The 67082-nt window shown below is 37.0% G+C and overlaps 5 protein-coding genes across 11 annotated transcripts; 1 reads left to right on the top strand and 4 right to left on the bottom strand.

Annotated features, from left to right (window-relative positions):
• The first annotated feature begins 7809 nt into the window (after window positions 1-7809).
• LOC145217572 (galactosylceramide sulfotransferase-like) lies at window positions 7810-13323 on the top strand. Its single transcript, XM_080084844.1, has 6 exons — window positions 7810-8463; window positions 8527-8678; window positions 9677-9871; window positions 9976-10123; window positions 10291-10416; window positions 10515-13323. Exons 1-6 carry the CDS (start codon window positions 8440-8442, stop codon window positions 10770-10772), a joined length of 903 nt encoding a protein of 300 aa, XP_079940970.1. The 5' UTR covers window positions 7810-8439; the 3' UTR covers window positions 10773-13323.
• Window positions 13324-13581: 258 nt separating this feature from the next.
• LOC145217566 (cytochrome P450 2H1-like) lies at window positions 13582-18406 on the bottom strand. The gene is made up of 9 exons (XM_080084836.1): window positions 18117-18406; window positions 17586-17731; window positions 17186-17288; window positions 16854-16963; window positions 16554-16675; window positions 16068-16192; window positions 15410-15554; window positions 14950-15113; window positions 13582-14040 (listed from the first exon to the last, which is right to left on the bottom strand). The coding sequence occupies exons 1-9, from the start codon at window positions 18381-18383 to the stop codon at window positions 13729-13731; spliced, it is 1494 nt and encodes a 497-aa protein (XP_079940962.1). The 5' UTR covers window positions 18384-18406; the 3' UTR covers window positions 13582-13728.
• An 11005-nt stretch (window positions 18407-29411) lies between these two features.
• LOC145217574 (uncharacterized) lies at window positions 29412-59663 on the bottom strand. 3 transcript variants are annotated; one of them, XM_080084847.1, is made up of 8 exons: window positions 59563-59663; window positions 59236-59321; window positions 58790-58888; window positions 58587-58722; window positions 57342-57527; window positions 57182-57284; window positions 31243-31397; window positions 29412-31021 (listed from the first exon to the last, which is right to left on the bottom strand). In XM_080084847.1, exons 1-8 carry the CDS (start codon window positions 59621-59623, stop codon window positions 30981-30983), a joined length of 867 nt encoding a protein of 288 aa, XP_079940973.1. In that variant the 5' UTR covers window positions 59624-59663; the 3' UTR covers window positions 29412-30980. The 3 variants fall into 3 exon arrangements, 2 of the variants coding, with proteins under 2 accessions (XP_079940973.1, XP_079940972.1); XM_080084846.1 differs by lacking the exons at window positions 57182-57284; window positions 57342-57527; window positions 58587-58722; ... (1 more) ...; window positions 59236-59321; window positions 59563-59663 and adding exons at window positions 31479-31581; window positions 31640-31825; window positions 32492-32627; ... (1 more) ...; window positions 33143-33228; window positions 33470-33571; XR_013857436.1 differs by lacking the exons at window positions 29412-31021; window positions 31243-31397 and adding exons at window positions 54992-55065; window positions 55129-55231.
• On the bottom strand, window positions 48031-52274 carry LOC145217565 (G-protein coupled receptor GRL101-like). Of its 5 annotated transcripts, none has more exons than XM_080084833.1 (10): window positions 51434-52274; window positions 51190-51314; window positions 50460-50807; window positions 50231-50362; window positions 50003-50167; window positions 49608-49904; window positions 49366-49546; window positions 49125-49302; window positions 48852-49063; window positions 48031-48794 (listed from the first exon to the last, which is right to left on the bottom strand). In XM_080084833.1, exons 2-10 carry the CDS (start codon window positions 51229-51231, stop codon window positions 48502-48504), a joined length of 1848 nt encoding a protein of 615 aa, XP_079940959.1. In that variant the 5' UTR covers window positions 51232-51314; window positions 51434-52274; the 3' UTR covers window positions 48031-48501. The 5 variants fall into 5 exon arrangements, with proteins under 5 accessions (XP_079940959.1, XP_079940958.1, XP_079940961.1 ...); XM_080084832.1 differs by having other exon boundaries at window positions 51190-51940; window positions 52060-52274; XM_080084835.1 differs by lacking the exon at window positions 51434-52274 and adding an exon at window positions 50944-51068 and having other exon boundaries at window positions 51190-51232.
• On the bottom strand, window positions 52990-54994 carry LOC145218095 (uncharacterized). The gene is made up of 5 exons (XM_080085490.1): window positions 54972-54994; window positions 54798-54863; window positions 53939-54329; window positions 53699-53875; window positions 52990-53302 (listed from the first exon to the last, which is right to left on the bottom strand). The coding sequence occupies exons 1-4, from the start codon at window positions 54992-54994 to the stop codon at window positions 53843-53845; spliced, it is 513 nt and encodes a 170-aa protein (XP_079941616.1). The 3' UTR covers window positions 52990-53302; window positions 53699-53842.
• Window positions 59664-67082: the final 7419 nt, after the last annotated feature.

Here is a 67082-nt window from a genome sequence, read left to right as displayed (position 1 = left end):
ACCTATTTCGTCAGTTCATAGTCACAACGCCAGAAGGGCTGAGAGCCAGAATTACTTTCATCCCCGTGTAAGCACCGCGATTGGCTCAGATCAATTTGCTATCGAGGTCCAAAAGTATGGGAAGAAATACCACAGGTCACAAAGTCGCTCTCACGCTCCACTATCGTAAAAAAGTTCCGTTTGCATCTACTAATGCAATACAACTGTATAGAAACAATTAACTTACAGCTTTGTTTCTTTCTCCATATACACTGATTTTTCGTTTCTCATTCTCTTCTTACAGTTTTATCCCAGTGTGCTTTTATTGTTAGCGTTTTTTTAATGTTTATTTGCTTTTTAAATCATACATATGACCTAATTACGTAGTCACACATAAATGAGGAAAGTACTGCCGTAAGATTTGACTTTTTCAGATTTGCCAACCGGAACGAGGACAGTCATCCCCCTCCACTTCCGCACCGAAGAACATCTGAGATCCCCACCATCGATCTTACGAAAGCTTGGAAAGCAGAAGAGTTAAGCGACGCGCACTTTCGAACCAACGTTCATCGCTATCAATGACTGTCCTCGGGCCACCGGGTCTGCCTACGGGATCACACAAAAAGTTCCGAGGAACCACGCTGGTGTTTCCGTTTAGGCGAGTTTCATTTGGCAAGCAGAACCTGTGGGTTCAAACACCGTTCTGTGCAACCGGCTGTACCCCGCCAGGTTCGTGTAGCCGGTTGCGATCCTGCGGCAGCACACACCCAGAATACTTCAAGCATCATTCAAATAACGAGACACTTGACCCAATAACAATGTTTTTTCCGGCGTCCTTGCTGTTTTTACGAAACTGTTCATCAATGACAATTGGATAAAGTGACAATGGAAATACAATTTTGACTTGACTTTGACTTAAACGACACCTAGCGGAAAGACGTTGGATGAAATCCTGTTAAACAACATGTTTGATACGGGAGTTTATTGCAACGTTGCTCATGTGAGAAAAAATAAAGCCGAATCATTTGTCTTTTCAATTAATTAGCAGCAGTGTTTTTTTCTGAACGGTATGCCCAGGAAAATGCCCAGGTGCTTGCCACAAGACAACGGATAGTAATTATACACAGACTTGGACAACTAGATAATTCTACTTGTCTAATTTGACAAATTAGAGCAGAATAGCGGTAATTCTATTTCTAATCTAATTCAGAATTATCGAGTAAGCTCTAATTCTAATTCTAATCTAATTCACAGTTTTCCCAAAAACGCTAGTTTGTCCAACGGCCTTTTTAGGCATGTGATCTGAGCATGCATTTTGTAATCAAAGCCCACAAAACAGTGTAATTAACAAGACCAATTACATCACTGAAACACGTTTTTCAGTTAAATTTGGCACTGTGACGAACAGTACCTATGCGATTTCGATTTATTAATCGTAAGCACTACCTCGTTGGATGTTGCAGCATCTGGCAATGAAAGGGAATACAGTTTGTATGTCAACTGAAAGAGGATTATAAGTTCAGTAAATTAGCATCATAAGGTTATGAAAAAACCAGTATGCGAAAACTAAGGTATAGCTGCGTCTATCGCGTAGGGCGAGTACAGTTGCAACTGTCCGCCTACGTAAAACATCGAGCATTACGAAAATTTTTGGTCACAATAACGTACTATTTTCGAATTGATGCTGCTGCGAACTACTTGACATGATGGCCACATCAGTTCCCTTAGAACGCGTTTTAGACATGCCGAATCGTATTGTTTTAAGCGTGCAAATCTACAAGTTTAAATTTGAAACAAACTAAAGTTGGTTGGCCTAAATCTAATTCTAGTTTGAATTCTAGTTTAATTTCTAGTATTTGAGAAAATTCTAATTCTAATTCCAATCTAATTTGTAAAAAACGAGAAGCTCTAGTTTTAATTCTAATCCAATTTGAAAAAACGAAAAAAAATCTAGTTGTCCAAGTCTGATTATACAATGTGATCCTAGAACTTTATAATACTATTGATATAAATAGTACGCTTTGGAGTATGTAAATACATGCACACTCATTTTGAGCTACCGATATTATTGTGTTGTCCTTCCTGCAAATTTTGAACTGGGCACAACCATGGCACTAATGTTCCAATTTAAATAGTGTTGTCTTCTTTGGGGTAAAAACACCTGCGATTTTATCAAAGACCGTGTTTAAATGTTTCCCAAAAAGTTACAGAAATTTAAACGTAAGATATATAACTCATCAATTAAAGACCAAATATAACACAAAAGTGGTTTATGAATGGTTGGGTGTCAGTATGTACCTTCAATATTCATAACTTCCAGGTACGAACGAAAACATGTACGAGCGCCTGTTGTACATCCCTGCTGGTTACTGCTACAGAGCTTCAGACTAGTTTTCATTGGCCCGAACACGAAAGTGCAGGCTCAAACCCGAATCGTTTTAAAGAAGCCCGTTTAGTCTCAAAAGTTTGATTGACATGGGCTATACACTGAAGTTTCAGGAAAGACCAAGACAACAAAAACAATAGACATCTGATCTTGAACAAGGCGCTTTAGGGCTGTTTGACATTAGGTCAGGTCCAGCAACTGGCTACTTAGTTAGTTAAATTGATGCAAAAAATTCAGACACAGAGTGTAAAGTCAGGCCCAAATCAAGCCCGTATTTTAAAACCAAAATCTGAACCAGGCCTGTACCCGGCCCGAAAAATCCAGGCCAAAACTTACAAACTCGGTACTGCTAAATTACAGTTAAGCGTCAAATAATTCTGCAGTGTTTAGCGTAAATTATAACTTATTACACTCTTTCACTAAAGATGATTTTAATATTGTCTTCTTTAGCTCCATGCGCAATGTAGGTTTTGCTCACGACGCAGTTGTACACCGTTTCATCTAATATTTAGCGTATATCGTGGTTGCCATAAAACCGAAAGTTTTGAAATTTCATGCTTTCTAGCAATGTGTAGGAATGCAAATTGACATAGTAAACACACTGTCACTTAAAATGAATAAAAACAAAATTGTAACGAAGATTATTCAGTTTTAGCTGTTCCTAGCTGTTAATTCAAATCCCAAATGTTTATCTCCGAAGATGTTTATAAAACAAGAATCAAAACAAAGGTAGACCTATGTGTTTGTGACGGAAACAACATAGTTATTTTTGCCATCGATTACATAAAACAATTTTGACCTTTATACTCTTTATTGAAAAAAGCGATATTTTTTTGCAAATCACAATAACGTTGCTAGTGAGTCTGCCAATCCGCTGAAACTTTATAGTTTAATGCAAACTTATTGCCAGACTGTTGGATGCCAAATTTGTTTTTGTTTATTTTTTGTTTTAGACTTTGTTTTATCAAAATATATTTCAGACAGAAGCATCATTTTAAATACTCTTTCGCTTGTTGAAAACGGTCACGGAGAGTTTAACGAGCGTGGAACATGCTAACAGAAAAGTAAACTACGGCTTTGCCTAACGCTTCGTTGCCATTTAACGCGGAAACGAGGGATTGTGTCAAAAGCGTGAGAAAAAGGACTACCTTTATCGTCCGGTTTCAGATTCGTTCACTTGACGTTAAAAAGGTTAAAATACAAGGCCTCGCGCCGGACCCCACCTTGCCGTAAAATTTTCGACCGTGATGTACGCTGCTCATTATGGTATTTGGCAATATTAGCGTTCCTTTCGTGACCTAATAAGTTGGTCATGCACAATTATGTCGTTTTGTACACTTGTTTTTCCTGGTTTGGTACTGTCACGTGCATTTCTCTTGTAACTTGGTTCATGGTACGTTATTATCATTCCCTTGCTTTGCCTTACACGAGTTGCGCTGGTTGGCCTCGAACACGCTGCTTTGTCAGTCAGGCACTGACAAAAGCAACGTTCTGTTTTGGAAAAGCAGACCTTTCTCTGGGTGTCGAACTTCAACGACAAGATTGTGGATATACTAAGCTATAAAACATGTGTTTGTGTTGCACTAAATTTTAAATAGGCTAACTAAGCCTTATTAGGGGCATGTTAGTTTCCATAATCATTCCAACTTCAGTTCGCTACAATTCTTTAGGCCCCTAACAGAGTAAAAACCTTGTTAGTCGCTTCAGTTTTTTTTTTTCATTTTTCCACGTTCCATTTTTACGTATTTTCCTTTAAAACGTGTGTTATTCAGGCGTTTTGCAGGCCTGGCAAACCTTTACTTTTATGCTACACTGACTGTAAGAATATAATGCGATAATACAGCTCATAATTCGACCTCAGAGGTGCACGCTTACGGTTTGTGGTACGACAGTTTTTAACGCGCCTCCTTTAACGTTAAAACTTTAAGTAAAGAATACAAAGCTTCCACAATATAAAAAAGTATTTTCGTTAATAGGTGGCGATCCTAGTTCAAATACTCCCGGTTAACATGGAAAAGGTGACTGAAAATGAAAAGCCTCAGAACAAACTTAAAGAGTGCCACGGAGGGACAGACCTAGCAACGATCACATACGGAACACACTGGGCATGACCGAAACCATAGAAGATTTGGGCGTCGGCAAGGAGACTTCGATGGTTCGGGAAGAGGCCCAATCATTTGTTATCGAGCGTTTGTTTTCGTTTTATTGTGACGTGCTTGCTTTTATTTTCATTTCCTATTCTTTATCGTGCACCGTACTACAAGCATTCAGTGTTATTTACCTTGACGAAGACGACCTGTAGATGATGTCGAAACGTCGGAATAAAGTACAATTGACAGAAGAGCTCTGACAGTACTATGCATGACAGTAATAACTTGTACATACGACGCTAAAACTGTCAGGTTTTAGTAAACATCACGATTTCATTTTGTGCTTTTGTTTCATACGCGTTTAAGAAAGCATGTGAGGTGTGTTTGTTTGTTTAAATGTCTGGTTTCGTTTGGGAGTGTTGGCTCGTACCAACATATTATTATATATTTATCATTCATTACACTAAAGCCCAGCTATAACCAATGCTCTGGAAATCTAACTTAGAATTGTTTTTAATCAGAAAAAATTTAAAACCTAGAATTTGTGTATTTGTCATTTTAGGGCAGTTTGTTTGGCTTTTAAAATTTCTCGATGGACAAGTTTTTTTGAAGCGAAATTAACGATCGGAACAACTGTTTGTGTAACAAGATGCTTTATCATTCGCTACTAACTTTTTAGATGTCACAGACATGTAACGTGTTGGTGATACCGCCCTGCTGGCTCAGTTGGGGCTAAAAAAAGTTTTCGATAACACGCTCCTTTTCAGTTCCAAAAAAAGAAGCAGATAGGTGGCTAAACAACTTGGCATGTAAATAGTTTTCAATCTTCCCAGCAATTCCGATTTGGAAAGTAGTTGTGTGTGATTTGCTATGATTGTGGTAATCTCCTGATGCAGATTTTGACAAGTGGTTTTCTGCTTTTAAATACTTCAGACGTCACAAGGGAGTTGCCAGAAAGTATGCTAGTGGCATTACAAATGACGTATAGCTAACTGATTCTGTCCCCGTGAAAAGTTTTCAGCAGCATGGACAAAGATAGTTGCAACTTTCGATCAAAATAAATTATTATTAAATTATTTTGAAAACGATTCAAAACTAAAAAATTTCATTCAATATCTCCATTGAATATGGCGGAATTATCATTGGAATCTTAGTTTAATTTTCCAAAAGCACGGTTGAAGCCAAAATCTAGACCGGTTTGCGCTGCACACTAGAAAGTTCAAGAGACATTGACAAGAAATGTGCTTCTTTTTTATGTTGCATATCACGGCTGTAGATTAACAGATTTTCTAAGATATGTAAAACTGTAACTGAATGACTAACTACAACTGTGTAACTACGCCGTGTCAACTTATTTGTTACCTCATTCAGGCCTATAGAGTTAAACCTAGTGTTCAGTTTATTAGATTGTTTTAGTTTTTGTGTTGTTGAGATCGAAACTTGCCAGGACAATGTTTACATTAGATACAAAACTTGCGCCCTTAATAAAACAGTAGTTTGATATGACCCGGTTGATAACAGCTAAATGTCTACCTACGGTGGAGTGACTACCTATAGTTAGCTTTGAAGTTAAAAATAGGGTTACCAACGTCCGGAATTTCCCGGATATGTCCGGAATTTTGCCATAAAATCTGTGTCCGGAAATAATTTTGACAAATACCGTTAATGTCAGAAATTTTAGCGTTGTAATAGCTTAATCTTCAGTAGTTCTCAACTTACTTTCTAAGGGAGACTCAAAGGTTTACGTTTCAGCACAATTGAAGGACTTTTGGTGGTTTTGCGGCTTGAAAGCTAACAATACCGTGTTAAAGGACTGGATCTTGTAAAACTCTCCGTTATGTAACTTAAGAGGAAATACACTTGCGCGTTTTATCTCTGTAATAGTAAAATTGTTTTGCCAAAATTGGTAGCCTACTGTTTGGCTTGGTAACATGTGTCTACAAGCGATAGATCATTGTAACGTAAGTTTGGTGTCGCCAAAAATGTTTACTAAAATCGTTAGGAATTTTGCTCAAATAGTCTCGTAAATTTCAGTTTAGATGGCTAAGCATATATAAAGATAGATGTTCGATGAATTGTAGTCCTATTAAAAATCTTGTAAATTTTGGAGTTTATAATAACGTTACTGGCGTAATAGAAAAAGGCTGAGTAATTTATCTGTTGACTTAATTTGCAGCTGTTGTCCTTAAGTGATGTGCCCTGTAGGTAGAATGGTTATCTATTCAATATTCTTAAACTTCATGTCTACTACTAATATCAATGATATGTTAACAAATTTTGGTTATTTTATGGCTGCAACTTGAGGTATGTAAATAAAGACACACTTAATTAGAACCACCGACATTTTGTATTTGTGCCAGAGTTGTAAGTCGGTCCGGGCTTTTCGGGCCGGGTTCGGGTTAGATTTATCCGAAATAACGGGCTTGATTCGCGCCTGACTTCGCACTCTGTGCCAGTATTTTGTACATCAAAATTTACTAGCTAGAGGCCGTTTGCTGGACCTGACCTAATTTCAAAATGTCCTAAAACGCCTAGTTCAAGACCAATTGTCTATTATAGTCAATTTCCTTTGTTGACCTGGTCTTTCCTGGTGCTTCCAGGTATAGGTCTGCCAATCTAAGTTTCGGGCTTAAACCGGCTTTTCAAAAACGATTCGGGTTCGGGCTCCAGTTTCAGGTCCGTTTACAACTCTGGTTTGTGGTAACCCGCTTTCCGATTCACATTTTCAACTGGACATGAGTATTGTGCTAATATGTCAGTTTAAGTATAGTTAGCTTGTTTGAGCTCACCGTTTTGTTTTATTCAGACCAGATGTTTTATCACGAACGTTTTTAAGTGTACTCGTACTAACACTTTATTTTAAATTCCCCATTTTATATACCACAGCGCAACTATAGCAAATGCTGTTAGAAAACACTACGCAGCAACTATTATGTTGCTTGATGGCAAAATTGGCTGTGATAAGAAGGTGGCAAAATGTAACAATTGATAAATACGTGATTTTGTATTCTGTTCATATTAAAATGAGTAGAATTAACCATATTCTATCCTTACACTAAAAAGTGTTGTCATTAGTAGTCAGTGGAAAATTTGTTATAGTTATGCTTTTATTGTGCACTTTGCAAATTTCATTTTACAGCCGTAATAAAACGGACATGGGAACATTTTCGGTTTTTCAAACTGTGTTAATTTTAGACCAAGTATTGCTCATCCAGCAGTTTTTATTGTGAACAATCGACGTTTCGACGTCCTATACAAGACGCCTTCATCAGGATAATGACATAACTTGCAAGACGAATGTCTTTTAAAGCGACAAAATGCAAAACACACACATGTGAAACACACACATTTGTCGCTTTAAAAGACATTCGTCTTGCAAGTTATGTCATTATCCTGATGAAGGCGTCTTGTATAGGACGTCGAAACGTCGATTGTTCACAATAAAAACTGCTGGATGAGCAATACTTGGTCTAACATTATGCCTGGCAGCAATAGCTTATTTGTGTTAATTTTGTTAGCTATTTTCACTATGGGGTTCATATTTTTTGGTTGGACAGCATTAAATTCCCGAATGGTCATTTCCAAAACTGCTCCCAAAAAAGAAGAAATAAAGGCATATATTTGTCTGATCGAAAAAAAAACGGTTGTACAATTTTGAACTTTATACTGTTTTTTGTATGCTTTCATAGAATAAGGATCTGACAAGACACTCGTAATGTTAACCATAAGGCTAATTTAGTATTCCAAGGTTGTAGAACAAAAAATTATGCTCAAGCGCAAGGTGGCATCTTAACATTCCTTTCACTGTTGCTAATGATATTTCTATTTGTGGCAGGAACTTGTCAACCCGATTACAAAGCCATTCAACGAAAGCAGACAACTGCCACAAGTGAATAGAAATCAAAAGAAGTGTGACAAACCTGTTACAAAGTTTGTGTATGTAAAGACTCAAAAACTGCTCTCACGGGAATATTAAACAAATTCATGCAGAAACATAACTTATCACATGTAAGTAGAATTGACAAAAAAATTAAAAAAAGAAATATACTGTATGATTTCTTTATGGAGCAGATTTTCACCCGTATGTTTCCTGGAGGATATGTAGGAGGCTATCCTGGCGGCTTTAAATGCAAGTTTATTGTGCCAAAGACAGCTTCAATCAACGTTCAACATGTAAGATTTGATGCAGAAGAAATGAAACGATGTTTTCATCCCGACACAAGGTATCATCTCCACAACTTAAACTGTTACATTCATTGAACGTGCCCCGATTCAGAGCGCAAAACATCACACGATTGAAATTGAAACGTGCCTTGTAAAGGTCTTCAAGCTTTAACAAACTCTCAACACAGATGTGTTGTAATCGTATTCAAACGAGCATGTCAAAAGAAGCGCAAAAACGTGAGGATACTGTTTCCACATTAAAGCATTGTGTTAAATCTCTGCGCCTTAAATGTAAAAATGCAACACAAAGCTTACCCCCTGTTTTGGAAACTGGAAGAAAATAAACCACAAGACTATCCCCAGCAGTCACACATCTAAACACATAATGAACTATAAAACTACAATGTGCTAATAAGACGCCACACATAGTCCTGTACAAAGCGAAAAAGTTTACAAAGTACCGATATATGGCGCAAAAAGCGCAGTTATTCACATTAACAGTGCGACTGTGTAGCCTAATGTTTAGGAACTGAATTTACCCTTACGAACTAGGTTTTGGGGTCGATTTTGTTGTTATTGTTATTATTAAGAAACCCTAAACGCCATACTATTCGCACTTTCAAACAAATCGCGTGTTAAACATTTGCGAATGTTTTTTGCTCTACCTATCGATATTGAGTTTTTGTGGTAGTGTGTTTTCCTACCACGCGACGTTGAGTGACACTATAGTTATAGAATTCACGTGAGGTTATCGTACAAGAACATTGCTTGAACAAGTACATCTTAAGCGTGTTGCCTAAATCGAACTACACGTGTTAAATTCATATTATTTGTAGTTCACTAATTAGGTTAATCACATTTAGGACTCGTAAAACACAAATGTAGAAAGTGATCACCAATAACTACCGTCTAAACCACAAACACGCCTTTTCAATGCAACCGTCGTAGCACCGTGCGTCACTCAACGCAATGGAATGCAACACACGTCAAAAAAAAAAATTGTTAGCAGATAAGAAGCAACAAATGGCAAAAATGAAACCAGACTTTATGATTGCAGATATTTAACCATCATCCGAAAGCCTTGGAACAACTTTCTATCCTCTTACAACTTTTTTCTTGATTGGGAAAAAATCATATACAACTGTGGAGGAATGCCGAAGGTTTACATACAAAATAATAGAACGATGAGCACTGCTGAATTTCTGGCAAAAGCTGCGGACCTTCTCAACATTTCAGTTCCATTCTATTACCGGTAATTAAATCTTTAATGTCGTATTTTTGTAAGGTGTATGTATTTCAAGACCATGAAAAAAACATGCATTCACAGTAACAAACGGTTTAGGTCTAATTGTTTAGATTTCGAAACTTTCAATCACATGATTTGGGAATCGATCCAATGTTAAATGATGTCAGTGAAATTCAAGGTCAAATACAAGATTTGGGGAAGAACATAGATCTTGTGATGTTACTTGAATACTTTGATGAATCTTTGATACTTCTAAAGGTATGGATTAAGAGAAAACACATTGTAATCTTTTAGAAATTCGACTTTTTTCATGATACTTTTTGAGTCAATTTTAGCCACCTGGAAAGACTTTTTTCTAGTTGGTACATTCAAGTACAAAACAAGAATTTTAAGTAAATCCGCGTTCCGCAAAATCCGCATTTCAGGATCTTTTGTGTATCGACTGGGAAGTTTTGAGAAATTTCGGTTTTCAAAACAAGCGCTACTATAATGATGAAGCAAAACCACAAGATGAACAGGAAAAGAAAAACTTTGTGCAACTCTATAATATTGTAAGTGTGTGTAAAAAATAATGCAAAAAAACAATAAGTTAGATTTAGATAAATAAACAATTTTTCGATTTTAGTATAGCTACTCATTGCCGTTCCAGGATATTGTACTTTACGATTATTTCAACAAAACGTTTTGGAAACGAGTGGACGCATACGGAAGAGAGAGGGATAAAGAGCTGGAAATTCTTCGCAACAAGCGGAACAGTCAGTCTAAATTTGATTCGAACATTGTTCCAATCGGGTCAACAAATAATGCAAGTATAAGAGCGGAGATAAAAAAGTACATGTTTGAAAATTCTGCAAAATGTCTCTATCCCGGTATGAAAGAGCCTGTACGCATTCCTGGACTTGACTAATAAAACATTTATAGTCATATTGAACCTCTACAGCAAACATTAATTTTTAATGAGCTCAAGTTTACTTGTATGGAATAGGTTATAAGTTATATGGCACAATTTTAAAAACATAAATAAGTGCAAATAATTAATAAAAATTTCAATATAAATTATTACAATCTGTGTGAACTTAATAAGCTTTCTATATTCAAAAACATCCTATAGGTAGTTTGAAGGCTTTGTATGAGTAAAAGTAAATTTTCGCTCTCGCTATGATGTTTTGTGTTTGAGTTTTGATATTTTAGAGTTCTGAATTTGCTGTACAGTAAATATCAATATGACCTACTTTTATATTCATATTTAAAATTAAAAAAATCAATCTTACTAAGATGTAAAGCTTTGTTACTTTCAGCGTTTTTTATTTTTAATTAAGTTGTGTGTCACAAATTTTAGTTTAGCGTAGTTCCCGAAGCGCAATGGGTGAATGCAATTGTAATATTTATTCATGCACAATTGGATGATTTACGTGCTGTGCGACTTGTGTTAAAATGAAATCACATTGAATGGACTTTTTTGTGAGTAGTCGTCCTGTGGAATACGTGGTTTAGTTCTAAGCGAACATGGTGTACGTGACTAAATCGCAAGGTCAAAATTACGATTTTATAGTTGTCATTCATAGACTGAGTGCTGGTTTTGAGTAAGATCGTAGTAGAAACCATTAAACGAGCAGTCAATCAAAAATAAATGTGTGAAACAAAACCAATTCGTCGTGTGCTAAGTCAAAGACGAATATTCGACAAAGCAGTTTGCAGTATATTACCAAAAGTAGCATGTGTTGAAAACAGCCTAATCATAGCAGAAATGAGCAATAATACCACTATATAAATAGGCTATTGCTGCCAGGCATAATATATAACCAACTATTGCTCAACCAGCAGTTTTCCTACAGTCTTGGAACATCCATTCACACGCCTACACATTGAACGCAAAAACAGATGTTCTAATGCCGATAAATTATCGGCCGCCTTTACAGCACTGAGCTTGTGTTATCATTGCGTTGGTGCGAGTTTGCAGCCGTGCGATCGTCTTATCGCTGTTTTGTGTGTGTGTGTTTTGCATTTTGTCGCTTTATAAGAATTTTGTCCTGCAAGATATGTCATTATCCTGATGGAGGCGTCTTGTATAGGACGTCGAAACGTCGATTGTTTACAATAAAACTGCTGGTTGAGCAATACTTGGTAATCCTACCATATCTTTTTGCATAACATTCGCAACAACCAGATAAAAGCCGGCTGGAAAACCATGTCTGAGAATCAATCCCTTTCGTGCTCTTTCCTAAACCAATTTAACGATCTGTAGTGCGTTCGCTATTTGAGTGAGTTCAAGGTACTGCTACTCCGGCGAATTAACCCCTATAAGTTTGTAGTTTAAAAGTAAAACTGCTCTTGAAGATAAACTCCAGAAAACACCACTGTACGTGATGACTTTTCGGGATAAATTTGGCGCATATTCCGCGAGAGCTATTTTTCTAGCCGACTGCATGTACGCGACTGTGCTTTTGATTTAGAAAAACTATACAATATTGCGGATATTTGGCTGGTTGCCGCTTCAGATCTAACCGTTACTAGGATTTCGTCACACTCCAAAAACAATGTAGCCTATAGTTGATCTTTTCTGTGCGACAACATCTCACGTAGATGGTTTAAATCTTTCCACGTGTGTCTGCTGAGGTATCTAGCATCCAAATAGGACAGCAGTTCAACCCGCTCTTACCTCACATTTCATCAATATATCCACCGCGTTTGTTCCTTATAAATAATCTCTGCTATATGCAAACTGACAATTTTTTGAAATCTTATATCACACTATGTCGGGCAAAAATTTATTTTCCGAACATAATTATAAGTTCACTGTTCCTATACCGGTTAATAAAAAGAGAAAAACAGAATTACAAATTTACTACAGTTATTGCGATAGTCTGATGTTTGAAATATACATGCTGGAACATATTTCTTACTGGAATCCGCCAGGCTGCTAAACGGTAACAACACGCTCATACATAAATCACAGATGACCAGTCTTGTGAGAAGCATTACATCAAATCAACATGGTGTTCCCGGCACCTTAAAGCGGCAAGTCACATGCGCAGCATAGCGCAGTGGAGTAAACGACGGCCATCATTGTGCTTGTAATCAGTGGCAGACTGGCCAGGATGCCAACTTGCCCGATGGCAAGTCCCCCCTTCAGATATTGGACATCTTTTAAAATAATTAAAATGCAAAGTATTAGTTAACTCTAAAACATCTCCAGCTAGTGTAAAACATAATTTTTAAGTAAATAATAATAAACGTTTTCTAACACTAAACGAGCGGTTCTCAAACTGGGCCGACACACGATTTTAGAGGGACCTTATTTCTACAATCCCATGTAATCATCTTGCTACGTTACGAGCAAAAATAAGACAAATCAGTTTTCTGTGACAAATAATGTAATTTACTTTATTACCAAGTAACATGCAGTCTTATTTCTGGCGTAATAAACTGCCTTTTTTTGCAAGTGTTACAGAGCGCATTAAATGATCCAAAAGCAGTTAGTTACGTCACAGCTCATAGTAAAACTATAAATGACTTCATTATTGTGCGCGAACAAACGCAACATTGTATTGGTAGATGGGTCCCTCTATATGTCTCTTGGTCTTGGCAACTAATATTTTAGACTAAGTTTGCCACAAGGCGTCAATTTGCCAAAAGTATCAATAAAGTTTGCAAACTAAAGTGAAATGCCTTCTATATACTATCATTAAACACACTTATTCCTTTATCAATTGGTATGTATTCATTCAAAATTTGTTTTTACAAATTTCATACAAAACTAAAACTCACGATGTAAACAACAAAAACATGGTTGCTTAGTTTAAATGCTTTAATGTACAATGTATCACAGCCGGCTTCATAACATTATGTAATTAACTTAAATGTTAGTAACGCTCCTCAAAAACTACATTCAGCTCAGTAGGTACATTCATAGTGGTATGTATGCCATCTAGTGTCGGAATGTTCTTATTAGGAGCCCGAAACTTGAATTTCTGCAAGATCTTTATCAAGAACATGTAGATCTCCACTTTGGCCAATCCTTCTCCGGGGCAGAATCTTTGACCCATCGAGAATGGAACAATTTTGTCAGATGTAACAAACTTTCCATTACTGTCGATATGTCGGTAAGGGTCAAACTGCTCTGGATTAGGCCATATCTCCGGATCCATGTGAGCGCCCCACAAACATGGAATAACCTACAAGTAAACGCAGCATCATCATTCCACCTTAATTGGTAGCCTATTTTATAGTTTTTCAGGCAAACTATGAACAACATTTTGCGTAAAAACTGTAAGAATGAATATTAATTTTTTGTGTAAGTTCTGTGTTTGCACTTTCACCATTTTGATCTGACAACATTAATTACTTACCAGAAAACATCAAGTATGTAAAATACTTGTTGCCATTTACCTAATCAGTAATGAGAAAAGAAATCCCACAGAAGTCATAATTAGGTTTTTATTGCGATATTATTTTAACAGTACCACTAAAATGGGTTATCAATGAAACGTATATGAACGTGACAGAAAGGAACTCAATTGATACATAGATAACCTTGAACGGAATTTAAACTTCCTGGGTTCGAACAACGTCAAACCGATTTTCATTTAGTTTTAGAATGTATTTTAACTCAAAACAAAAAAAACACAATTTAGAACAGTGGTTCTCAACGTTTCGAGGACCGTGGCCTCCTAAAAGTACATTTTGGGCCTCGTGGCCCCCTTAAAAACACAGTGTAAGATCTATGGCCCCCTGCAAAAAATGTAAATGGCAAACTCGCGCTGAAATTCGGTATTAATTTCGGCTTTAAGAAAGTCGAATGGAGAAAACAACTAACTGCAATCGTGACAAACCTCAATATGGATAAAGAATATCAGGAAAAAAAGGTTTTTGCAGCACACACTCATTTCGGCGCATTATAAAAAAGAAAACGACCCACTGATTTTTAGCGGGTGTTTCTGGTGGAGCTACCCCCGTGCCCCACAGGAATACAGCTCGTGGCTCCACTGGGGGATCGAGGGCCCGGGTTGAAAACCACTGATTTAGAATATCCATCTGAGTTCATTAACATTCAGGTGATATTGGAATAAACCTGTTTTACTTACAGTTGTGTTTTTTGGGATGAAATGTTCATTCAAATATCCATCGTCAGTTGTTTTATGTTGAAGGGTTATAGTAACTAGGGTTTTAGCGCGCATGATTTCTTGTATGTAGGCCATGATATACGGGGTTTCGTCTAGTCTGGAAAATGAAGGAACGCCATTGATACCTTGAGAAAAAAAAGTAATTCACATGTCAAACCATCAACGTATTTGTAGCTTCCTCGCACTGATATGAAAATTGTCTTACTCAAATCCAAACCTTTTGATTCGTAGAGAAAAAATTACGGTTGGTATGAAAAGTTATGCATGAGATCGAAAATACACTCAAATCTCAATGCAGACTTTAAACGTGAACCACGTTCAAATTTGCACCAAACAAAATATTTGGAAATCGATTGTGTTTTTTTAATTTTTTTTTTGTCTTAAACAAGTACAGCATTTTTGCCTATGTTAATACACTAACCAAATGCCGTTTCAATTTCCTTTTCAATGGGATCCAAACATTCTGGATAATGGAGAAGGTAAAGGAAAGCCCATGCCAGGGTGGAACTGGAGGTTTCCGTTCCAGCCAGAAACATATCTTTCCCGTACATTACAAGCTGCTCATCCTGCAAGATCAAATTACATTTTCATGGAAGTACGAACAAACAGAGAAGTGAAATTTCGGTTTACCCATTCGGATTAATTAACCAAACTGCACCTGCACCGCGTTTTAAATCCAGCTGTAAACAGATGCCGATCAAGCTTTAGATATTTTGAAGTTAGCTCGGTTGTGTGTCACCGACTTAGTTAGAAATACTGCAGTCACGTAATGCAAAAGTACATTGAAACAATTTCATTGACACACAATTTCTAACATTGCCATTATGTCATTTCGGAATTCAATTCGGTTATGAATGTTTTTTTTTGGTTTACACAAACAAATATATTTCTGCCGTTACAAATGTGGCAAATTAAATCAACAAAGCGTCAAAATTTCCAACAAATCTCATCGTGATTTATGAACACTAGGTCTACCAGAAATCTTATTAGGACAGCTGGTGACATGATATTGACCGTAGCACATGACAGCACATCGCGTTATTGGTGTTTCTGACATCTAGATCTAATTCAGAACTTACTGTAAACGATTTTTTGTTAATTTCTGTCCCGTGTCTTTGTTCGAAGATAAAAGCGTCCATGAAATCTCGAATATCGTTTCTGTTGAAATTTGTTTGATGTTCGGCAATTCGCTCCCTCATGAATTCTAAGTTTCAAAACATTCGTTGATAATGTAATCAACAAACGTAAAAAGTTTTTAGACCAAATGCCAGTTACTATTTTAGGAAAACATTTCCCGAAAATTGAACATAAAAGCAGACCTTGTGCCCAGTGCAAAACGATAAAGTTGTTGAAAGAACCAAAACAAAAACCATCAGACTGGTACATATTTTGCACACGTTGCCATGTTTGTTTCTATGCGCACTTTTGGACTGGTTACTGAGAAGTAATCTTTCATTGCAAATTAATTTGGACTTAGACTGTAATCTCATGCGGTCTGCGTGCTTTAATCCTCAAATTGCACATCCATACTTAACCCCACACCAAACCAGTTTTGTCGGACTTACCTACAGAACTGTATTGTCGTTCTAAGAAGTGATTATAAGCTCTTTTAAATCCTGGCAAATATCTGAGTTCTGGTGCATAATATACCCAAAACAGTTTTCGACCATATTCCGTATCTCCAAATCTATAGCAAAGTTTTTATTAACTCTTTTATCCTTTTGTTTGCACAGAAGAATTTTTGATCGTTATATTAAGGTTTCACAAACTTTTGTAAAACAAAGTAGTACCCAAACGGCAAAATTTCCTATTGTCTCTGCTATATTAACAATGTAAGACAAAACAGTTTGTATTTATCTTCTTACAAAAGTTTCAGTTCGTCCAATAGTCCATTATAAATCACGTCATCATATTCGTAACGAGCACCCCATGTGATCTGAGAGATGATGTTCCCGGTTACGTTGAAAAGATATTTCTGTACAAGAGGCATTGTAGCACAAATGAAATATCAATTTAACAAATTACGTTAACTTATTTCCCAAGTGAACAATTGTATTGTGAATGTAAATACGTTATCAATAAACCTCATTTATAGATTGCATGACGCACGAGAAGGAATGTCATTCATACGGTAAAAATTTAGATTTTGGTTATTGCAGGGTTTATATATCGGTTTGTTATTTACAAAAAACGACACCTTTAAATCCATCGGTTTTCCAATGGTGCTTCTGATAAACTCTAGAAAGTAATTCCCTTCAATGTTTACGATATCCTCCATACGCTTCTTGCCCAAGCCCCATCTTTAACAACATGAAAAAAAATTAGATTGTAATTGATACAAAAGGTCTCATTTGATTTAAAAAAACGAAACTTAAATCATAGCACAAATTTTCCGCTGCAAAATGCATGTCTTAAACACACTTTAAGGGATCGCAAATTAAAGCCAATTCTGTTGTGTTATCTTTTTGTTTGATTTAAAAATATGTTTCGACAAGCCTTATGGACAAACTTTATGGTTTAACATGCTTTGGTGTTATATACAAGCCTGGTCCGTTAAATATCAAGCTTCATTGAAAGCAAGTTAACGTTGTGCTTACTCTCGCAAAACTCTTAAACCAAAATGCTTTTGAGATTTCCAATCCTCGCTGTAATCTCTGAAAAGCACGCCTTTGTCGCCTGTAATGGCGTTAAAAATTGCAATGTATGGCCTGCCAGCAAACCGAGCACTGTTCTTAACCAGGGCCTGAAAACACATAATGCACAAAAATAAGTACACTTTTATCCCCTGCATATAGGATGGATACGTTAGTTTATATGCTAGTGTAGTATTTACAGTTTTATGGTGGCAATTGTATTTAGAAGGAAAGAATGCAGTAAAATGTGTATGATAACATTCTAGTGAAACATAGGTGCACTAATCATAGACAGTACTCACGCGCTAATAATAGACTATCAAGTTGAATTTCAGTTTGTGTCTTTTTGTTTGTTAATAACAATTTGTCACATCCATGTGTACATAACACATTTCCAAACTGTTGCAATTGGGGTTATTCGTCATGAACGCAATGGAAGATGGTCATGAATAGAGCTAATGTGGTTGTCGTTAAAGATTTAAAAAAATGGCGTACCTGGTTTAACACTTCCCAGTTGGTCAAAATTACAACGTCCTCGCTTCCTAACCTCACTGACATCACTGGACCATATTTCTCCTGAGCCCACTGCTTAAGTGTACGGGCTGGAAAAGTCCCCATAAAAGGGAGCATTCCAAACAATGGAATTCCCCTTGGTCCTGGAGGAAACTTGGGATGCGGTTTACGCCACCATCGTTGAAACAGCAGCAAACAACATGCGATGATCACTGCCACACCGCTAACGGGATAATCAAAGGCATTCATTTTGTTGCTCCAAAAGAAAGATTTTCACTAAAAACACACAAAAAAATCTTCAACAAACATGTTGATTCCTAAAACATGTTGTATACATCTGTTTTCTGCACAAACAAGTCACGAAAACTTAAATCCTTCGTCTGCTCTGAACTGAATGTTTGGTTCATGAAAGATAGGCACATGGCAAAATAAATTTTACTCAAACACAAGTCGTGTTGGCTTGTGTATGTTTATCTGACGTTATAAGTCTACTTCATTCCAAAGGTAATCTGCCAGTTTTATACCCGCATACAACTAGCGCTGTAATTCCTTTTCAATTTTGTAGACCTCCTGGCAAGTTTGTCTATTGCCTACGGCAGCAAATACGCAAGGAGAATGAAAGACTTGCGGCTTAACAGCAACTTATGCAAACACCGGCCTAAGCCTTTTGCTATTTCACGACATTTTGACATGTGTTTGACAGCATTTGTCAGCGAGCGGTTGACGCAATTGGAAACCCGCAAGTCCAGACCGCTCGACTTAAGTATCTATCAATCGCTACAACTTATTTTTGTTTGTACAATTATATATTTCTGCTGCAGACTTTCTACACTTGTTGAGTCATTTGCTTTAAATTGTTTTTCATTACGTTTGTCCGCTTACATCACTTAGATTTAAGGCATAATTGTCTAACAACAGTGTTTACTTGCATTTAAACTTACTTTAAATCCGGATTTACGCGTTATTGCTCATGTTTCCGCAAGTTTACGTGTTTAAATTAGAAATTTGATGATAAAGAACTTTTCACGTCAAAGATCAAACGTTTAAAGTATACCATAAAGCATAGACATGTACCACTGACCAGTTTGTTTAATTCTGAACTGTATTTTGTTACTATATATAGCATAAAAGTTGAGTTTTGTCAGGCATCCGAAACACTCAAAGCATATCATATAACACACGATACAGCTCAGTTTATAAAAAAATTAAAAAAATACAACGGCCGAACAAAGTTTTCAGTCTGTTTAGGCCAAACAATATATATTTTAGTAGATTGAAAAAATCTGTTGGTTGAAACTAACGGACTTACGTGGGTGGGAGTAAGGCTTAAGTGACATTTTCATTTTCAAACAGTGCAACATAAAGATATGTTCGTACTACATTACAAAATATCTAGCACAACCATCTAAACGATGTCCAAACAACACGAATAGACCTGCTAAAAAATACGTTGCTACACTTCTTCGTCGATGTTTGACAACCTACTTTAGTTAAAAACAAAACCTTTTCGTTACTGTTTGATAATAACTTGTTGTTAATACCTACAATGAGACAGTTTTTAACAAAAATCCCTGAAAAACAACCAACCTACAGGTTAACAATGCTGTTGAACATACAAGGGTTAAATTCTAACTGGTGTGACTCTTTAACTATGATAACAGCGGTTGCGCCTTAGTGAAGATTCACATACCCAAGTCTTAACAGTGTTTTCTAACTATCTTGTCCCTTGAGTAAACAAATGGCTTTTGTTTTTGTTGATTCTTTTGGGTTTTACACCATAGCTGCATGCCAACTCATTTGAAGGCCCCCGATAGCTATCATCGACTTCTAGCTGGTTTTGTCATTTAAATGCATCTGAAATGGTGTGTAGTAATTGTGACGTGTTTATTTATGTTATATTAGAGTAGTAATTCAGGCCGGGTTCGGCCGGGTTCGGGCCGGGTTCGGGCCGGGTTCGGGCCGGGTTCGGGCCGGGTTCGGGCCGGGTTCGGGCCGGGTTCAGGCCGGGTTCGGGCCGGGTTCGGGCCGGGTTCGGGCCGGGTTCGGGCCGGGTTCGGGCCGGGTTCGGGCCGGGTTCGGGCCGGGTTCGGGCCGGGTTCGGGCCGGGTTCGGGCCGGGTTCGGGCCGGGTTCGGGCCGGGTTCGGGCCGGGTTCGGGCTTGGATTTCTTCATAAAAAACTTAATTCGGTTCTGAATTCACATTCTCTGTCAGTAGTTTCTTTTAATTATAAATTACTTAGCTAAGTGGATGCGCGACTAAACCTAATGCCCAACAGCCCTAAAGCGTCTTGCTTAAGCCATTGTCTAATACTGTCGATTGTGTATTTCTTCTTTACTATAAGCTTGTCAATCAAACTTTCGGGCCTAAACGGGCTTCTCAAAAACGATTCGGGTTCAGGCCCGCTTACAACTCTGCTTCACATGTCTCGTCTTTTCGCTACATCTTTTTTGTCAAAAACATAAAGGCCATATGGACCCTTAAACAAAGTTAACGATGTATGCCCAATACTCATGGCATGTTCAAAAACAAAACAGCAATTGAATAGCAGTAAGCTAAAAAAATGTGAGCTACTACAATACATACAATACTTTCAACTGCTTCAAAGTTTTGCCACATCCTGAAAACAAAAGTTGGTTAGACGTAGAAACAGCCCACTCATTCTGTAACAATGCTTCGGGCTGTTGTGTTTGAAACCTATTTATGTCTACGGAAGAAAAATCATGGGCCTTTGGAAGATTCAAGATTACGCTTTCGACAAACCTCATCTTGAAACCAAGCCTAAGCTAGCGATGAAATGATATGTCTACTTATATATGTATATTTTGCTGTTGTAGGTTAACCACCCGAAAGAAGTCATACACAAGCGTACTGTTCGGTTGTGCCTCTTGCACTTAAATCCAGGATGTTGCAGTTAAAGTTGGCCAGTATAGAATATGGGAGATATCGCTAGTGGTTTAAAGTGAAGAGTGATGATATATTGCTTATAAAATTATTGTGGCATTTCCGACCCTGCCCTATATTGCATACGAAAACAGTAAAAATACTCACGAACAGTGTTTTTTAAGGTGTTTTGGGGGCCGAAACAATCCTCCAAATTTCTCCAGCGGTTTACAAAAATTTGGACTTGCTACAGTTTTTGGTATTTAAATGAAACACTTGAGGTCTCTTAAAACTACTTAGCGGTCACCTAAACCAAACCTTAAAAAAAAAACCTTCTCACGAAGTGCGTTTATTCAATATGCTTCTAGCTGACATAATTCTGATTGTAAGTAGAAAGGGTTGTTATTTGATTAAAAAATTCAAAATGTAGTTTAAATGTTAGCTTACACAGTCACGTCTACGTAAGCTATCATTTAACTTACCCTGTGGTAAACTAGACCAAAGTGAACATTTCTACCTATCTTGTTCTAATTTCATAATTTCATGTCGTTACACATACTATTACAACATACCAAAGCATTTCACACGTATCTGCTACCAAACTTGACAAAATAAGCTTAATGATAAATCTTTTAATCATTCAACACTTCGGCACATTGTTTTCAAAGAGGCAATGAACAAAATGTAAACAGTTGGATTATTAAAGGCAAAGGATCTCGCTGACATGTATAAAAGACAGGTGTATTACAGTTCAATCATAAACATCATAAGAAAGTTGAACAGGTCAAACGGAACTATTACACTTTTAACGCTAAAATTTGGCTTTTCTATTTGACTTTATTAAATAACTTTTTTATTTGTCGGAAATTGTTCGCTGTGTGTCTTTTGTTCTGAACTGTGGCTCTTGTTATTTGACAGGATATTACGTCTGTGTTTGTTACGTAACGCACAAATTGTATTATAGTTGTATTGTATGCTGATTTGTTGGAGCGGGGCTTACTGGTAATAGTTTTAGATTTGTTTTATTTACAATAACCGTTTTTTTTTCTATGGCAGTTTTATTGCAAAGCTGTACTGAAAATATTTTTTAGTATTAACTAATTTTAATATGAACGGTAATCGCACTATGTAACCAAATATTAATGCTTTCTGTATTGAGGAAAGTTAGAAAATTGTTTTTTTTGTGAAATTATAATTCTTCAATTTCTACGGAAGGAATGTCAGTTAGGACACTAGACTGTTACAGAGCAGTGCATTAACTAATTGAAATCAATGGTTTTGCCTGAGTTTGTTGCTGAAGGTGTATCTCAAATCGTGCATTTCAAATATACGGGATTTTTTGGTTTCTTTGATTGCACGTTGTTTGAATTGAAAAGTTGGTAGAAATTATTGCTTAGTCGATCAGGAGGGGTAATCAGGCCAATTGACTTGTGCTTTAATCGGTTCTGTATTTAATTAACAAGATTTCAGTCGCCAAATAAACTACCAGATATAAAAGCTATGACAAAAAATGTTGAAAAAACGGCTGGAATTCACCTAAATACATTTTTATTTTTATTTTTTTACTTCATTTTATTTAACGCTTATAAAGAACATTGTTAACGCCGGAGAAATGAAACTTACCATGAGTACATCATCTAACATGAATATTAAATGTGGAATAGAGATGTAAAAACTTGCTACAACAATGACGTACTGTTTTGTGCTCGCGTTTCTGTTGTTTTACACTCAAAGTAAAGGTTAGTGATGTGTTGTGAAAAATACACAAACTCAAATTGAGTTTTATGTGAACACATTTGTTACAACATGCAAATCGAAACGACTAAAGTGAACAGTATTTATTAAACTTGGCGCTTTAAAAAATCACCCCTTTAAAAAAGATTTACTCAAAGTGACCGTTGTAGGTTTATTAAATCGACTTGATATTATAGTTTGCTGTTTAGGAAAAAGAGTGGTAATGTTTAATTTACCAAGAAAATCAATACGTTTCCTTGCAACAATCGCTGTTTTTGGGGTTGTAAAATCTGGGGAAAAACAAAATAAAACTTTTTTCTGTGCAACATTATATACTTGCAAACGAACGTTGAAAATTGAATACCTGCAATTTGACTGTCAATTTTTGTTTGGTCAGCATTTTCACAATTTAGATACGCGGCTCACAAACTTCAATTAGCTTGAAAAATTATGCTTACTGATTAGCAGATCTCACAACTAACACTTTAAACCTAGGAGGTTCAAATTTTAACTTTAGTATGCCGAGCTGGACGTGCTAACAATTGTTCTTTTCAAATTGTTCCGACAATTGTTCCGTTTTAGGTTACCAAATCACTACTTGCACAAGCAAATCGGAAAAACCACATATTGTGGGGCCGTTCTCAGGCTGCCATGGAAAGGAATGTATTAATATCACAGGTATTTTTAGTTATTCATTTTTAGTAAACTTTGTTACGTTAATTCTATTGAACTGGAAAAAATATTGTTAGATACTTGGTACTCTAATCACACAGTTTACCATATCACCCAGTTTCGATTTAATTATTTAGATGTCAATAGCTTTGGTTGTTATTCACCACAACAAAATGTGTTTTAGTTTACGACATTAAAAAGTCAAATCGTGAGTTCCTCATGACGCATGGACCCAACTAAGGAAAAAGTCACGTTTTCACAGCCTAAATTGAGATCAGGGACAGGGTTGTTTTACTTGGGGAAATGTACGTGCTAATGCAGGGGAAAATTAAACACATTTACAACACAGTCTTATATTAGTGTTTCTAAACGTTTTTCTGTCACGGATCCTTTTACATTTGTGAAAGATGTGATCCTTGTGATTAAAAGTTTTTTTTTTCTTACTGACAAACAAATTGCAAACAAGAAAAACAAGCATATTTTGTAAACAAGGAAAAGGTAAATCTATTTGAAAGCTGTTATTTAAGAAGCCATGGTTGGTTCAGCACAAAATGAATAAAATTAGTATTGTGACAGTGACTGTTTTGTTAGATAAATACATGTCTAATTTATTATATGCCTGTGAGTGGATATGTTGAGCTAAAGTATTTAAATACTTGAAAAACAATCATTTTTAAAACTAAATGTAATCGCAGTTTATTGATTGTAACTAGCGGTTGTGCTAGTCAGTGTTAAGACATATTAGCCTTGTTGGGCATTATAAACACTCGAAAGTTGAAACAAAACACTTCTGAAAACACTCAAACATAACCTATATTAAAATAAAACTAACTGCGGCGTTTTGAATTCTTTAAATGATGTGCTACAGATTGCTGCTACACATATTATCTCTCAATGTGTTACTCGTCTTTGAATCAATCAATATATTCAGGCAAGCAATGTTTTTTTTATTTTGGAGACTATTTCATGAAATCGAAAGTTCTTAAGTGAGCCACAAGAGCAATACCATTTCCTGGTGTTTAGCCAAATGGAAAAGTAATTGTTTGTTTATGTAACTGATTTTACTATTGTAGAAAATGATGCCGGTGATTGCCAACTTTTGGGTTCCTAAAAATGGATATCTGTAAACAAATCGTAGGAACGATTCGCTATTAGAGAAGACTGGTCCAAAAATCTTGTTAGGTTTATATTGGTTGAGTGTTTTTAGTGACGTTTTCCATGTTATTTGAAAAAAGTATGATAACTTATTTGTTTGCAAACCTAAAATCCAATTGATGTTAAAGATTAAGTCAAAGCTAACTGAGGAAAATCATTGTTAAATAACTTAATAATAGCAAAGTAAACATTTTTCAGGGGGTTTCAAACATTAATAAATTTGCGGATAGTATATTCTCGTGTCATAATGCGTGCTTAACATGGGACTAAGGTAGCTTGAATATATGTTTTTTATTGTTAGGCATCATTTTACTAACAAATATATTGTTAAGTTTGTTATGATAAACAGGAGTTCTGAAGCCTAAGTGCCATATAACGACTATCACATTTTTAGCATCAACCGCTACAACTTACATGGCAAATTTGACTTAAAATTGTTTTAAGGTTTTTCAATTTGTCTAAACAGTTTGTTAAACAGAGTCAAAATAAAACGTTGTAAATGATCACTTGGTAAATGTGATGGATCACTGAGGCTTGACTTCAATTTGAGTTCATGCAGTTCCGGAACATTACATATTGGAGGTAAGAAGTTAACACTATCTTTCTACAGCTATATATTTAATCCAACTTATGTTTTCAAAGCGGTATCAACGATGCTATCATATTTGTACAATAATTGCTATGGCCCTTTCGCGAAGACCTACAAAAAAACGAGTGTAACCGTGTACTGGACTGCGAAACGTTTTACAAGTAGTAATACCAATACAGCAAACAATTGCTGAATCAACAAAGCATCGCGAACGTTTATCCAACCCATGTGTTATATCCGTATTAAACTGCTTTGTGAATACGATATTTCAATAACATTTTGGGCCACCAGTAACTGTTGGAGTATTACTTTGAAACTTATAAAGCCACTGATGAATAGCCATTCAAAATCGTATTTTTTTCTCATTACGTGTCGGTTAATTGCAGAGAATAATCACATGAAAACCTTAAATTTGTTAAATTATGATATAGTTGGTGGGTTTGAATCTAATTGACAAGTAACTTCTACGAAAAACAGTTTTATTTGCTCCTAAATGTAAACAGAGCCTATTAACATCCAACAAACATGGGGCGGCATTATGAACACTTCCTCGCTCGCTAACTTACCGAGCTCGGTAAAAAAATCTTTAGCGAGGACTTAACGAGCGAGCAACTCGGTAACGTATTTGGTATTACGAAGTGTCCTCGCAAACGCCTCGCTAAAGCCTGACGCAAATACGAGAGAATGCGTCAAAATCGTAAGAAAAAAGACGTCTGACTCAGCAAAATCGTCACGCCGCGCTATGCGACACCTTGCGACAAACAATTTTCGCCTGTCATTTATGCTGTTTTTAATGTAAATTTGCAATATGACCTCAAAATGTTTGGATTTCCTAATTTACGGACAGTTTGGAATTTGTTTATTTGATAAAGTAGCATAAGAACATCAAGAAACATTGCAAGAATTTATTGAAACGTGGACAACAGTTGAAATGGAAGTTTCATATCTTAGAAAAAGTGCAAAACATCTTTTGGTATAATTTTTTATGAAAAGAAAACGTTGGAGCTTTATAACAATACGGTAAGATCTGTGATTAACGTAAGTTTGCACTTTACAAAATGATTTACAATTTCTAACTGGTGACATATAGGGTGATTTTCATTTATGTTTGAAACAATGACAACTTTATTATACCTAAACACATGTTTTGTACAACTCATTTTATAAAGTTTAATGGTTTGCATCTTCAATTAACCATCCCAATATTACATATTCATTTTTCAATTACAGATTTAAAACAAAATAAGAACCAGTGTCCTCATTACAAAGAGACAGACCAAAACCATGATGCAGAAAGAGGCTTGCTGGACACACACAAAATAAGTCCAAATTGGAGCATTGTGACCAAAATTTCAGTTCAAATTTGACTGCTGTAAAGCTGAAAAAAGTACAGTGTTAATACTGTACATGGTGTTTGTATTATGTGCATTAGTGTTTCTGTCTATTACCCACCTCACATGGTAATTTAGAACAGTTTAATTGTCAATTTGTTCAAAGTTTTTGTGTTTTATTTGTTTTCTCGATTCTTTCATTTCAATTTTATTCATGTAATGCTACACTGTCACTGTTTGTTTCTAATAAACACAAGTACATGCTGTTTGAATAACCATGTTATTAAAATGGAATCACTTCAGTATCTGGCAATATTGTCATGCAGATCATTACATTTGTTGTGGCGGTTCCCTAATGGCAGTGTTTGCAGGCAGAGATTTGAGACACATTACAAAACGGACAAGTATTTCAAAAAATACATGACAATGTTATCAATTTAACACAAAATAACTACTGTGATCAATAAAAACAACCTATCTTGACACGTGCATCTTATAGCTAGAGTGTTGAAAGAAAATATGGAGGGTGTAAACAACTTTGAGTCACTACCACACGGACGGTTAGTACAATAGCTTAAATGTTGTGTTTGCCCAAATTAGATTTCTTAAGGAAGTATATAATAAGGACTTGTTCTTCCAGCATCAGATACTTTTTACCGGAAGTTTTGCAACTTATTTTAACTGGAAAATGTGTAAATCCTCGTGAATTCATGGCATCAATCCAATACAGTTATTCTTCGCAAACTCCATTTTAAAATTAAATTAAAACCGACATTTGCGATTTTTCTTCGTTTGTACAAACTTTTACCAACAAAATACGTAGCCACAATTGATTTTCGACGTGACTGTGTGGCTTTGTCAACAACAATTTAGCGTTAGCGAGTGGTCTGAGGTCCTCGTTAGTTAGCGAGGAGTTTAGCGAGTTCCGGTTAGCGAGACGGGGGTTCGTAATACCAAATCTCAACTTAACGAGGTCGTGCATCAATACCGAGCTCGCTAAACTTAGCGAGATGTGTTCGTAATGCCGCCCCAGTACAGTTATGTGGATACACTATAGATCAGTGGTTCTTAAACTTTTTGTAGTCACGGACCCCTTTTCTGAATTTTGTAAGTCTGCGGACCCCCAACGCAATTTACGATAGGTGTTTTTATGTTTCACGCTTCTTGCATTATACCATTATATGTCATGCTTTTGAAGCATTTAAATCCGCCTTCACAGTCCTTAAATTACGTTTCTGTATTGTAGTCGCCAACGCATCTAATTGATAATATTTATGGTGTATATAATTTCACAAATCACGTCCTATAAAGTCTATTGTCCATTTGTGTTATGATGTCACAATAGGGAAGACAATCACAAAAAGTAATTGTTCTTGGCATAATTAAGGTGTAATTAACAGCGTGCACTCATATGCAGGATTGTAAAAACGGTTGAGATACTTAAAAATATTCTTCTGTTGGTTAATGATACTTATAATATTTCCCTCCGTGGACCCCCTGAAACCATCTCATGGACCCCTTGGGGGTCCACGAACCCCAGGTTAAGAATCACTGCTATAGACGGTTAATGCTTTGTTATCAGCTGCACTTATTATGTCACACCCACATAGGGTTTTGTAAAAACAACCTTTTTTTCAGATTGTCCTCAAGCAAAATTTGATCTAGAAGAAATTTATTACCGAGAGGAGACGTGCAATGCAGGTTTCTAATTCATTGTATTTTTTGTTGTTAGAAGTGAATACCAAACCTATCTGCCCTGTTAAAACCATTAAATTTAAGCTATCTCAAAGTAAAGTATACCAATACTGTAGAATATCACTGACAAAATTTGAAGACTTTTATTATTTGTGCTCTTCCTTTCGGCGATTCAAACTTTTCTGGTTGTAAGATTCTATAGCACCCTCGGTCCCATCAACCATTCCCGCAGTCGTGCATACGTCAAACTCACTCACGGGTGAGCTCTCACCACATAACGTTTCATAATAAGGTACAGCTGCAGCGCATTTGCTTGTGTCATACATTATTTCGCGCTGCATAACGTTTCAACGTTGCCCAGACATTTTCAGCTAGGTGATTCAGTGGAGTTATGTAGCTATGTGTTCTTTTACCAAACGCAATAAACTCAAATTAATCGTACTAAAAAAAGAAAAACAACAACAACCGGGCTGTAAATGTTTATGCTGTAGTGTTCGACCACAATGACTTACAACATTTTTAATTTTGCAGAAACAACAGTTTACTTTAACAACAGAGGATTAACTTTCAAGAGGTACATAGTTGAACCGTTGTTCAACAGCAGCAACTGTTTTTTACTTTGGCATTAAACAATAATGGAATCAAAAAATGTGTTTTGTATTCGTTAACTTTGTTTTAAAAGTATACTGTTTAACATGTACTGGATTTCGACAGAATGAAATCACTTTGCAAACAAAAACAAATTTACGTCAATTCTTAAATTTGTCCATTTTACTTGTTAAAAATCAAGCACCAATTAAGGAAATAGTAAGACACCAATTAGGCGATCCTTAAGTTAACTAATAGTAAGTCTTATCATCTTTAATCTATATGTCTTTTAATCTATATCCTCTAATAGTAGGCATGTTAATATCCACGATCACTGAGTCAATAACACAGACCACCATTAACATTCAAAAAGGTTTTACCTAGATTGCGCTGATCTGCAGTTCTTATTCCTAACCTTGCGCGTGTCTGTAAACCTTATCTTTTTTCCTACGGTGGTAAGTGCAAAACACAAAACTCGTGACACACGCAAAACCTGTGACACACCCCAAAGTCAGAATACAAAAACCATGACACGCCAATGTCCGAACACAAAAGTCGTGACACACACCAAAGTCAGAACACAAAAACCATGACACGCACCAAAGTCAGAACACAAAAGTCGTGACACACGCAAAAGTCAGAACACAAAAACCATGACACACACCAAAGTCAGAACACAAAAGTCGTGACACACGCAAAAGTCAGATCACAAAACTCGTGACGCACGCAAAACCTGTGACACACCCCAAAGTCAGAACACAAAAACCATGACACTCACCAAAGTCAGAACACAAAAGCCGTGACACACACCAAAGTCAGAACACAAAAACCATGACACACACCTTTTCTCCTTTTCTTCCGTCATGCGTTTGTTTATCTTCCTCGTTACACTCATGTTTTTGTTCTCGTATAAACTGTGTTAGCCAAACTAGATAAAATGCTTTTAGTGCTTTCAGTTTTTTACTATTTTATTTTGTATGCTTTTACATCTGTTCTCTTTTATTTTACCTTCGTTTGATTGCAGTTTTTAGAGACTGGCGATTCCTGAATAGGTGAAATATATGTCTCGAATTACTAACCCAGTGTCTACCGATTTTGAGTCAGAAGCATATGCTTCTTAATTAATCTTAACAGAGTTTTATTAAAATTTTGTGCTTTGCAGGAACCAGATGTGGGCCAGGTAATGACCAGAAATTTTATCATTGCACTGACAGCTGTAGCACGCTTATACGTGAGTAAGATCAATGCTGATTGGACACAAACCATTATTCTTAGTCTTAGGTAAAAACGTAAAATTTGGCATAAGGAAAATTAAAAAATATGAATATATATTAGCATGTAAAATATAAAAAGTTATACTATCAAGAAGAGACTTTCTTGACGGTGCTTCTATTTTAACATAGCGGGATCATTTTTCAATTCTAAACCAAGAACTTTATTTACTAGGTTTAAGATTTGATATTGTCGATTTCAAAAATTGCCTTTCACTGCCATATCAGTCAGGTAAGATTACTAAACTTTTTTTTATCATGTTACGGATGTTACCGCATACCAAAAAGGCGCCATGGCAGCTTTTTGTAAATGGTATAATGCAGTGGTTCCCAAACTTTTTCATTATTTTGTCAAAACGATCCCTTTGCCATTAATTCGAGGGCTTGCGGTCTTTATGTGTATTTCAGAAAAACAAAAGTTGGATTTTCGCTAGTTATGCAAAATTGCGCATAATAATGATCTAAACTCTAAAGACAGCATTACAGACAAGACAAAAAGCATTACGATTGTGCGCGAACAATTGCATTTTTGATAGTTGTCATTCAATAAAGGCTATTGTTTAGCAATGGAGACAGTCGATTTCTCAATTCTCTTGATTTAAACTTATTCAGTGGCACACACTGACGCTAAATAAGATTATAGAATTACTTTACCCGCTTCGCGCCCCCTTTCGCGCAAATTGACTATTTGTTGATATCGTCAAAGCACGTTTTCATACATTTTAATGATTACAAAGAAGACCTGGGGTTTGCCTGTCGGGAATCATTACAAACTATTTACTATCGTGTTCGTGCACTACATGGAAACAAGGGTTTAAACAGAAATTTTTGGTAAAAAACTGCCAACTATCGTCCCCGAAATTTCCGGCGGCATGATCGAAAAAGAAGACTGCTTCTTCTCCATCTGCAATTTCCCTGAACTGTTGTAACTCAGCACTGCTGGCTGCTTTTCCCATGTACATAACCATTACCTTTGAACAGTAAAATTTTCCTTGCAAATCAATAATTGTTAATTATGTAGGACCTCAACCTTTTTTCTACTATGGACCGTTTTTGAAACTGAAATTTTATCTCGGACCGGTTTTCAAAAAACAACAAATATTTAGCAATCCAAACGCTTAAATTAGTGAATATAAAGTATCTTAAATGGAGTTCTACACAAAATTAACATTGTACAAGTTCCTGCACTAACCTTTATGTTTTTCCACTGCTTTATCTCCTAAGAGCTGAATGAACCAACTTGCATTTGCCCCGTATTCGTTAAATTTTACAACACTTGACTCGATTGGGTTGTCCCCGAAAAACAGAAAGGAGTCTTTTCCCGCGTCCTCTGCAATAACTTGAGCGCTGAAAAAGTTTCATACACATTTCAAACTTTTGGGTTGAAATTCGAACTTACCAAAATAAAGCACCAAAACGATTACTTACCTATAAAAATCTTTGAAAATCGAAACAATTCTTTCACGACCACCTGGTATCGAAACGTGAAATAAATCCACAAAATCGTAAACCAAATATGGCGGACATTTTCCTACCAAAAAATACGACAATTTAATGACAAATATACCAACTACTTCCGCAGCACATACTTCCACAGCATGGTGTTTCGTATTTCCATGTTCCATTGCTCCTGCAAACGTTTGTTTTATGACCAATTGGATGCACGAAGTAGTCATTTGAACACTTGTACAGACAAACTGAACCCGGTTTGTTGCTCTGAAAGCAATTTACTTCACCATGCGGAATTGTTGCAGGTTGCAGTGGACAGTCAATACCTGAACGTAAGAGGACAAACAATATCTGACAGAAAATTGCACTGGAGTTTTGGAAGCAGCCATCAAACGTGAATGGCTGATGAAAATGGTGTTGTTGCGGCATATTTCATAAAATTTTCCATTTGTTTAACAAGATTTGCCTATGTTTCAAAATTTGTTTATCCACTTTCTACATCAATCACACTTCGTACTCACTGTATGCCTTACATGTCTCGTGATTGGACGTTATGAACTGTATTGTTGCATGACCAAAACAGTGTCAACAGTTTGCGCGTGTATGATCTCAGTTGTTTATTATTATTTTTGTTTGTTGAGTTTGAGAGCTATTTAGGGATTTCCATCAAAATGGCTCATTTTGGATCTGAGTGATTGAGCAGACACAGCTTTGTTTTCCTTCAAGCAGAAAGGGAGATCTTTGGCGTTTCCAGCTTGATTTAAGCACTTTTTGAAAATGGAATTTTTCTAGGGTTTGGTTTGAACCGAATCACGATATGTGAAGGTTGATTTTTTTTTACTTTAGGTTGTTTATTTGTACATTTCAGTTTCATTCTAATAGTATATTTTCCTTTCTTTTGTTGTGCTACTTAAGATTTGCTTGATACCTGGTTCGATCAATTTCACAAGTAGAAAGTAAAAAATAATCAATACAATTAACTTTATACAAACCAGGCAATGGTTGAATAATAGAAGAGTGACAATTCGGAGCAGCGATATTACACATATCTGTGTCACAACAGCAAGTACAGAACGAACTAAATTGATCTGAGTTGCATTGTGTTGATCTGCCAGATAATCTTGTGTTCTGAAATGACCAATTTCTGAAAAACTTCCTTGGAAGTGAGATTTTAGGGAAAAAAACAAAGCTTTACTTGTAACTGACTCGTCTTGCAAGCATTTCCTTCCTTGCATTGCTTGAAAACTAGCAGAATGTCCTTGCGGATGCGTCGTATAACAGTTTCGCATGTTTTCTAAACACAGCAAAACATATGATGTACCTAGACGTATTAATGACCAATGTTTACACATTTTAAATGTATGAGAAAAGAAAACTGGTCTCGATCGATTTTACTGGTAATCGATTTTTAATTTTTTTTTAAATTTCAGAACGGTTTGTGACCTGTTCGTTGTGTATAAGTGTTAACTACTAGGTAATGTTTTATAATTGGACCTTAGTACCTGAAGGTACCTTACATCAGTTTACTGTGACTTTATATTTAATTATGTTTAGTAAAATAGAGAGTTTTCAGGAAATCATTTCCGTTGATCATATTGTTTTTCTTTGCAACACCCTGTGGTTAAAAAGCCGTAAATCTTTACCTGATTTCGCATACATTCCTTAATTCGTCCGTTCACATCGCACTCTTCAAAGCTTGTCGACCCCTGACAAGTCATGCATTTTAGGGCTACAATAATAATAATTCGCTGACTCAAAACTAACGAAAAATTCATTGACACCAGATATAGTAGGATTGTGCAACATTTAGTCGGTGTTAAAGAGTTTTTGCGTCACTGAATTGTTTTTCGGTAATAGGCTGCAGCGACGAACGTAACGAATTAAGTAATAATGTTCAAAGTTTTCGAAATTAAATCTCCAAGATATATTAGAAAAGGCGTAATTTTGTACCAATTCAACTACCAACTTACCTTCTCTTTCGACCAAAACTGACAAAAGGAGCAAAACCATATACTGGCATGAAATCGCCATCACTGCCACGGTGGTTTGAAACCACTTGCGTTAAAATATCAGGACAGCACAGCTAACCTTTGCAAAATAATAAATCCCTCAGGGCAAATCAGTTATGTTCGGTTGCATGTTAGCACGTGCTATTAGTGTTGTCGTGCTGACTTTATTTAATTGAAATTCGCCGCAGGTTGTCGAACAACTTTTTGCTAAAACTCCAAAAAGACCTTTGCTAAAAGGTTTAGAATGTTTTCGAAGTTAGTAAGGTGCTACCATCGCACTACAGCACTACTGGTGTCCATAGCTTCAAGGCATTCTAGATTCTAGCAACGCTGTTTTGTATCGATGAATTGGCGACCAACATATTTTGTTCAATAAAGTGTTTTAATCTTTTCTCTGGACAAACGGTGAAAATACCTAATATTGTAGAGCTGTTTTTAAGACACAATACTTCACATACAAAGAAAATCTCCGAGTTGTTCTCCGTATTTTTGTTTTGTTGTACATATTTCTTCATTGGTCTCAAAAACATCGTCATTGTCACCGTTTGCGAACATGCGCTTCATGGTGTTTACAAACATTTGGTGGTAATTTATTCTTGCTTGAAACTTGTGTGGCTTATTTTCACCAAGATGACTGAGTGGTTAGCGCAACCGACTGCTGTTTACAAGATTATGGATTCTAAACTCGGTCGTCATAAAAATCGAAAAATCAAATATAAGATTATTTGCAAAAAAAAAAAGGCAGCTCAACGGCATATAATTGAAATCACCCAAATGTTTACTTAATGAATGGCATGTGCATACGTTTTGTATAAATTATACGTCACCGTTTGTTTTGAAACCCTCAAAATTTCCTGTCTGTATAACAAACTCGTTTAGAAACGTCACTACTAACCAAAAAGAAAGCTTAAACTTAACAAGCAAACTTAACGGGACATAAACCTAAAACTGGAAATATAGTTTGACATGCCTGTGGACGCATGGAAATAGACCCCTGGCGCTGCTTTTCTAGACCAAGCAAAACGATTATTCACAAATAGCATTTACGTTTAAAATGACAGTGGTTCCATTTCCAAATATAAGTTATTACATGTTTGGTTTGGTAATTGTTTGTTTTGAAATTATCACATTAAGTAAAATCGTGATTGCTCTGGTATAATGCCAACCTGTAAACCTGACATGTGGTTAATGCGTTTCAGTGCAATAATTTGTAAGAAGCTGCTTTGCCACGTGTCAGTCAACCAAATGTTAGCAGTCAAACGAATGAATGTTACGGTTCTCGAGGCAGTTTGGCTCATCAAGGAATTGACACCGCCAAGGTCATCATTGTAATCATAAAAATGTATTAAAACATGCTTTGGCGAAATCAATAAACATGCAATTGTTGAAACTATCGACCCATTGCCGCAAATGAGTCCCGCATACTAGTGTGTCATGACCAATTGCTTCGTTGTTTTATGTATTTTTACCTATGTATATCTGTCGCCAAAGACGCATGTGGTTTTTCTGAACATCAGCGTTCATTAAAACAAACTGGAAACTAAATATCGAGGTAGAATTTTTTTTTAACAGGATCCAACCAACATCTGTCAAACTTAAGAATGGGTGTAGATTGATTTGCATATTTGTGACACGATTCACATAATGATTGGGGCTTCATGTAGATGTCAAGGTAAAATCCAAAACCCGCAGCAGACGGTATCATTGGGGAATTTTCTTTACTTGCACAGCGACAGGCCAAACTCAATAACATTTAGTAATAATGTGGCACAAATACACACGTGACACAGACTCGAAACAAAGCGGTTGTAAATACGGTAAAACACAACAACAGTATATAGAAAAAAATTATTAATAAATGAGTCAAAAAAGGTCGAAGTATTTCAATTGGACAACATTTAAACTGGTTATAACAATGACTACTAACTAACACACTTGCTATTCAGTCATTATTATGGTCATGTATCATTTAAGTACCTTAAAGCCACAGTCATCATTTTCAATATATTCCATTATACGTCACAGATTATAATTGCCACACACAAAAATAGCCATAAAGCTTTGTATTTGTATCATAACTGACAAATTCAACAACCAGATTACATTTGTGTCAGAACTTGTTTATTCAACATCTTTTCTTAATTTTTGTGTACAACTATTAATTGTTTGTATAAGTTTCTTAACTGCTAAACTTGCTGCTTTATTTGGTGGCAAATAGCTTATAATTCCTTTTTTGAAGTACAAAACTCTGCAAGCTTTGAAAATTACAACACTCTCACTTAAATTTAAAACATATCATTAAACCTTGTGCTTCTATTTTACAACCAAAATGAATCATAAAAAGCTATAGTTTAAGCAAAATAATTGATAGCTTCTTCCTTGATTTCCAAATGACAACCAAGAAACTGTTTTCTTTTCTATTTAGTACTATCACTGCAAGTGCAAGTCTTTTTCGAAATAATGGTGTTCCTTAGGAAAGTTTGCATCCTTTTCAGTGTTGACATCCTTTTCAAGAACCGTTTTGCCTTTGAGAGACTCATGGAAATTGCTGGCTAACTGGCTTTTCTTTAAAAGTTTCAGTAATTTTCTAACAACAGGATATGTTTGGTGGTCACTACTATCTCCCCTGTAGAATGTTCATTCTTAAGAAACATTTCCTGTAAAGCAATTTAGCAGCTACTGTTTAAAGAAACATAACATGTCCATTATATCAATACACAAGATTGCACTTGGGTGCAAATACTGTCCACATGGTGTGTTAAGAAACCAAAACTTGAAATTGTCATCACTAAGGTATTTCAAAATTCCTGTTGCTTGTGCAATGTTTGTTCTGCATTTAATATTGCCTGAATTTCAGTGAAGCATTTAACTTCACAGTGTGAGTAGTTTTTGTGATTGCTTATTCCTGCATGACATTTTTGGAATAGAAGATGTTTTATCCCATTTTTCCTAACTTTTTTTCAGGTTTTTATTATAAAGGTTAATCGTGACTTTTCAAAGTGTTAGATGACCTTTTTCTTTTTCAAGGTGGTAGATACACTTTCTAATTCAATGATAACTGCAAAAACTGAAGCCCACTTACAGTCATCTTAAAAATTCACGACTAACCTTCAAATTCAAACAAATAAATCAAAACATGGCAAAAAAATGGTTTAACTGTACTCACTGTCGAACTTAGAATATAGTAAACGGGTTTGGCTTTGGAGCACAATAAACCCCGGAACAGACAACACAACTACAGAGGCCGGTTCACACGCTGCGTGATTGGTGGAGCTGCGCGAGCCGCAGCACCCAGTCGCCTATTTCGCCCGACATGTAGCTTTTCCAAGTGCACAAGTGCAAAACGTCATGAAACTGGAGCTGCTGTTCCACCATAGATAACATATTAATGCCATAATTTTTTTTAAATGAAAAAAATTCCGATTAAGGCGGAAATTATACTTTCAAAATTATACTTAGGAATAAAAAATAAGTATCATGAAAGTTATCTGTATTGTTGTGGCAGGAATATTAGGTGAAAATATCTAGGGCAGTGTTTCTTAACCTTTTTAGCGCTCGTACCCTTTAAGCTTTCATAAAATTTTCTCATACCCCCTGTCTAAAATAGCTGACGGAAGTTAATAAAATCGTAATAATAGGAATTAACATAATTTTAATAATAGCTATTTGTAACTTGCATGTTGAGTGCATGCGTTAAAACAGTATGCAAGTAGTACAAAATCAACCAGTTTTAGACATATAGCAAAGTAACTTGTTACGCATTCTTCACAAATATGCCTAAATAGCATATAATTTCACCCTGCATGTCGTACCCCCTGCTTTACCGCTTCGTACCCCCAAGGGGTACACGTACCCCTGGTTAAGAACCCCTGATCTAGGGGGTGCTGCAGCTCCGCAGCACCCTAGCACGAGCCGCCCCTGGTAATACTCCCCTTAACGTGCTTGAATCGGTTTTGTGAGTGTTCACGTACACGAAATGAAAAATCGGTTGATCACATTCTTTCCTTGAGATGATTGTTTGTGATATTTTTTCATGCTTCACTAGAGATTGATTCGAAAAACGGGCCACGTCCTGTCAGATCAAGGTACAATTTCTTTAGATCAAACAATTAAATGAATTTATTCAGCCAAATCAGCCATTTTCACACAAATTCCGTTCCGGTCGAATGATATGTGAAAATTCCGTCTGATACGGTTGACTGAATTCGGTACATTACCAGTTATAATACAACTTGTGTATGTCGAAACCGAATCTATTACCACATTGTATTTTATTATCATGTCAGTTCGGTGGGTTTAAAGTTTACTTCGGCCATCGGTGCCAGTCTATGAATAAATAAATAATATTTTATCCGAATGGGCAAATGATAATGCTTTAAAAATTTTATTAGTTAGCGGGGTTTAAGTTATGTTATTCCAGATTAGGCAGAAGCACACATTTTTCACTTTAAAATAAACAGTGTTCGTAATATATTCGGTTTCGACATACACAAGTTGTATTTAAACTGGTAATGTACCGTATGTAGTCATGGGTATCAGACGGAATTTTCACAGATCATTCCTCCGGAGCGGAATTTGTGTGAAAATGGCTGATTTGGCTGAATAAATTCAGTACGTCAACAGTTTAAACATACGAATGCACAAAAAATCATTGTCGTATTTAATTGTTTGATCTAAAGAAATTGTACCTTAATCTGACAGGATGTGGCCCGTTTTTCGAATAAATCTTTAGTGAAGCATGATAAAATATCACAAACAATCAACTCAAGGAAAAGATGTGATCAACGGGTTTTTCGTTTCGTATACGTGAAGACTCACAAAACCGGTTCAAGCACATTAAGGGGAGTATTAAACCAATTCTTGATGAAATACAACTTGACAAACGTAATTAAATGATGTTCCAACTTTGCAACTGGATATAATTTCTTGGAATAATACGACAAACTGCTCGTATTTTGCGAACTTGTAATTAGTAATTCATTTTACCGTGATTGTTTTAGCACACATTTTCAGGAACTGATTGGGCGAAATATATTCCTTAACATAAACCTACACATTCTGTTTTAACCAAGGATTTTGTTGTATATTGGTTTTACTGTGTTGTTGGACTGTTGGTGCATGATGACATAAATCAATAACAAATATGATACACTAATTTTGCACTTAGCTTCACAGTGTGCATGTATTGACTTATTGTGCAGTTTGCCACACACATGTATCCTGGTTGCTTTGTGGGTGGTTATCCTGGCCGTTTTAAATGCAAGTTTATGGTGCCGAAGAGATCTTCAATTAATATTCAACACATGAGGTTTGATGCCGAAGAACTAAAAAACTGTTTTCTCACCAACACAAGGTGGGCTATTTATTTGCTAAGTTATATATATATTAATCAACCAGTCCAAAGTTTTATGTACGCGTTGGAGATTTATACGTTTGCAAGATTGTTTCGGTTCTTGTGGGAAATAATTTTATTGTTTCTGACACAAATATTGGAATATTGTAGACAAACTGGCATTTTTTCTGTTGTTTAAGGCATTTTACCATTATTCGAAAGCCCTGGGACAATTTTCTCTCTGCCTACAACTATTTTGTAGAAAGGGCAGGGTGCTTTGGAATGCCAAAATACTACGCCAAACAGCGTAAAACAATGGACACAGGCACATTTTTATCACAAGCTGCAGTTAAGCTTAATTCATCGGTTCCGTATTATTTCAGGTAAACTTTACGTTGTTTAACTCAGTGGTCGGCAACCGCCGGTCCGCGGCCCGGTACCGTTCCGCGAGGAGTTCGTTACCTGGCCGTAAAATTTTTCAGGTTAAATGCTATATGGTCATGTTGGAACACAAAATAAATTTGAATCAATGGTTTGACTGTTTTATTGCTATTAGATGATTTTATTTCGTTATTGCTGACAAACATTCACCTTTTAATGTTTATCAAAGGTCTTCGCAAACACCAGTGAAATGACGAACTAACCCCACGGGTTGAAAACCACTGCTTTATGCCTTTATGTTTTTTTGTTTTTTTTGCTTATTTATTATTATTTTTATTTATTTATTTATTTGTATGTTTGTTATTTTGGTTGATTTAACTTTCTATTATCTTTATTTTTATTTGATGTTAATCACTAAATTTTGAACTAATCCTCAATTAACAATACAATAATAGTCCAAGATATAGCTTTTAAATGTAATCAAAATTTGTGTGTGTTCTTTTTTCCGACCCCAAACCAAGTTTTGTTGTATACAGGTTTCGAAATTACCAATCTTATGATTTTGGAATAGGTCCAATGCTGACTGACGTCAATGAAATTGAAAGTCAAATACAAGACTAGGATAAAAACATGGATCTAGTGATGATACTTGAATTTTGAGGAATCGTTGATACTGCTCAAGGTAGAATTAATTCCTCAATTTCTTCCCAGTTTGTCTATCATCTTTTAATAATAAATCTTTTGTCGGCCAAATACAGCAGAACCCTTTTTATCCTGCAAAAGCATCGAGCCAACAAATGATAAGCTGCAGTGCACACTGTTTTGACCTATCAGGTCTCATCAGTGCAATTGGTGACGAAAGATCCCAAGCAGTTGCTTGGCTATTTGGAGTCAGTTTCTTTTGTGGTGTATGCTCAGTTGTAGCATCGCACAGAATAGGTGAGGCATGGGGTTTTACCCTGTTACTGGAGTGCCGTTGGATGACTACACTAGCGAACACGACCGATCTCTCATCACCAGCTGCACTGACGAGACATTACAGCTTACAGGTCGAAACAATGCCTTGTCTGCAGCTTACCTTTTTATCCTAAAGTCGTAGTTATGGATACAAATACGACAACCAAAAGAATTAAAAAAGAGAATTTGTATAAAAGCGCCACATGAATGAATATTGCAGCTTAAATAATCGTGTGTGTCACAGTGTGGCACGAAAGGTTCTAAAGATATTAAGTGTCGATTTCGTGACTAATAACAGGGTTTGACGCACTGATTTTGCGTGACCACAAAAATCTGCTCACTTTTTGGCCTATGGGATTGTTGCTTATTGAGAGCCTGTAAGATGTGAACTTCAAACCTCCTTTTGATACAGGATCTTCTTTGCTTTGATTGGGACGTTTTGAGCAATTTGGGTTACACAAACAAGCTTCACTACAATCATATACCTTTGAAAAATACAACAGGAAAGAAAAGTTTTGAGCAACTGTACAACATCGTACGTGTTGAGTCTCAAATTTTCATTTACAAGGGTTTCAATGATCTAAATCAGGGGTGCACAACCTTTGAACAGCTGCATCGCAAAGATTTTGGTTTACGTCACGCCCGCCAGTCCATATATTTCAGTAAACATGTTCACGTCCGCACAAACTAGTTACTGCGGCTGCATGTAGCCATACGACCGCAGGTTGTGCACGTACAATAGATCTAAATGTTCAGTGAATGTTGTAGAAGCGATTGTGGACTTTTCCAATGTGATTTTGAGATTTAGTGTCCCTAGAGCAAGGGTCGGCAACCTTTGTTATACTGCGAACCGTTTTCGAAACTGAAATTTTATCGCAGACCAGTCTTCAAAAAATAACAAATATTTAGATATGAAAACGCATAAATTAGTTTGTCATCTCCGGGATACATGAGCAATACGTTTCAAAGCATTTAACCTGAAAAGGTATACGGCCCGGTAAAGAACTCGTCGCCGTCCGGCACCGGGCCGCCGCCCCGAGGTTGCCGACCACTGCCTTAGAGAGACGCTTAAACGCTATGTTGTTCTAGGACATTGCACTTTACGACCACTTTAATAGAACCTTCTGGAAGCGGGTAGATGCCTATGGACGAGACAGGACGGCCCAAGATTTAGAAACACTTCGCAGCAAACAAGCCAAGTGTCAAATTTGGTCACCAAGTTGTAAACCACAGGAAAAAATAGAAAAGAAACTGAGGTCGGAGTTGGAACAATACATGTTTGAAAACTCGGGAAAGTGTTATTTTCCAAATACTGTTTTTCAACTGACACCTTAGCTCTCTTTTATGCAACAAAACTTTACTTTAGATTTCAAAGCAATAGCAAACCTGTTAATTTATATCGTCAGCTGTGCTTGATATTACTAACTGGCAGGTGTGTTGTTAAACTTGTCGTGTTGTTACAACACATCGGTTCTTCTAGTTTATCTATCTCGGGTGTAAATATACAAAATAGTTGAAAGTACTTTTTGTTGGCAAAATAAGAAAATGTTTAGGAAAACAGTTTTGAACTAAAACGGTACGTGTGTCTTTCAAATAAAAGCGACCTATAATTGTAGGGTTATTCTTTTTACGAGTAACACATTTTCCTTAACGTTGTAAAATAAACCGCATACTAGAACAAAAATAAAGCCATAAAAAAGGGATGGGGCCACCTACACAGGTTAAGTGCGCTGTCGACGGAATCGAGCTGGTTGTTTTCGCCAATGGCTACCATAAACTTTTGCGCCCTCGATCTACCACGCGGAAAGGGTCATCGTAAGGTGGCGTAAGTGGGTGACTGCTTATTCCTTTCGGACGAAAACGTACGGAATTGGGTAGGAACTTGGCTGAATGTCCTGGCGCGCCTGACCCATATGCAGACATAAAAACCTGATCGGGATTTGTGCCCGGGGGTGTCCTGGGTTCGAACCCGTGAAAAAAACGTACGGAAATGAGGTCAATGCTGCTGGGATCGTGGTATGGAAAGGTACTTGAAGTGAAATTGAAGTTTATGCACTGTAGTCGACAACAGCAGTGTTAAAAACGCTGGGGGTAAAAGTTTTTTTTTTTGTTCTTAGCAAATAAAATTGTCAGGAAGGCTGCTGGTTGAAGTAGATGAAGACTACAGTTCTTTCTTTTAATCTGAGCGGATTTCAAGCAGATCCAGGAGAGCTCGTCCTCTCATCTCGGACCTGCTGGTCTTGCCATGAGTGGGCTTTTCGTGTGGCTATAAAATGGAAAGATGTTGATGTGCAATAGAGTGCGAATGTCCATGAACCCGTTATTGTGGTATCATCACATCTAGGGAATTGTATTCGGCAACAGAGTAAAACGGTCGACTAAGGCTAGAAGGTGTCTTTTTCTCCCTGAAGCTGCAAGCGGTCCAACAATGTCGACTTTAAGATGTTGAAAGCGTGTCACGCAGCTGGCGAGAGGTGTTTTTTGGCGTTTTAAGCCGTGCCATACTAACTTTGAAGCGTCAAGTTTGCGCGTTGACTATATAGACGAGCGCAAAAGACCGTCTCACAGGTCAAAAACTTTGCGTCGCCATGATGTTGGGACAAAGTGGAAACGTCACAAGGAATGGTTGTTCCGGATTGATCGATCAGTTTGTCTTCCAGTTTAAGGTTAATGACAGCAATACGACATGCTCGAACTTCTGGAGCGACCAGGGCAGCTGCCAGTGCCGATTTAATCAAAGTACGCAAAAGAGCGCGTCGGAAACATGGTTTTGTTTACCTTTGATGTGTTGCACATCTATGGTATGCTCAGAAATGGCGGTTAGATGACGTTGGTGGCGCGCTGACCACAATTTACACATTTTGACGTGCTGATCAAAATTAAAGCAGTGAAGACACGACCTTCACATAACGAAAATAACGAACAGTGAAATATAAGGCTGGCAGTTCCCTGTCAAAGGTGCTGTATTTTAGTTTTGGTGGTCGCCGGCGTTTGATAAACAATGTGACAAAAGTTTTCCATACCTGCAAACGCTTGAAGCTACTTGATTGCACAGGAACGTTTGGAAGGCTTCAACTTGTTGGGAATGGACGGGCGCCATTACTGCCAATGCAATGCCCTATAGGAAATCAATTTGGAAACTTCAAATTTGCAATTTCCGGAGCTTGGTGACAAAACTACCCAATCAAAAATTTAAGTCGGAATATCTTTCTGATTTGACGAGTTTATGCCTAATTTGACTACTATCGAAGATAATTTAGGCAGTTTTAGGCTTGGTTTGTTATGCGTGGCCACCTGAAGGATATTTCCAGCATGGCCAGATTTATTGATTTTTGGGAAAAATGCACGTGTTTAATTTTGTCTTAAATTCTAATAGTGTTCAATTTAACCTGCGTTTTAACTTGGTGTAGGTGTTGAAACGCTTGGCAAAATGCATGTAATGAATATTAAAACAGCCGGAGTTTGTTTCAGTTTGATCATAGGACATCTCATAGTCTGCATGTGACGAATGAATCAAAATGCAGTGCGTTAAAATGGCGTCTTTTTTGGTAAAATTATATCACCATTTAGTTCAAGCTACAGCAGCAACTAACTTTCGGGTGACGAAAAGCGCAATGTTTTTTGAAGCTGTTGGGTAACGTTGAAACAAATTGAAACAGACTCATACAGTTTATCGGATGAAAGGCAGCGCCCAGGTATTGTTTGGAAACTTTGAATAACTTTGTGTGCAACCACACTCTTGTCCAAATTGTTCTTTTGTGACGTCAAACAACGTCTTATTGTGTAATTGGTTGACGAAATCACGTGAACATGTATTTGAATATGATAGACTAATTATTTGCGACTTGTCCCTCGTGTTTATTACAAAGTGTAGCAGTTGGAGTGAGAGGTGTTGCAGTGTCACTGTTATGACTTTTTCGAAACCTTGTCAGCGACTTTTAAGGGGTCTAGTCTACAATCGTACGTACATAGGTTAATGACGTCACAAAATCATGAAATTACGTCACAACATAGTTTGGGTCATATGATGACGTCATGCAAAATTTTGCCTATCTATGACGTCATTAACCCCGTTTTTCACAACATCAAAAACCTGATGTCACTGATGCGAAGCCTTGTCAACCACTGTTGCAATAATGTCGAAATAAACAAATAGAAGTTAGGTACAACACCAAATTACTATAAGTCAAAATCTCTGTAAAATAATATTTAATTCCACAAATGCTCATAATAATTAACATTACAATAAACAATATTGACTAAGAAACAACAAAAAAATAATTACGAATCATAATATTTCTATGGCGCGAGGAATTATGGCAATCTTGGGTCCTTTTTCAATGTATTTACACAACAGGGGATTCCCAAAACAGAGCATAAGGAAAAGCAAATATTATGAGGGAATGTTTGAGAGCCTACATCTCGGCTTTGCGACGAGCTAGCAACAAGCGGGAGCCATCGCAAGAAACCTTAGGAACCCTAACTTCGATTGATGCACCCCCATTTAAAAAAATTAAAAATGGTAATTGTGACGTCAAAAAGTCAATTTTTGGAATTCAAAGTCGACAAAGACGGTAAAAAATAGAGAGAAGAAATTTCAAGTCGATCGCTTGATTACTTTTCTCTCAGCAGACAATTTAGTTGTGGCATGTCAGCCTTGTGTATAGTCGTACGTACCCGGTTGTTACCAAGAGTAGAATCGTACGTAAAATCGGTCATCTTTGAGAGCCTACATCTCGGCTTTGCGATAAGCGGAAGCCATCGCAAGAAACCTTAGGACCCCTACTGTCGATTGATGCACACCCGGTAGATATGTCACCGGAGGGCGCTGCACTGATGAGAAAATTCAAGTCAATCGCTTGATTACTTTTTTCTCAGCAGACAATTTAGTTGAGGCATGTCGGCCTTGTGTAGAGTCGTACGTCAACTTGAATGGTTTACAACATTTCTTGGTGACTTACTCTGATTTTACCGCCTTTTCCAACTTCGTTTCAAGGAAAAGTGATTAAAAAGATAACTTTTTAAAAAACTTCCATACAAAACTGGTGGTATTGTAGCAGAGTTGTAAGTCGGGTCTGACTTCACAGGCCGGGTTCGGGTCATGTTTGGGTTTCATGAAAAACGGGCTTGATTCGGGCCTGACTTTACTTTTGGCATTTTTTTCAATATGCTTAGCGAGCTAAGTAGCCAGCTGCTGGTCCTGACCTAATGTCAAACAGCCCTAAAACCCTATGTTTCAGACCAATTGTATTTTGGTCTTTTGATTGTCTTCGTCTTTTCTGAAGCTTTAATATAGAGGTGTCCAACTCGAAAGCACCGCCGTGCCATCTAGGTTTTAAAATATACTCGCGTGCCAACGTTTGGTACTTTTTCCAAACCATGTATTAAACGTCTTAACGGCAGAAAAAATATGTTGTCAAACGTGAGTAAACTTGTTTATGATACTCCAGAAACCTTTTATAGCATACCGTGCGGCTTAAAGCGGAGAATCCATAACATGGAATATAATACGACGGCATAAAGGCTCGGAATTATCCAGAATTCGACAGTTTCAAGCGCCTAAAAGTAGAAGGATCGAGTCTAAAAACGACCAATATAATTAGTGGATTTGTGTAACCTTGATACTGATCATCTTTACTGAAGTTAGAATAAAGGCTAAAAAGAATCAATAGAAAAATATCAATTGCCTGAAAAATCCTAATGTTTACCATTTGAATGTGCAAAAATTGCGTGCCATTTTCAAATGCTCTGTGTTCCGCTTTTGGCACGTGCCACGTGTTGGACACTCCTGCTTTAACATATACGCCTGTCAATGAAACTTTCCGGCCTAAACGGGCTTCCCAAAAACGACTCGGGTTCGGCCGAGTTTCGTGCTTCTACTTTAGGGTCTTTTAGCATTTTTTGCTTTCAAAAACGCTCAGATGTGAACAGTAATGTATAAAACTTGTTTCAGTTCAATTTGTTACTGTACCTTAAATGTGTTTTCCCTTTTATTTTCCCCTTTTTACCACAGTGGTTTGCAAGGGGCGCATGAGTGACGTCAAATTTTTAGTGCTGTTAAAAACAGGGTTAATGACGTCATAGATACGCAAAATTTAGCATGACGTCATCATATGACCTAAACTATGTTGTGACGAAATTTTATGATTTTGTGACGTCATTAACCTATGTACGTACAATTGTACACTAGACCCCTTTTAAGAAAGCTTAAATGAAATTGTCGTTTGCTATACAACAATGGCGAATGGTTTAGTCTGTGATATTAAAGGAATTATTTAGAATCTTCAAGTATAAAACGTACCAGCATAGGTTTGGGAAACCGTGATGTACATAGTCTATTACAGAAGGTAAGTATTTGGTTTGTATGTTCAAGTTCTTCTAACTAACTGTGTTGAAACAAAATAGACTAAAATAGTTGTTGTGTGGGTAATAAGTTGCAGAATAAGGACGTCTATTTTTCAGCAAGTCGGTTGAGCCTTTTATTTGTCTCATCACATGTGTAAGTTTTAGAAGTCTGAACTAACTTGCAGTTATTCTGTTTACAGATGTTTTATCACACTGTGAGCAAGAGCTGGGGAATGGAATGAGGACGTGCACTACGGGTATCACTGGCAGCATTGATTAAAAGCGAAATGTTCTTTTTAATACAAAGTCTACGAATTAACGCCGCAATGAGCTGTTTGACTTTTATATCAACGTCAGCGCCCCTGCAAGTAAGCTTTGAAATCCCTAAATCTACGCTCAAATCGCCTGTGGAGTTTTCGGGTCTTGATTGCTTAATGAAAAAGTCACGTGTTTTGACCGACCAATCACCGCCTCGGAAAAAAATCCCACAAACACCTGGAGTCTTTCTGCCTGTGGAGTTTTCGGGCAACAATTAATCCTTTTACCGCGCGTTTTGACCGAACAATTGTCCCCTCTGGGACGAAACAACTCTTGGTTTACGAACAATGGAAAGAAGTGACAACAGAATCAAACACTGACTTGTGTCAGGTGATGTCACATAAACATAATTAGGACGGACTTGATTCGTGTGATACCCTGCAAATCTGTTTTAACATATGTCGTTGTTTATAGCTCAGTAAAACGTAACTTATTTGCCACAACAGTGCTTTCCAACCTTAACAAGCTCGAGGTCATAAAAGAACTAAGCTTGAAAAGTCTTGAACTTTGTTTTTAATAACTTATAAAAACATGTTTATAGTATATTTTTTGCGTTTTGTTACTTTTCACGTTTATCTCTTTTTGATTTGTTTATCTCCCATTTGTTTTATTACCTTTATGTAGCCTACTTTTGCCTCCATGTTCGCGCACCACACTCTGTTTTTATTCCTTCCCCTGTCAACATTTCGGTCAATCACTTGAATTCCTTCAACCAAACGGTCACAACTTTTTTTTCATTCTAGTAAACATAGATGTTTTAGTGTCACAACTGTTTGTAGATTCCACTTTGCTTAATACTTTGGAAGCTTATCATTTTGTTGTCGGTTTTTATGCAGGTTGTAGGCAACCAATCAATCGTGAACAGAAAGTGAAATTAAGATTAAACGCGGCAGAGCTGGTTTCAAAACCCCAATCACGAATAGTCAGACTCGCCGTGCAATGCTAAACTAGCGTTTTTATTTTAATGTCGTGTGACGTCATGGAATAGTGACGGCGTTCTAATGACTGTGGTGAATTAACAATCCACATTTCGGACAATTGTGCTTTTATCTTCTATTCGAGATACTAAGCAACTCCGACAAAATTTGTGCAGACATTCTGTAACAGTTGTGACATCAATAAGACAACCTCCGCAAATTAAACAAGCAATATGTTCGTTCAGTTCACGACGTTTTGCAATACGATCTAATTGAAGTTCCATCTTTGGTTTTTTCAAACAAATTTCAGGGTAGCAGATTACCTTACACAATTTAAGTTTAACAAACTTTGTTGATCAAAACACAAAAGCTAAGACAAAAAAATGACCCAACCTTTGCTGAGATGTGCTTAACTGCATTATATGATTGTTTCAAAACAAGTTTATACTGCAATATAAACAACGCGTACCACCAACTACCAATAAGTAAACAATCACCTCCAATCCCGGGATTTCATGAAAAATAATCGGGATTTCCCGGGTTTCCAACGAAAAATGCTAGTTCCCAGCAGACACGTTGTAAAGTTTTACACAAAATAGCAAAAAGGATCAAAGAACCACGTAATTGCGAAACATTCGCAACCAACTGAAAATTTAATAAATATGTACATGTCGCACAAGAGGTCGTTTGTGCGGTTTAGCCGCTTGGCTTGTCAATCATGTGTGTCGCTTGTCGTTTAATTGTCAGAGGACGGCTTCAGTCACAACTGCCACGTTAACTCGTCGGTTGTCATGTGGCTGTTGACGTCGTCGAACGTCACTTAAACGCTTCTGAACTCGATCGTAGAGCATTTTCGGGGCGTTGGAGTAGATGAGAGGGTTGAGAGAGCTGTTGATGGGAAGCAGGATTATTGCTGACACTGCGTAAATCACTGGAGGTACAGTTGCTCCACCGAAGTTCAGGAAAGCCATGATTGAGATTGGCACCCAGCAGAAGAAATCAGTAAAGACCAGCCGGATGATTTTCTTTTGCATTTCTGCAACAAAACACCAGATGTTAGGAGCAAAATTTAAGTTGCGCTTATGGGATTTACCTTGGTTCTGTTTTTCAGCTCTCGCATTTCGGGCCCTCTCATGCACTTGCCTGCCACTGGCAGTCGACCTCTTGTAAATCCAAACGTACGCGACAGCAACAAGCATAAAAGCCACAAAGTTTAAAGTGATGATGCCAAGTGAAAATGGCCATGCCTTGTCGGTCGGTGTCTCGTAAAGTTTACTAATGCAAACACTGTTGGTGCTGTAGTACCTGAGAAAAACATTTAGTTACAGCACAATTACTATAATCTCATTTAATTGCAACTACGTACCCTAAATATCCTTTAATGTCAAACAGTTCAGTGTAGTTATAATATTCAAGAATATCGACAAAATCTGCCCATGAATAAACATTTTGTACCCTTAGAAGTGCGCCATCGAGTGTCTGGGTATCGTTGGTGGTAAAATTGTGTCGAAACTTTACAAAGCGTTTCATGAAAGTGTTCATGTCTGCACGAAAACACAAGATGGAATAAAAATATTTAAATATACACATGTGCTAAAATTGCTCACTTGAAAAGTCAACGACATGACTCTTGAAGAACGGGTTTTCTTTCATCCACGCTTTGGTTTCAAACAAATGTTGAAATTGAGACGTAAGAGGAATAAACGCCAGTGTGAATGAAATTGTCCAAGACAAGATGATGGCAAGGATAATAATCTTCAGTTTGGGGAAATATGGGGCATTAAACGGCTGCAAAACATAAGTTGCTTGCTGCAAACACCAGAGCACACAAACATTAAAAAATACTCACGTTTTTCACAGCGTAAAGTCGAAATGCTGTCAGAAGGACCAATGTAATTACTGATGTTTCGCTGGAAAGCAAAACCAAAATGCCCATTGAATTGCACGCCCGGCTTGACCTCCAAACAAGGTCGTTGGCACAGTAGTTTCCAGAATATTGAACACCAGCACCGCCGAGCATGAACAGATAAACTCCCATGAGCAGGTCAGAAATCGACAGATTCAAAACAAGAAGATGGTTGGTTCGAAAGGAGGCCGATTGTGATTCTGTCGTCACCAACAGTTTCATCTCAGTAACCATGACGACCTGCATATAAAGGAAACCAAAAACTTAATTGCAAAACCCATAAGTTCGTCGGAACTTAGAACCACACGTTTTGTTTCAGCCAAGCATTACAAATATACCAGGTTTCCAAAGATTGCGAGGAACGCCATTATCCACACAACAGTTCGTAAAACCGGGTTAGCGATCAGCTCGTATCGCGAGAAGAAAACGTTTTCATTTGCTCTGCTTGACTTCGTTGGGCATTCGTCGCTCCAGTCAGAACAGTCGCCGAATCCATTGAATTTCTGTTAGTGGCATATTATGTTAAAACTGCCACAAAAATATATTTATTAGGAATAACTAAAAACCTTTTCCTTCTTTACAAACAAAGGCTGATTGTTTTCGCAATAGAACCTCCCGTCACTCGTGCAGTTAGTTTCGTCACTTTCATCATCACAGTTTATCGTAAAATCACAGATCTCTGATTTACTTATGGAAACCTAAACACATCGATCTATAAGATGAACACATAAGCATATCTTACCATGATAAACAGAGTATAGGGGTTGTTCTTATAATCTACAAATGCTAACATACTTTAGCTCCATTCAATGCGGAACAATTGACCCTTCCTTGGTTTGTGCAAGTTTCCGAATATTCGTCACTTCCGTCTTTGCAATCCATAAAACCATTGCAAATTTTTGAACGAAACTTTCCAGAGATTTCAGTCACAGTTTCGTCACTTCCGTCTTTGCAATCAGCAACTCCATCGCAAACTTTGGATTGAGGAATGTTGAGACGATCGTTTGTTGTTAGGCAAAGTTTACGGTTCGCGCAGAGACGAGGATCCTCATCGTGGTTGAACATTCGGTGATCAACATTGCGAATATCATTCGGGCAATCCCGTTTCCCGTCACACAACAGCTCGTTGCTGATAGGATCCCGCTAAATGACATATACAAATTGATTTGGTAATTCAATCGTACAGTTTGTGGACACATGCAAAACAAGATACCGCGTTAGTTAAACAAAATATCACACATGTCAGGTTTGTTTCGTTCTATGGATAGTAATAACTTACCAACTATTGTTGGTTGTTCACATGTACAGTTTGTGGACACATGCAAAACAAGACATCGCGTTAGTTAAACAAAATGTCACACATGTCAGGTCTGTTTCGTTCTATGGATAGTAATAACTCACCACCTATTGTTGGTCATTTACATGTACAGTTTGTGGACACACATGCAAAACAAGATATCGCGTTAGTTAAAAAAAATATCACATGAGCTAGGTCTGTTTTGTTCTATAGATAGTAATAACTTACCTCCTGTTGTTGGTTGTTCAAACGTACAGATCGTGGAGACATGCAAAACAAGCTATCGAGTTAGTTAAACGAAATATTACACATGTCAGGTCTGTTTCGTTTTCGGGATAGTAATAACTTACATCCTATTGTTGGTTGTTCACACGTACAGTTTGTGGACACATGCAAAACAAGATATCGCGTTAGTTAAACAAAATATCACACATGTCAGGTCTGTTTCGTTCTATGGATAGTAATAACTTACATCAAACTATTGTTGGTTGTTCACACGTACAGTTTGTGGACACATGAAAAACAAGATATCGCGTTAGTTAAACAAAATATCACACATGTCAGGTCTGTTCCGTTCTATGGACAGTAATAACTTACATCATACTATTGTTTGTTGTCCACACGTACAGTTTGTGGACACATGCAAAAAAAGACATCGCGTTAGTTAAACAAAATATCACACATGCCAGGTCTGTTTCGTTCTATGGATAGTACTGTAATAACTTACATCATTCTATTGTTGGTTGTTCATACGTGGAGTTTGTGGACACATGCAAAACAAGATATCGCGCTAGTTAAACAAAATAACACACATGTCAGGTCTGTTTCTTTCTATGGATAGTAATAACTTACATCATACTATTGTTAGTTGTTCACACGTACAGTTTGTGGACACATGCAAAACAAAATATCGGGTTAGTTAACAAAGTATCACACATGTCAGGTCAGTTTAGTTGTATGGATAGTAATAACTTACGTCCTATTGTTGGTTGTTCACACGTACAGTTTGTGGACACATGCAAAACAAAACATCGTGTTAGTTAAACAATATATCCCAAATGCCAGGTCTGTTTCGTTCTATGGATAGTAATAACTTACATCATACTATTGTTGGTTGTTCACACGTACGGTTTGTGGACACATGTAAAACAAGATATTGCGTCAGTTGACAAAATATCACGCATGTCAATTGTCAGGTCTGTTTCGTTCTATGGATAGTAATAACTTACCTCCTATTGTTGGTTGTTCACACGTTCAGTTTGTGGACACATGCAAAACAAGATATCGGGTTAGTTAAACAAAGTATCACACATTCTATGGATAGTAATAACTTACCACCTATCGTTGGTTGTTCACACGTACAGTTTGTGGACACATGCAAAACAAAATATCGTGTTAGTTAACAAAGTATCACACATGTCAGGTCTGTTTAGTTGTATGGATAGTAATAACTTACCTCCTATTGTTGGTTGTTCACACGTACAGTTTGTGGACACATGCAAAACAAGATATCGCGTTAGTTGAACAAAATATCACACATGTCAGGTCTGTTTCGTTCTATGGATAGTAATAACTTACCCACTATTGTTGGTTGTTTACACGTACGGTTTGTGGAAACATGCAAAACAAGATATCGCATTAGTTAAACAAAATATCACACATGTCAGGTCTGATTCGTTCTATGGATAGTAATAACTTACCCACTATTGTTGGTTGTTCACACGTACAGTTTGTAGACACATGCAAAACAAGATATCGCGTTAGTTAAACAAAATATTACACATGTCAGGTATGTTTCGTTCTATGGATAGTACTGTAATAACTTACCTCCTGTTGTTGGTTGTTCACACGTACAGTTTGTGGACACATGCAAAACAAGATATCGCGTTAGTTGAACAAAATATCACACATGTCAGGTCTGTTTCGTTCTATGGATAGTAATAACTTACCCGCTATTGTTGGTTGTTCACACGTACAGTTTGTGGACACATGAAAAACAAGATATCGCATTAGTTAAACAAAATATAACACATGTCAGGTCTGTTTTGCACATGTCAGGAATATATCGTGCTAGTTATAATATAATACTATATTACTTAACGCTTTGTGGTCCTGACAGATATGACACAAGCAAGTTGTTGAATACTGATGCTTCATGGAAACGATATAAATCTTCAGGAAAAAATGCACAGAAAAATCAGCAACTGACCCGCTACTTTGTCAAAAACTCAAAAAAATTAACTGACACATAATTAACATTATCCTCACCGTTCTACATGTCCACCCGTCCTCCGCAAAATTGTTGGTTGTGGAACAGTCGATCTCGGCACTCACATTCCCACTGTAAACAATCACACCACCACTTATATTGTCTAGGCATGGTGTGAATCGAAGGATGAGTTGGTTAACGCGAGAATAATATGAGCTTTAACTTTCTAAAAAAATGCAAGTTTGGCCGTTGAGCGTTTTCTGCGTTTCCAGCTGCTTGGGTTTACTCTGTGCACTCGTAATGTTCAGGTTTCGTGTGGGCAAAACCTTTTTACACAAAACATTATGTCATCGTGTAAATAATGTATGTTAACGTAAAACATAAAATAATATGTTTATGGGATTTTATTTTTGATTAGATTTAAGTTTGCAAAAGAGGAAGCAAGGTAAGGAAAGAAAAAGCGGTGATATAAATACATTGTTAGACGTTTCTTTGGACTAGCTCCAAAAAATACGTGTTTCAACCTACATTGAAAACTTTCCGCAGTCTGTTGGTTGTTTTGTCTCACAAAGACACTCATCACTCATATCAGGACAATCGATGACGTCATTGCATACACTTGACCTTGAAATTATCATGGGGTCATTTATGCATTGGAAGCACAAAGAGTGATTAAGGGAGACAGACGGCAAGCGGCGGATGTCCCTGCAGGGGAAATATTAAATTTGAAAACGACTGTAAAACATCGGGCATTGTGAGCGCTCTTACATACCTGGGATCCGACCTCATTATTTCATCAACCGATGTGAAGCAGAGATCAGCGGAATCGTCGCAGTCTTGTACGGCGTCCCACAGCAACTGCTGGGGCAACGTGCAAGTTTTACCGTTTCTGATGCACTTGAAGCCGTTTTCGTTCGGTCGGGGCAGCGCAGGGCAGTTGTTGCAGGGATCGCCATCACACACCGATGAACGCTTCCAGCAAACCGATTCCGAACACCAGAAGTGGGAAGGGCAGAGATGTTCGCACGGGGGATTTCCATCACGAAGCGCATACGACTTACAGACCTCTTCTTTTGTTTTTTGACAGGAAGCGATTATTGGATCAATTATATAGCGACGAACTCCATGAATGTCGAAACAATCGCATCGTCCCAATGAGCTGGGTTTAAAAATAATTACATGTCGCAGGTTGCAACAAACTTTAAACAAATGATTCTTAGAGTGGATGCCGGTGCCTTACTGGGGCGCGCTGACAAATGACCAATGCACTACAATTAAACCATTTATAAACACAGAAGAATAAAACTATATTAAAACGTTTAAACCAGGAGTCGGCAACCTTTTTTGCATTGCGGACCGTTTTTGAAACTGAATTTTTATCGCGGACCGGCCTTAAAAAAACTACAAATATTTAGTATCCCCGGGATGCATGGGGGAAATGTTTTTTAGCATTTAACCTGAAAATGATACGGGCCGGTAACGAACTTCTCGCGGAGCGGTACCGGGCCGCGGACAAGCGGTTGCCGACCACTGGTTTAAACCATACAACTTAATTTATGTCACTAAATAAACGTAGCTTTAAATAAAGCGTTAGTTTGTTGTTCAATAATTAAACATTCAAACTTACTCCCTGCTCGGCGTGGAGTCGGTGCAATGAACCAAATAAAGGTTGAAAATCATTACGATGAGATTTCTAAAAAAAACACAACAGCGGCATTGATACTTGAGTGACAAACTTGAACCTGCGTTTTCCATGAGCTTGGTCTCAAAATATGCCATATATGTAAGATAATTTGCTTACCTTTTTACAAAGTGGTGCATCATTCTTCCTAAATCTTTTAGGCAAAGGTTTCTCAATAAACTAAAGTTTTTAATGCTTCTAAACTGTAAATTATCTGAAAGAAGTAAAAAGGATTAACCAGGCTGTTTACTAAACCCGAAGTACTGAAAATCTATACCTCTGCGGTCACAATGGTTTCCATAAACGTAGCCTATTTTCCGCTTTCAGCAAACCAGGCAGATGATTGTCACTTCTCAAGCCCCGCACGTCAGCAAGACTTCCTGTTACGAAAAATAAAATAGTCCTTAATATTTAATCCGCTGTTTGCCTTTGCGAAATTACACAAATTAGTTTTTGTGCACAAAATATTTACGCAAAATGTCTCGAACTGACATTTAACAAAATATTGAATTGCCAGGAATCCCGATAGTGGTGATATTGATTGACGTTTCCTTAGTAATTGTTGCACAACGAAAAATTGCAATTCCATTATTGATGGTTTAATTCAAAGGCCTATATTAATAATAGAACTGATATAAAATTGCTGCAAAAATATTATTTTCAAAATGGTCAATTTTGTAACGATGACCAAGTTGACCACAGCTCGGTTTAACCTGATTTACAACTTTGACTCGGTTCTCACAAATAGAACACAACAGCATGTTTTACAATTTTAAGTTGATACAAAAACTTAGGGAAAGGTTCTGCGGGGATCTTGGTTTAAAAGCCATTGCACCGCGTCAAGGAGTCAACCCACGCAATGGGTTTCGTCTAAGGCAGTAGAGAAACCCTCGTTAGGTGCAAAACCACAACCAAAACGAGGAAAACAGACTGGAGCACGAAAAACGCAAGCTGAAAACATGGTAATAAAAAGCGATAATGTCAATAACAAACATGTGTTTTATGCAAACATAATACTGATAATATACTATGGTAACAAACAGTACAAACTTACATTATTGTTACAAACTTACAGTACAACTATAAAACTGTTTTAAAAATATGTTGGGTCATTTTTGCCGTGCGCCGAGGTAAAGAAGTATGGAATTTTCTCGTGTTTAGGCTTGAGACATGTAAGGGTTATCTTAATTTTAACATATTTATGTTTGGAACACCCAACTGTTGTCGTACTTGGGCAGTGCATAATGCACGTGTGGGCCATCAAACCGCCGATGTCAAATTTCAGGGCTCAGAGATATAAACAAGTGTCTGTCCCGATTTTATCCATGGACTATGACAACTGCCCATGTATAACAGATCGATAATTTATGGATAAATCAAACTTGGGGTAGTGATAAATTTCTGATTGGGTATGGTCGGAAAGGCGTTTTAAATGGCCGTGGTGCTCGAATAATGACTGGCTTGCTACGAATATTTTATCTAGCTAAGCGATAAACTGGATTTATGCACGTCCACATTGAAATTAGTTGAGACACGAGAAATGCTTTACAGCAGAGGTGTGCAACTTTCATGGGTGGGCTAAATAAAAATAACATGATTATAGTGTGTACTGCACCTTCCAGTTGTTCACTTTGTTGCGTATCAAACGCGCGTATATTGAGTTAAAAACTAAAAGTAAAATTCGCGATAACTTTCAATAATAAGTTACTATCCCAATGTGATTTTTAAATTAATTAACCAAAAATGGAAAGAATGTCAACTTGTTTTTCACTTTAAAAAAACAAAACGCATTTAAAAAGAAAAGTGGTAAATTTAACGAACATCCTATTTGTCCTTTACTTTGCATTTATGGTCCATAGGTAAGAGTTACCAATGTCTAGCTAGAAATCTTTTGCAGAAAGCTCCGAAACAAAAATGGACAAACCAGGTCTCTGTCATTTGAGTGTTATTTTTTTCTGCCTTTCTGTCAATAACCACGGTGTGTGTGTTTGGAACATATTGTTTTTCGCCCCGGGTATTCTAAAGAGGGAATCAACAAAGTCGTTTACCACAATAAAGTCAAATTAAAGGTAAGTCCATCAAAACAATACTACATGGACGAAAACGATAGTACAAAACCGAAGTGAGCAATCTTTATTTCATATGTTATTACTAATTTAAAAGATATAAGTTTAGTTACCGTTTCAAAATCACTAGGTTCGTTTTAATGCCTAAACAGCATTCGTTTTATGGCAGAAAGTTTTTGCTTCTATGAGCCCAAAATATAACATTTTAAACTGTTGGGTTGGAATTCGAACTTACCAAAATAAAGCACCAAAACGATTACTTACCTGTAAAAATCTTTGAAAACCGAAACAATTCTTTCAAGACCACCTGGTATCGAAACGTGAAATAAATCCACAAAATCGTACACCAAATAGGGCGGACATTTTCCTATTGAAAATAAGACAATTTAATGACAAATATACCAACTACTCCTGCAACGCATACTTCCACAGCATGGTGTTTCGTATTTCCATATTCCACTGCTCCTGCAAACGTTTGTTTTATGACCAATTGGATGCACGAAGTAGTCATTTGAACACTTGTACTGACAAACTGAACCCGGTTTGTTGCTCTGAAAGCAATTGACTTCACCATGCGGAATTGTTGCAGGTTGCAGTGGACAGTCAATGCCTGAACGTAAGAGGACAAATAATATCTGACAGAAAATCGCACTGGGGTTTTGGAAGCAGCCATCAAACATGATTGGCTGATGAATAAAGTGTTGCTGCCAGGCATATTTCATAAAATTTTCCATTTGTTCAACAAGATTTGCTTATGTTTCCTTTTTTTCAAAAAAAATGTGTCCGCTTTCTTAGTGTAACAATTTGCGCGTGTTGTAGTAAGGGAGACGATTGGCGCTTCCAGCTTGATTTAAGCACATTTTGAAAATGGAATTTTTCTAGGTTTTGGCGAGAACCAGACTTGGACAACTACATTTTTTTTCGGTTTTTCAAATTAGATTAGAATTAGAATTACCATTTTCTCAAAAACTAGAAATTTAACTAGAATTCAAACTAGAATTAGATTTGAGCCAACCAACTTTAGTTTGTTTCAAATTTGAACTTGTAGATTTGCACGTTTAAAACTGTACAATTCGGCGTGTCTATAATGCGTTTGAAAGGAGCTGTTGTGGCCGTCATTTTTTCTAAGCAGCATGAATTCGAAAATAGTCCGTTGTTTTGACCAGAGATTTTCGTATTGTTGAATTTTTTACGTCGGCGGACAGTTGCAGATGTACTCGGCCTTCGCGATTGATGCAGCTATATCTTAGTTTTTGCATTCCTGTATTTTCATGGCAAATATTGGTTTTCATAATCTGATGATGCTAAGTTAGTGAACTTTTACACATTATCCTGTTTCATCTGACATACAAACTGTATTCCCTTTTATTACCAGATGATATTACGCCGCAACAGCCAACGAGATAATGCTTTTGATTTATAAATCGAAATCGTATTTGCCCAATTCCAAGTCTGGCTATAGAACCGGAGCATGATATGTCATGCGATAACGTTGAGTTTTTAGAGCGATCAAAGGTTTTTACTTTAGGTTGTTTATTTGTACATTTCAGTTTCTTTCTAATAATATCTTTCCTTTCTGTTGTTGTGCTACTTAAGATTTACTTAATACCTGGTTCAATTAATTTCACAAGTAGCAAAGTAAAAACAGATCAGTGCAATTAATACAAACCAGGCAATGGTTGAACGATAGAAGAGTGACATTTCGGAGCAGCGATGTTGCACATATCTGTATCACAACAACAAGTACAGGACGAACTGCTTTGATCCGAGTTGCATTGTGTTGATCTGCCAGATAGTCTTGTGTTCTAAACTTAGCAATTTCTGAAAAACTTGCTTGGAAGTGAGATTTTAGGGAAAAAAACAAAGCTTTACTTGTAACTGACTCGTCTTGCAAGCATTTCCTTCCTTGCATTGCTTGAAAACTAGCAGAAGGTCCTTGCGGATGCGTCGTATAACAGTTTCGCATGTTTTCTAAACACAGCAAAACATATGATGTACCTAGACGTATAAATGACCAATTTACACATTTTAAATGTATGAGAAAAGAAAACTGGTCTCGATCGATTTTACTGGTAATCGATTTTTAATTATTTTTTAAATTTCAGAACGGTTTGTGACCTGTTCGTTGTGTATAAGTGTTAACTACTAGGTAATGTTTTATAATTGGACCTTAGTACTTGAAGGTACCTTACATCAGTTTACTGTGACTTTATATTTAATTATGTTTAGTAAAATAGAGAGTTTTCAGGAAATCATTTCCGTTGATCATATTGTTTTTCTTTGCAACACCCGATGGTTAAAAAGCCGTAAATCTTTACCTGATTTCGCATACATTCCTTAATTCGTCCGTTTACATCGCACTCTTCAAAGCTTGTCGACCCCTGACAAGTCATGCATTTTAGGGCTACAATAATAATAATACGCTGACTCAAAACTAACGAAAAATACATCGACACCAGATATAGTAGGATTGTGCAACATTTAGTCGGTGTTAAAGAGTTTTTGCGTCACTGAATTGTTTTTCGGTAATAGGCTGCAGCGACGAACGTAACGAATTAAGTAATAATGTTCAAAGTTTTCGAAATTAAATCTCCAAGATATATTAGAAAAGGCGTAATTTTGTACCAATTCAACTACCAACTTACCTTCTCTTTCGACCAAAACTGACAAAAGCAGCAAAACCATATACTGGCCTGAAATCGCCATCACTGCCACGGTGGTTTGAAACCACTTGCGTTAAAATATCGGGACAGCACAGCTAACCTTTGCCAAATTATAAATCCCTCAGGGCAAATCAGTTATGTTCGGTTGCATGTTAGCACGTGCTATTAGTGTTGTCGTGTTGACTTTATTTGATTGAAATTCGCCGCAGGTTGTCGAGCAACTTTTTGCTAAAACTCCAAAAAGACCTTTGCAAAAAGGTTTAGAATGTTTAGGGTGTTTTCGAAGTTAGTAAGGTGCTAGCATCGCACTACAGCACTACTGGTGTCCTATAGCTTCAAGGCATTCTAGATTCTAGCAACGCTGTTTTGTATCGATGAATTGGCGACCAACATATTTTGTTCAATAAAGTGTTTTAATCTTTTGTCGTCATAAAAATCGAAAAATCAAATATAAAATTATTTGCAAAAAAAAACAGGCAGCTCAACGGCATATAATTGAAATCACCCAAATGTTTACTTAATGAATGGCATGTGCATACGTTTTGTATAAATTATACGTCACCGTTTGTTTTGAAAGCCTCAAAATTTCCTGTCTGTATAACAAACTCGTTTAGAAACGTCACTACTAACCAAAAAGAAAGCTTAAACTTAACAAGCAAACTTAACGGGACATAAACCTAAAACTGGAAATATAGTTTGACATGCCTGTGGACGCATGGAAATAGACCCCCGGCGCTGCTTTTCTAGACCAAGCAAAACGATTATTCACAAATAGCATTTACGTTTAAAATGACAATGGTTCCATTTCCAAATATATTTATTACATGTTTGGTTTGGTAATTGTTTGTTTTGAAATTATCACATTAAGTAAAATCGTGATTGCTCTGGTATAATGCCAACCTGTAAACCTAACATGTGGTTAATGCGTTTCAGTGCAATAATTTGTAAGAAGCTGCTTTGCCACGTGTCAGTCAACCAAATGTTAGCAGTCAAACGAATGAATGTTACGGTTCTCGAGGCATTTTGGCTCATCAAGGAATTGAATCCGGTGCAGACACCGCCAAGGTCATCATTGTAATCATAAAAATGTATTAAAACATGCTTTGGCGAAATCAATAAACATGCAATTGTTGAAACTATCGACCCATTGCCGCAAATGAGTCCCGCATATTAGTGTGTCCAGGGGCGGCTCGTGCTAGGGTGCTGCGGAGCTGCAGCACCCCCTAGATATTTTCACCTTATATTCCTACCACAACAATACAGATAACTTTCATGATATTTATTTTTTTTATTCCTAGGTATAATTTTTATTAGTATAATTTCCGCTTTGATCGGAATTTTTTTCATTTAAAAAAAAATTGTGGCATTAATATGTTATCTATGGTGGAACTGCAGCTCCAGTTTCATGACGAATCGTGACGTTTCATGACGTTTTGCACTTGTGCGCATGCGCACTTGGAAAAGTTACATGCCGGGCGAAATAGGCGACTGGGTGCTGCGTCTCGCGCAGCTCCACCAATCACGCAGCGTGTGAACCGGCCGCTGTAGTTGTGTTGTCTGTTCCGGGTCTATATTGTGCTCCAAAACCAAACCCGTTTGCTATATTCTGAATTGGACAGTGAGTACAGTGAAACATTTTTTTTGAGATGTTTTAATTTATTTGTTTGAAGGTTAGTCGTGAATTTTTAAGATGACTGTAAGTGGGTTTCAGTTTTTGCAGTTATCGTTGAATTAGAAAGTGTATCTACCACCTTGAAAAAGCAAAATGTCATCTAACACTTGCAGGAATAAGCAACCACAAGAACTACTCACACTGTGAAGTTAAATGCCTCACTGAAATTCAGGCAATATTAAATGCAGAACAAACAATTGCACAAGCAACAGGAATTTTGAAATACCTTAGTGATGACAATTTCAAGTTTTGGTTTCTTAACACACCATGTGGACAGTACTTGCAACCAAGTGCAATCTTGTGTATTGATATAATGGAAATGTTATGTTTCTTTAAACAGTAGCTGCTAAATTGCTTCACAGGAAATGTTTCTTAAGAATGAACATTCTACAGGGGAGATAGTAGTGACCACCAAACATATCCTGTTGTTAAAAAAGTTACTGAAAAAAGGGAAAGCCAGTTAGCCAGCAATTTCCATGAGTCTCTCAAAGGCAAAACGGTTCTTGAAAAGGATGTCAACACTGAAAAGGATGCAAACTTTTCTAAGGAACACCATTACTTCCAAAAAGACTTAAAAACTTAGCACTGAATAGAAAAGAAAACAGTTTCTTGGTTGTCATTTGGAAATCAAGGAAGAAGCTATCTATTATTTCGCTTAAACTATAGCTTTTTATGATTCATTTGGTTGTAAAATAGAAGCACAAGGTTTAATGATATGTTTTAAATTTAAGTGAGAGTGTTGTAATTTTCAAAGTTTGCAGAGTTTTGTACTTCAAAAAAGGAATTATAAGCTATTTGCCACCAAATAAAGCAGCAAGTATAGCAGTTAAGAAACTTACAAACAATTACTAGTTGTACACAAAAATTAAGAAAAGATGTTGAATAAACAAGTTCTGACACAAATGTAATGTGGTTGTTGAATTTGTCAGTTATGATACAAATAAAAAGCTTGATGGCTATTTTTTTGTGTGGCAATTATAATCTGTAACGTGTAATGGAATATGTTGAAAATGCTGACTGTGGCTATAAGGTACTTAAATGATACATGACCATATTAATGACTGAATAGCAAGTTTGTCGGTTGCTAGTCATTGTTATAACCAGTTTTACTTAAGTATTGTCCACTTGAAATACTTCGACTTTTTCGACTCATTTATTAATAATTTTTTTCTATATACTGTTGTTGTGTTTTACCGTATTTACAACCGCTTTGTTTCGAGTCTGTGTCACGTGTGTTTTTGTGCCACATTATTACTGCATGTTATTGAGTTTGGCCCGTCGCTGTGCAAGTAAACAAAATTCCCCAATGATACCGTCTGCTGTTTACACCCGTGTACATTATTGCGTAACAAAAATTACGTCACAATGGAGTTGCTAATTAAGATTTGTATTACTTGTTTTTCTACACAAAACAATGACTAGAAAACTGGAAATGTGGCTTTTCTATATTTTGCCAACTTATATTTGTTCAATAAAGGATAAAAATTGGAGCAGCACCCCCAGAAATTTTAGGCACGAGCCGCCACTGAGTGTGTCATGACCAATTGCTTCGTTGTTTTATGTATTTTTACCTATGTACATCTGTCGCCAAAGACGCATGTGGTTTTTCTGAACATCAGCGTTCATTAAAACAAACTGGAAACTAAATATCGAGATAGAATTTTTTCTCTATTTATCAATATTCTTTATTCTTTTTCGTGAAATCTTGTTTCCAAATAAAAAACGTTTCCTAATATTTTCCAAATAAAAAGCCAGAAACAAACGTTTTCTGTTTTGTGCTACCTACTCAGTGGAAAAAATGTTCGCAATTTTTTTATGGTCGCTTAAAAAAAGGTTACCCCCGCTAGGTAGAGGACAGTTAATTGTTTAATAGACAAACCAATTTAACTGTATGTCGGACGATTGACTGTCATGTGATGCATTGCTTTCAGTTTAATTTGACCGCAAATCACTATATTATACAGCATACTTAAAAATCGGATATATTGAAGACAAAATAATCGATAATGTAACAGTTTAAAAAATACTGCCCAAACGCCAACTCACAAAAGTCAATTTATCTTTATACAGTATATCAGTACAAAATTTAGGTGCGATTAAGCAAAAGTCACTTGAGACAAACTGACAATTGACACTTATAAGCATAAATGAATGAAATTGGATATTTTTAATTTTTAATTTTTGAAAAAATAAGTTGAGCAAGCATCTTTTGACAACAGACAACAGTAAGTGCATGTAAGTTCAATGAAGAACAGCACTTTGATCGTTTTTCTGGTGGAATCTTATATTTGCGATTCTAGTGAACAAAATGCTGGGCAAAAATCGTTTAACCGTCAAATCACATTTCATTTCATTGACAAATGATTATCAAATTAGCTGATTACAACTATCAAAGCGCTGCATTCCTATCTCAAGAGTGTGCAACGTTTGCTGATCGAAAAACATCTTTAATTCCTAAAATTTTCTTCTTGGTAACTTGATCCATTAAGCAAAAAATCAGGAACACTACAATTCCCTGTAATCCGTTGACCAGGCTGTAAACGTACATCAACACTTCGTTTGAAATATCATTACCAATGCCTGAAGGGGAAAAAGGGGATGTGTATTTTTGCATTTTCAATAGTATTACACTACCTACCTGTAAAAAAGGCCAGAACCCAAGTTCCGCCCAGCATAAGAAAAAAATGAAAAAATGATTTTGCAGCTCGCAATGCGTCTTCAGTTCCAGGATCTTCACCTCTATTTTGCATCTTTCTCGAGTTGAAGATCACATGTGTCGTTTTTAACATGATCACGAAGTTTATGACAAGAATAACAACAAGAGGAGCCACAACTGTAGCGTAAAAGATTGAAGTAACAGGATCCAACCAACATCTGTCAAACTTAGGAATCGGTGTAGATGGATTTGCATATTGGTGACACTCTTCATTTTATGATTGGGGCTTCATGTATATGTCAAGGTAAAATCCAAAACCCGCAGCTCCACTGACGATGAAAACTGAAAAACAGTTCTCAAAAGATTTTTTGGTTTGGAAAGAGTATTACCTGCCCAGTAGTCATATGCGTCAGACTTTTTGTACGTCTATTGTATGCAAACAATGCGAAAAAACAGGCACCGCAAGCGTCACAATATACATGATGACGTTATCAACAATTAAGACTGATCGTCAGACTGTTTAGATCAGGGTTGACCAGATTGGCCCCGAGTACGAATCCCGACTATTTTCTATTTGTTCTTGTGATAATCCGATCTCTTTGTTATGTTATTCTCGTTCATACAAACATTTCTTATAGGTGCGCTGCGCCACCCAGTGGCAACGAACCATCGAATGCAAAGGCAGTAATTCAAAATTACAACACAACTTGTGCCACATTTAAGTTTCAAAGCTTCGTGTGGACCGACTTTACTATCAGTAAGCAAACCGTCTACATTCACTGCGAAGTCTCTATTCGCCAGAATACAACAGGAGACTGCCAAGGAAAGGTAAACTTGCTATTGTCTGTTGAGATTTTTTCTCATCAATGGTCAAAAGAACGTCCAATGATTTCTCCAAGTGTTTGCTTGCTTCGCTTCAATGTTACTCATGTAAAGAAAATTGATTATCTCACCGATATACCATCTAAGAGCGCCTTTTGCCGAGATAACTTTCCAACTTGATGCACAGATCGATCTAAGCCAGAAGTGGGCAAACTACGGATCACGGGCCGCAGGCGGCCCGGCAAAAGAGTCCATGCGGCCCGCCAAATGTTAGTAAATTTTAAAGAGAAAGTTTCCGAGTAACGCTGAATAGTATTATGAGCACAGGCGTAGAGTTTTAAAAATTCCGGCGGTGCGACTTGCCGATACCTATACCATGTGTAGTATTTGTACCCGTACCATACTTTGGAACTCAACACAGATACTTTTTACGTGCTTTAGCCTGTTGTTTCTGTCACGTTATTATGCAAATCGTCACTTGACACAATTTCTTCGTTCGACAAAAAGTAAAAGCGATTCACATTTTCAAATATAGCCCACTTAGCACTGTTGACGCCAAAACTTTGGTCACTTTGGATTAAGTTTGGGTCGTAGCAGTACTTTGCAAACGGACATTAAACACAGCTTTGGAATCGTTAACACAGACCCGCACAACACCCAAATATGGATATTAAAAGCGGCTCGCATTGTTTAATGTTGACGCAAGGAATTTATTAACAAAAAAACGTGCTGTAGCCCAGAGTTGCAAGCGGGCCCAAAATCTGAGCCCGAACCCGGCCCGAACCCGAAAGTATAAGCCCGAAGCCCGACCCGAACCCGAAACGTTTTTGTGAAGCCCGTTTAGACCCGAAATTTTGATTGACAGGCCTATGCTGGGACCCAAAAAACAAAGAAAAAAGAAAAAGGAGAAAGACAACAAACACAATGAACAATAGTAGACAATGGCGTAAACAATACGTTTCAAAGTAGGAAGGGCATTAGGTCAAAGCCAGAGACTTATTACTTAGCTGATTTTTTTGAAAATTGGGGACACGTAATTACGGAAAGTCAGGCCCGTTTTAAGCCCGTTTTCTCACAAATACCCAAGCCCGAACCCGGCCCGAACCCGGCCCGAACCCGGCCCGAACCCGGCCCGAAAAGCCCGGCCCGACTTGCAACTCTGGTGTAGCCTATGTTACAACAAATGCTTTTTTTAACAATTACAATTCTAGCGTTTCAACCATTGTTTGTACAATCATTGGAGTGACAACAAACATATTTTGCACTATGTTAATATTTTGGGCTAAATCTGGGGTGCACAACCTGCGGCCGTACGGCCACATGCGCCTGCGGAGACGAATTTGTGCGACCGTAACCAAAATACATGCACTGGCGGCCGTGACGTAACTAAAATTATTTTGCCAAATATTTTGATGTTCAAACTGCTAAAGACAGACTTCGTGAGACTGGAAAAAAGATTACCAGGCTAGTAACCATATGCGCCGGCTTTTTATCCGCTCATTGTGTGCAAACAATGCGAAAAAAACAGGCAGCGTAATCGTCACAATGCAGTTTATGATGCCAGCTCCGTTCAGCTAAATTGATGCACAAGTTAGAAATTATTAATCTGGGCATTTTAGGCGACTTTAAATGTTATATATATGACATTAACCTAATTTTTTACATCAATTATTTTAAAACAAAAAACATGCAAGCAATTGGCGGCTGTTGGTGAAATACTATGCGCCCCATAAGATTATAAACTTTTAAATGCGGCCCTTGCACTGAAAAGTCAACCCTGATCTAAACGGTCTGATGATCAGTCTTAACCGTTGATAACGTCATCATGTATATTGTGACGCTTGCGGTGCCTGTTTTTTCGCATTGTTTGCATACAATAGACGTACAAAAAGTCTGACGCATATGACTACTGGGCAGGTAATACTCTTTCCAAATATATATATTTCTCTTAAATTCCTGACTTTTAAGTACATTTTAACATTTCTCCCTGACACAGATTTAAACACTAAATTCCCTGACATGTCAGGGAAAATCCTGACGTATGGCAACCCTATGCTAAACGGAGGACCTTATAGTATACCGTGCATTTTAAATGTACATCTGTAACTAGCTACAGCAGTAGACTATACGCTAATGATTACCAAATAAATGACACAACTAACAGAGTTCAAAAGCAGAAGAAACGTCGGAAATGACTTCACATTACACAATGATGCAAGCATTCAGTACCGTTGAAGCGTGCTCTTTGAAAAGTTACAAAGCTCATACTGAATTGATTTGTTGGCTTTATAATAATTTACTAAAATACAGCGCTTTCCAATCAAAATCATTTTCTGTTAACTGTCATAAATT

The sequence above is a fragment of the Phallusia mammillata genome, chromosome 3 (genome assembly GCF_965637545.1).
Source record: "Phallusia mammillata chromosome 3, kaPhaMamm4.hap1.1, whole genome shotgun sequence".
Classification (NCBI taxonomy): domain Eukaryota; kingdom Metazoa; phylum Chordata; class Ascidiacea; order Phlebobranchia; family Ascidiidae; genus Phallusia; species Phallusia mammillata.
Note: the sequence above shows the minus strand (reverse complement) of the source record. Positions and strands in the feature narration are given on the sequence as shown.

Coding starts and splice junctions, on each gene's coding strand:
- LOC145217572 (XM_080084844.1), top strand. CDS start 8,440: ATGCAGAAACATAACTTATCACAT. Junction 8,679..9,676: donor TGTTTTCATCCCGACACAAG/GTATCATCTCCA, acceptor TTATGATTGCAG/ATATTTAACCATCATCCGAA. Junction 10,124..10,290: donor AATCTTTGATACTTCTAAAG/GTATGGATTAAG, acceptor TCCGCATTTCAG/GATCTTTTGTGTATCGACTG.
- LOC145217566 (XM_080084836.1), bottom strand. CDS start 18,383: ATGAATGCCTTTGATTATCCCGTTAGCGGTGTGGCAGTGATCATCGCA. Junction 16,676..16,853: donor TTGGACGAACTGAAACTTTT/GTAAGAAGATAA, acceptor ACTTTGCTATAG/ATTTGGAGATACGGAATATG. Junction 15,114..15,409: donor GGAAATTGAAACGGCATTTG/GTTAGTGTATTA, acceptor TTTTTTCTCAAG/GTATCAATGGCGTTCCTTCA.
- LOC145217565 (XM_080084831.1), bottom strand. CDS start 51,231: ATGTCTCCACGATCTGTACGTTTGAACAACCAACAACAGGAG. Junction 49,064..49,124: donor GACATTAAAGGATATTTAGG/GTACGTAGTTGC, acceptor TGTTTTTCTCAG/GTACTACAGCACCAACAGTG. Junction 48,795..48,851: donor AGCTGAAAAACAGAACCAAG/GTAAATCCCATA, acceptor GTTTTGTTGCAG/AAATGCAAAAGAAAATCATC.
- LOC145218095 (XM_080085490.1), bottom strand. CDS start 54,994: ATGATGCACCACTTTGTAAAAAG. Junction 54,330..54,797: donor GACTCCACGCCGAGCAGGGA/GTAAGTTTGAAT, acceptor TTTTAAACCCAG/CTCATTGGGACGATGCGATT. Junction 53,876..53,938: donor TGAGGTCGGATCCCAGGTAT/GTAAGAGCGCTC, acceptor TTTCCCCTGCAG/GGACATCCGCCGCTTGCCGT.
- LOC145217574 (XM_080084847.1), bottom strand. CDS start 59,623: ATGGCGATTTCAGGCCAGTATATGGTTTTGCTGCTTTTGTCAGTTTTG. Junction 58,889..59,235: donor AGGAATGTATGCGAAATCAG/GTAAAGATTTAC, acceptor TGCTGTGTTTAG/AAAACATGCGAAACTGTTAT. Junction 57,528..58,586: donor TATCGTTCAACCATTGCCTG/GTTTGTATTAAT, acceptor TCTTACGTTCAG/GCATTGACTGTCCACTGCAA.